General features: G+C 43.3%; 1 protein-coding gene across 3 annotated transcripts; it reads right to left on the reverse strand.

Annotated features, from left to right (window-relative positions):
• Positions 1-1,467: 1,467 nt before the first annotated feature.
• Positions 1,468-39,275, reverse strand: AP1B1 (adaptor related protein complex 1 subunit beta 1). 3 transcript variants are annotated; one of them, XM_073630617.1, is made up of 23 exons: positions 39,083-39,275; positions 28,802-28,863; positions 28,612-28,717; positions 26,155-26,290; positions 21,720-21,965; positions 21,452-21,642; positions 18,131-18,352; positions 17,917-18,037; positions 16,153-16,248; positions 15,924-16,039; positions 15,110-15,275; positions 13,124-13,222; positions 11,484-11,743; positions 11,066-11,270; positions 10,792-10,812; positions 10,504-10,536; positions 8,872-9,006; positions 8,636-8,781; positions 8,414-8,543; positions 6,508-6,592; positions 6,304-6,390; positions 3,319-3,473; positions 1,468-1,921 (listed from the first exon to the last, which is right to left on the reverse strand). In XM_073630617.1, the coding sequence occupies exons 2-23, from the start codon at positions 28,836-28,838 to the stop codon at positions 1,847-1,849; spliced, it is 2,868 nt and encodes a 955-aa protein (XP_073486718.1). In that variant the 5' UTR covers positions 28,839-28,863; positions 39,083-39,275; the 3' UTR covers positions 1,468-1,846. The 3 variants fall into 3 exon arrangements, with proteins under 3 accessions (XP_073486718.1, XP_073486723.1, XP_073486729.1); XM_073630622.1 differs by lacking the exon at positions 39,083-39,275 and adding an exon at positions 38,921-39,011; XM_073630628.1 differs by lacking the exon at positions 10,792-10,812 and having other exon boundaries at positions 39,083-39,262.
• Between the last annotated feature and the right edge of the window lie 32,814 nt (positions 39,276-72,089).

Raw genomic sequence — 72,089 nt, forward strand, 5'->3', positions numbered from 1 at the left:
GTATGCGATACATGCTATATATTATCCACCTTTAAAAAAATAAAATAAAATCTGTGTCTGAGGTTTGCCTCTGGACTGTAAATTATATTATGTGCAAATAAATGTTTACATGTGTACAGAGCAAATGTACTCTGTTGGAGTACAACCCCAATTCCCAAAAAGTTGGGACGCTGTGATGGTGCCTTTCCAGATGTGCAAGCTGTCCATTCCATATGCAACAATACACCCCCATACCATCAGGGATGCAGACATACCATCAACACCTTTTAAACTTAACGCTGATAACAACCCGAAAGGTTCCTCTCCTTTTTAGTCCATGTTTGTCAAAAAAAAAAAAAAAAAAAGGTCATATTTTAAAACGTCTGACCACAGAACAATTTTCCAGTTTGCAACAGACCATTTTAAATGAGCTTGGGCCCAGCGAAGATAGCTGCTTTTCTGGATCATGTTCATTAATCTGTGAATGAGAGAACTACAAATCCTATCCTGGCAGACAGCTTGTAGTTACAGTGATATTAAAGGTTCAGCTTTAAAAAATAAATAAATAACAAACATGTTATACTTACCTGCTCTGTGTAATGGCTTTGCACAGAGAAGCCCCAAACCTCTTCTATGGTCCCCGCCGCTGCTCCTGGCACCACCCCCTTGAGGGCACTGGTGCATGCTCACTCCCAAGCCCTACTCTATGCATCCATAAGACACACAGAGACACGGCTCCCCCCCCCCCACCGCTTTCCCTTCATTGGCTCACTGTCTGTAATTGGCAGACAGTCTTAGTCCCAGCTATCTCAGCCAATAAGGAGAGGGAGTCTCTGGACAGTCAAGGCTGTCATGCACATCGCTGGACTGAGAGGGGGGCCAGGTGAGTATTAGAGGGGGCTGCAGGGGGAGCAGCACACTTCATAGAATGCATGAAGGTTAAAAAAAAACAAAAAAAAAAAAAAAAAACCTCGAGCCTTTACAACCACTTTAATTCAGAAGCCCTAAAACTGACAGATCGTACTGACGTACCGGCTGAAAACTGTAGGGCTTGCCTACAGGAGCCTGATCACAGGTGCAATGCTTTGCAAGTTCCTGTGCAAGTAACTGCCCAATTATTATTTTTTCCTAAAAGGTGAACTTAGCCTTTAAGCCCCTACATAAAAAAAAATGTATAGGTCTTCTTGCTGTTCTGGTGAAGTTACCCCTGGCTCTTTTACCGACAGCAACAGAGATTTGGGAAGTAAAAGGGAGGGGGGGGGGATGTTGGTGTAGGCATTCTTCCAGGACAGAGCAGTGCTCATGTAATGATGTGTGAGGGGGCTGTAAGTTACAGATCAGGCTCACAAGAAATGGGCAGAATGACAGTGCCTTAAATAGGACTGCTGGTGCTGTACTGAACACTATCACAGGGACCTGATAATCAATCAAGTTGTTTTCACCAATAGGCATCAAGTTAAAATAGAAATGAAACGTGTAAAAAAAGGGTCACATGTATGAAAGTTTTTATTATATACATATCAGTCCAAATTCTTAATTTTTTTTTTTTTTTTTTAAGTTAATAGGGTCCAATGGAACCTACCTCTTACAGAGATAATACAGAATCTACCATAAAAAGGGGTGAGAGCCACCAACATACTCATGAGAGTAGGAAACAGTTTAACCCCTCTGCTGTTCATGTGGAAACAAAGGGTTTAAAAAGGAGGCTTGGGAGTAGGAACATAAAATCAATTTTCATCATTTGGTCCATACTTTGCAGATTAGAAAAGGAGCAGAAGCATGCACACACGGCATTCTTATGTCCTGCCTCATCAATGCAGGAAGGATGGTGATCGTCAAAAAGCTGGCATGGAGTGACGCTCAAAGCTTAGTTCTTCAAGATGGCTTCAACAGCTTGGAAGATGAATGAAGATACCTCAGGTGCCCGGCACTTTAGAGACAGCTGTATGCAGAAAATAATAGTAAGATTTTTCTTCCTATAACACCAGAATACTTCTATACTTGAAGAAATAAAGAAGTTTAAGACATAAGCTTCCTTCTCTGCAAATCACAGCCAACATTTGTTTATTTCTAACATTGGCAGTGTTATTTTCAACCCAAATCACATAGTAGGGCACAAAATGAAAATTTTAATTGAAACCCTTGTTTCTAAAATGACAAAAATAGCACATGGGTACATTTCTAAATAAATGGGTGAGGTGAGAGATGACACATTATGAATAAACAAAAAGAGCACAAAGATCACGTTACTTCAAATACCACTGATATTAGGCCAGAGAACATTGAAACAGTTGTGGAGAGGCAGATATCCTCTCATGCTCACCTTCAGGACTTCTCCAGAGCCTCTCCCATCATCTGGAACTCCCTGCCCCGGTATCTCCGATCAGCCCCTAACCTGTCCACCTTTAGGAGATCCCTGAAAACTCACTTATTCAGGGAAGCCTATCCCACACCCACCTAAGAACTGTCCCCGAGCCACCCCCATCAAATCAGTCCCTGCATCTATTACCTTTTGTACCATCACCCCCTCCCTTTAGAATGTAAGCTCTATGAGCAGGGCCCTCCTGTCCCTTCTGTATTGAACTGTACTGTAATTGTGCTGTCCCCATTCTACATTGTAAAGCGCTGCGTAAACTGTTGGCACTATATAAATCATGTATAATAATAATAACAACAACAACAATAATATCCTGAACAGACTAATCTAGTATAGACCTTACCACCTAGCACAGCACACTGAAAACAACTGAGGGGAAATTGGAATTACCAGAACAATTTGCAAAAGAGACATTTAAGTTTTTTTTTTAATTATTATTATTGTCCTGGTTTTCAGGAGGGAGGCCTATATCCCAGTGTTTTGTGTGCTATGATATCCAAAAAAAGACTACAGACCCCAACGGAAATATAAACAGAAGAGGTTTTTTTTCCAGGAATGATGAGTCATACTCAGAGAGCAGTCTCAAAGAATGAAAAAAGCCAGTGCTGGATCTCCTTGTTGGCAAAAATATGATGCCATGTGTCTACAATATGGTCTGTAATAATATGTTAGTTATTAGACCCAATTCTCAGAATGGTTTGACAATCACAGATGTTCTGGACAGATGCATTAACATCAATTGTTTAGCACTGCAGGAAACTCTGATGATGTAACTAAGGTTAAAGAGAAATGATGCGATAAGCTGACTTCATCCATATAGTATGTAAAAACAGACAATTTTGTGTTGGATGAATGTTCACCAAATTTGATATCGTACATTTAACTCATGTACCTTAAAATAGATCTGTCTTACAGTTTTGTTACTCACATACTTCACAGTAAAACTTTGGAGTGATACTTACAGCACTGCTGGGGCTTCCAGGCTGAAGCCTTAGCTCTGCCAGCACCCATATACCATTTGTGAGTTTGATGGACTGGTACAGCATGTCCTGACCTTCCACTGTACGCCTGGCCACTGTGAACACATTGCTGGCCTGCAGTTTATTACTTACAGCATCTGCGAAAACATAGTATAGAAAATAAATATTAAGAGCAAAAATGGATATTACAAGATGTATTTCAAGAAGTGAAGAAATGTAGGGCAAAAACAAGCCAGCTAAGTTAATGAAATGCATCAGATCTGGTTTGGCCATTAGCCGGAGCTAAAATATTTTCAAAACAGAATGTCCAGCAGATAGTGGTGAAAAAAAACAAAACAAGTGAAGTATAAGCTAAAGCCCCATACAAACTATCAGATTTTCTGCTGATTTTTGTCTTCAGATTTACCAAAACCATGTAGTGCAAGGGCCTGTCTGATTGCATACACATTGAAACTCCTAAGGTTTGACCTCATATTATATGGTTTTGGTAAATCTGAAGAAAAAAAATCAGCAGAAAATCTGATAGTGTGTATGGGGGCTTAGAGGAGATTTACATAAAACAGCCTATACCTACTTTGATGCATCATAGAAAAGTGGACGTTGCACCAAAATCTGTTCATTCAATAGCAACCCACTTCCCATGTAACCCCTGCATTCTACCTGGTGAGAAGAAAAGCATGCAAGCCGAAAAAAAAAAAAAGAAACAGCAGGTGGTGATGTCACGATTCTCTAAGATTCTTGGAAGGCTAAATTCCAAATTTTGAGTAAGAGCGCTTCAGCACAGTACAGGAGCAAATTCTTTTTACCTTTGGGATCCTCAGCACTCCCACGATTTTGCTAGAAGGATTGTGTAATCACCCTCATAATATAGGGGCTGAGGGCTTAAAGTGATTGTAAAGTCTGTTTTTTTTTTTTTTTTTTAAATAACAAACATGTTAAACTTACCTCCTCTGTGCAGTTGGTTTTGCACAGGGCAGCCCGGATCCTCCTCTTCTCGGGTCCCTCTTTTCTGTTCCTGGCCCCTCCCTCCTATTGAGTGCCAGCAGCTTGCTATGGGGCACCCTGAGCAGAGTCAGAGCTCCGTGTATCCAGTCAGACACGGAGCCCCGCCCCCTCTCTCCCCTGATTGGCTGACTGAATTTGATTGACAGCCGCAGAAGCCAAGGCCGTCACTGCTGGGTCTCAGCCAATTAGGAGGAGTGTCCCAGACGGCTTAGACATTCCTGGACATCGCTGAAGAGAGAAGGGGCTCAGGTAAGTAATTAAGGGGTGCTGGGGAGGCTGCTCCACACCAAAGGTTTTTTCTTAAATAATGCATTGAATGCATTAAGAAAAAAAAAAAAAAAAAAGACTTCTGCCTTTACAACCCTTTTTTAGGCAAGTATACATTCTTAACTTTCCTACAGACTTTTTATTAATTGGGGTTGGGCCCTACTGAATAAGCAGACCTTGCATTTTAACATTGTACTAGCACAGCACTAAAAGATACATTTGTTTCATTCAAATGTTCTGTATTTTGAACAATTTTGTTGTTACGTGTATGACCAGCATTAGATAGGATGTCTAAACAGACACAGTCATGCTGAACAAACAAACCAGAATATTAACCAAGTCCATACTCGCTTTCAAAATATACTTATATCAGAATGCATAGCAAGACTTAAAATGAGTCACATTCTCTCTCCAACGAAAAAAGGGAAAATTCAGTTTTATCCCCTGAGCACTGTACATGCATATATGTACCCAGTGCTGACAGGACAGCATAGGGCCTGTACCAGAGAATAACATATCTGCAGCAGTCTGTGTGTTAAAGCAGAACTATACTTACCTCCACTACAGCCTTGTGGTGTCCCAAAGCTCCCTCTCCAGCCGGCCTTCTTCCGAGTTATGATCGGCAGCCATTTTGAATGGGCAGGCTGAGACTGTATGCTGAGTTGCACGTGCCATGAATGTAAATGTTTTGGCAAACTGGTACAACGGAACTAAATTAATCTTTATAGCATTTACCCAAAACATTTATGTTCAAGACATGCTGTGATTGACAACCGTCACATTTGCTTGTGCTCTCAATCGAACGGTTAGGCGGGGGTTCACACATATGCGATGCAGGAACCAGCACGATTCCCCACATTGCATCTAACTACGAACTGCTGTGGGTGTCAATAGAAACTTAATGACACCCCCAAATCAGTTTACAGAATGCAGTGCAAACTGTGGAATCTGATCGCATGGGTGTGAACACCTATGCGATCCGATTCCAGTGTGGACCAAAAAAAAGGGTCCTGCACCATTTTGGTGCGAATGCGATGCAATTTCAGCCATACAAATTGTATGGCTGAATTCACATCACATGTGCATAGCAATGCGGTGCGAATCACATGCGATGTCTGGCATCGCATGTGTGTGAACCCAGCCTCAAGACTAAGGATGAGCTCCGGCGTGTTCGCGCACTCCACGTGCAGAGCCCGCCAGGAAGTCGGCACTGCGCTAATCACAGGCAGCGAGACATTTTCCCGATGCGCAGCTGCAGAGATCGGGAAATGTCTCAGTGCTTGTGATTAGCGCAGCGCCGTGCCGACTTCCTGGCGGCTCTGCACGTGGAGTGTGCGAACACGCCAGAGCTCATCCTTACTCAAGGCATCAAATAGCTGGTACCCTAACTGATCAAATGTGCAGCACCATGGCAACTCCAGTTCAAACAGAGACTAAGATGGTAGTTTCTTTAGCTGTATAGGATGGTGGGGTTTAAGTTCACTTTAAAACGAATAGGCTTAGTTCCACCCAACACTGAATTTGGATTAAACTAATTGAGTGCATATGCAGCATGTCAAAAAAATAAAAACAAACAACAAGCAACACCAGATGTAATAAAAGGAAGCCTAACCATTTGCTGCATGTACCTCCAGCCATTTTTAAAACCGTTTAATCTACATTTAATCATCATATTTGTTAGTACCAGATACTCACCAGAATTTGGGGGACAATCTCTAATCTGAAACTGTGCCTCATTCTCATTGGGAATGTCCTTCCATGTGGCCAAAAACATCTGCCTCTCTGAAAGTATGAAACAAACCTTATGGTTAAACTTGTACGTGAACACACGACAAAAGGAAACTTCTTGTTTACAATGTAAATCACAGGGGATGACAGCTGCCAATTCTTAATTCTCACCCATTTTCCCATCTTCCACAAACAGAATGTGCAGAGGATATACTACACTGAAGTAAAACACATCAATGTTGTTCTTTACTGCCACCTATGGAGGAAGAGGATCATATGCATCAAAACACGGTTTGTATATACAACCCCAATACCAAAAAAAGTTGCAACATTGTGTTAAATCTACATAAAAACAGAATGAAAAGATGTGCAAATCTCAAACACATATTTTATTCACAATACAAAATAGAAAATATATCAAATGTTCAAACTAGAAAATGTACCATTTTAAAAGGAAAAAAAAAGGTAATTTTAAATTGATGGTAGCAAAACCGCTTAAAAAATGTGGGAAAGGGCAACAAAAAACTGGCAAAGTGGTACTAACACAGAAGAGCTGGAAGTACATTTTGCAACTAATTAGGTTAATTGGCAACAGGTCAGTAACATAATGGAGTATAAAAAGAGCATCTTAGAGAGTCAGGGTGTCTCAGACGTAAAGATGGGCAGAGGTTCGCCAATCTGTGAAAAGCTGCATCTAAAAATTGTTCAAAAATGTCAGAATTTTTGTTTAACATAAAGTTGCAAACACTTTAACCATTTCCATACCGCGCTAATTCTGACACTTCTCTCCTACATGTAAAAATCATAATTTTTTTGCTAGAAAATTACTCAGAACCCCCAAACATATATATATTTTTAGCAGACACCCTAGGGAATAAAATGGCAGTCATTGCATTTTTTATGTCACACGGTATTTGCACGGTAATTTTTAAACAGCAATTTTTTGGGGAAAAATTAATAAAAAAAGAAACTGTAAAGTAAATGCATTTTGTTTGTATAATGTGACAGATGATGTTACACAGAGTAAATAGATACCTCACATGTCACGCTTTAAAATTGCGCACACTCGTGGCATGGCGCCAAACTTGGGTGCTTAAAAATCTCCATAGGCGACCGTTAAAATTTTTTTTACAGGTTACCTGTTTAGAGTTACACAAAGGAGGTCTAGGGCTAAAATTATTGCTCTCACTCTAACGTTCGTGGCAATACCTCACATGTGTGGTTTGGACTTCGTTTACATATGCAGGCGTGATTTACGTATGCGTTTTCTTCTGCGTGCGAGCTCGCGGGGACGGGGGCACTTTAATTTTTTTTTTTTTTACACTTTCCCTTTAACAGTTTTTTTTATCACTTTTATTCCTATTACAAGGAATGTAAACATCCCTTGTAATAGGAATGGTGCCTGACAGGTCCTCTTTATGGAGAGATGTGGGGTCTACAAGACCCCACATCTCTCCTCCAGGCTGGAAAGACCGAGATCAAAAAAAAAAAATAAAATTGACGATCTGATGGTTTTCTAGCCGAGATATCGGCTTTGTTTACTTGTGCAGCCCGTACGTGACGTGTCATAATGTCGCGCCCGGGCCTACGACGATCATAGAGATTGCCAGGGACCATCTGTGCCTCGGAAATCTCTATGCCTCTCTTCCGGTGCCAGCCGATTAGTTCTCTGGGTCCCCGATCACACGGGAGAGCCCAGAGAAGCTCCAGAAGGCACGATCAAGCAGCTGAACAGTCGATATGATCATTCTTATTGTGCTCAGAATCTCCGTCTCTAAAAAACTATATCTGAATGATGCCAGATTACAGGCATCATTCAGGCACGATTCCGATATCTCCACTCATATGAAGGCCTGCAGTATGGAAGTGGTTAAACAGATCCTCATCTAAAGTACATAATATCAAAAGATTCAGAGAATCTGGAGAAATCTCAGTATGAAATTTACAAATTATTGCATTCTGTATTTATGTATATTTTACACAGCTTCCCAACTTTCTTGGAATTGGGGTTGTAATAATATCCATTTATAAAGAGTATAGTTTGCAATGCTTTAAGAAAATGTATATATGGACTTACCTGCAAGTTATTAAGAGGATCCATTTTCATTACAGATCCAACTGTATTTAATGGTAGGGACACCTCAGTAGACTGATTGGGGGCCAAAGGTGTAAGAATCTGAAGTGGAGCAGCGGGTGCCAGCCCAAAACTGTTAAGAAAAACAAAAGGCTCATCAATTGGTAAAAATGCAATTCCCAAGTAAAACACAGTCTCCATAAATACTGGGAAAACATTCTTTACCTATTACGATTAAATTGTATAGCAAAATCACTCATGACCTGGAGGGCACGATTAGTGAAAATTAGATCCATAAATACAGCACCAGATCTGCGGGCAAAAGTACCACTTATCTCCAGGCCTTTACCTTTCATGGCATGCAGCCATACCTGAGAATAAACATAGGTAAAAAAAATTATTATTTTGCAATCTGTATGCTGCAGCTAAGAGTATGGCAAGAGGTCAAAATTATCACTCACCGATTTTGGAGCCACATAAGCACCTAAAACTGCTCCTGTTCCAGTTCCCAAATCAAATAGGTCGCCAAGTCCTCCAGAAAGGGGTGCACCAAGGGAGCCTGGTGCCACTGGAGGAGCCATGAATCCTGTTGGTAGCTGTTTAACACGGAAAAACAATCAATCATTCAGAAAGCTAATGGGTGAGAATATTAAAAATAAATAACAGAAAAACTAGAAAAGGATTGTATAACAAAGCCGGGAATGACAACTAATGCCACTTTTCAGAGCAATATTTGGTTGTACCACATACATTTATGTACAGACCAACAACTGTAAAAGCCAGGCAAATAATATGTGAAGCATTAAACTTTGTGTTTCAGTGAACTTTAAAATATTTGTTTGTGCAAAAGCTGGTCCAAACTATTTCCTTCACTAACACATGCAGTGGTTGTCAAAATCCTATGCAGTATATTGTAGCCTCAGCTATACACAGTATACAGCGCTGTGTTCTCGGCAGCGGGACAGTGCCCAGGAACAAAATCAAGTCAAGCTGAAGCTACATACAGTTCATACAGCACTGACAGCCGCTGCATGTGCTAGTGAAGAAAGTTCATGGAGTTAGGCTTTAATAATTTAACAAACAATTATTAAATCACAAAGCAGCATGTGATCTACATAGGTCATTATAATCTATGTAAAACTGCTTTAAGGCCTAAAGTGGTGTTCCACCCAAAAAAAAAAAAAATGCATAAATGTGCCTAAAACAAAAGAAAATTTGGAAAATATTTTTTTTTACTCACCTCTAAATGCCTGTTGCTAGGGGGTCCCTCGTAGTCTACCTCCTTCAGTGCCTGGACATCACTTCGGCGCAGGAAAGGCTCAGCTCTGCCCCCTCCCTCTTGTCAATCATATGGGACATGTGACAGGTCCCATATGATTGCGCGGCCAATCACAGCCGAGCACCCACAGTTGCAATGATGGCGCCGCCGAACGGAGGGGGAGACGAGCGGGGCTTCGATCCCCCGCAACGCTGGACCCTGGGACAGGTAAGTGTCCAATTATTAAAAGTCAGCAGCTGCTGGCTTTTAATTTTTTTTTTTTTTTTTTTTTAGTGGGAACTCCTCTTTAATGTATACGGGACGTTTTTACAACCCTCCTGAACGATTTAACTTAGCAGATAAAAACCCACATTTAAAACGTCTGTTTTGTCACGTTTACATGCCACGTTTAGTGGCGTTTTCGTTTTGAAGCGTTTAAAAAAAAAATTTTTTTTTTCAAAATAGCCAAAAATGAAAAACACCTATAAACGGAACGCCGGTACCGCGTTTAGCGTCTGAAACATCGGCATCTGAACTCATTTTTTTTGTCTTCGAAGAAAAGCCTCTAAAGGCAACTGCCTAAAAACCACATTAAGCGAACCTGTGTACATGTACAGATAACATTGGATGAGTTCAGGTGCAGCTGAAAAAAGCAGTCAACTGCCTCTGAACGTCCGTTTACCAGCAGCAGTGTACATTAGGCCTTAAAGGTGCAAGATCAGTGCATTTCTGATCATTCCCCCTAACATAACCAACTATGTATAAAAAGGATAGCACATAAAACCCATTTACATTTACAGCACCAGGAAACTAGAAGTACAGTAAAATGACTTACTGTGAGATTTGGACCTGTATCTCCTCCTCCCAGCTGTAGAGACAAAAAAAAGAGGAGATCACTCAAAGGAAGAAAAGGTGTTGGACTTGTAAAACATCTGAAATGGAGTCAGTAGGAGTGCTCTAATGTCCTTAGAATGTGATGAGGAATATTAGTGTGATTTTCTTTGCTAAATGTCAAAATCTTTGGTGGATGGTGCATTTTATGAAGACCTTGGAAGCTTGTATTTGGGGTTACACAGACCCCACAAACCCATGCAGTGTAGAAGTTAAGGACTCCCTAGCATACCCCTTCTGTGTCTTCCACAATCTTTGGAGTTCAAGCAGATGGGAAGGGAGGCAGAGCACAGGCAACCAGAAAGAGGCAGGGAGACATACACAAAAGCCGCAGAACAGCAGGCAGGAGCAGCATAGGAAAGAACATTGACAGAAAGAGAAAAAAAATAATATAAGGGATCAGCCCAGATACACTATGTAAGACACAAGACAGTACAAAATAGAGCGTGTTATATCACTTGTATAAGTTACAGCATTGCACTGGAAATCATCCACTGTTTACATACCAGGCTGTCCAGACCTCCACCCAGGAGATCCACACCACCCAGAGGCACAGAGCTTGTAGTTAGGGTGGGTCCACTGATAGGAGGGGCTAAATCCAGGTTTAGAAGGTCCCCAAGAAGATCACCTTGGGAAGGAATGACTGCAGGATGTGTATCCACTTGCTGCTGCCCTACAGGTGCCACTTCTGGACTCTCTGCACTCTCACTACTGCAATAAAGAAAACAAAAGAAAAATTGTACTATATGCTCTTTACACATTATAAATAAAATCAGGCAAACATACAGTATTACTTACATCATTAACACAAAACAAATCAAAACTTTATAAAGTAAAAGAATCAGAACACAAATCCATATAGGAATATGACTAAAAATACCTTCTTAATTTCCAATAAATACTTGAGAGCCCAAAAATACTTACGAGCCTGCCCGCGGTGGCAATCTTTTGGGCACAACACCACGACTTCCCTCCACAAAAGCACTCGGAGGCTTGTGGTACACAGAAGCTAGTGTACCAATGTAACAGATAAGTTCCTCCAGTAATGTGGGCTCGATTAGGTCAGTTTCCTCAGAGATCAGAGGCTTTTCTGCCAGGACCACCTCTTTGGCAGCAACTGGGTCAGTTGACAACAATCGCCAGTAGATGTAGCCACGATCTCTTAAGTCAGGGTTATCAGAATCCTGTCATTAAAGAGAGAAATACAGATTCAGTTGAACAGTAGATAATTGACCTTTGTCTTAATTAGACCTAAAGTAGTTTCAAGGTGCCTCATCCTTATATATTCCTATCAAGGTGATAAATTAGCGGCCTGGGATTTTTAATTGGCACCAACAATACAAACAACTGAACTAAACGTCACAATATTTATTAATACAAATGCTTAGAAAATTATTTTAAGAATTTGTACTAATTAATATTGTAAATTTTAATTCAGTTGTTTGTATTCTTGGTGCCAATTAAAAATCCCAGGCTACTAATTTACCTTCTCGATCAGTTGAACAGTAGTTTCCAAATAACCTTGTGCCTCTTTTGCTATGCACAGAAAAAAAAAAAAAAATCATTACACAATATATATAAAAAAAAAAAAGGAGTATAAGAGTATAAAAGAGTATAAAAGAGTATGTTTATTTGTCAGCTTATAGTTAAAATTAGGATTGGGATATTTATAACATTGCACTAAATAAAAGCCTTTATGCCCTTTAAATAAAATAATGGATTTTTTTTTAGATTGCCAAATTATTTATCCAGTTATTGTCAAATTAACGGAAATGGTAAATTCGGTCTGGGCAACAAGGCTTGAGTGAACTCTGAACATGTAGGGGTTTTAACCACTTACTGTATCTGCTTCTTCTAATTATATATTTGATATTATAGTAAATACAACAGGAGATGTTGGAATACACAAAAATGGGCAGAACCTCCCAAAACTCCTAAAAGGACGGAAGTTTGAAATTATGGTAGGGGGAGTTCACTACTGGAACATCCAAGAAATATTAAAGTAGCTGTAAAGACTAAACATTTTTCTTTACCTAAATGCATTTCCTTGATTAAGGTGAAAAACGTCCCAGTGTTTGTATGCCAACCCCCCCCCCCAACGTCGTCCGTAGCAGCTCTCTCCTCTTTCCTACATTCAAAGAACAGAGAGGCATCAGCTTGAATCTTTGGCTGTTGCTATCAGTCAAATTCTGTGAGCAGAGAGCAGGGCTGAACTGTGCTATCTCTGTAGACGCACACTACCCAAGCTTTGGAACGCGTCTGCAAGCCCCCATAGGTGGCAGCTTCCAATGGTGGCGCACAAAAAAGAAGAAAAGCCAAGATCGCCGGCGGGGGACTCCCAGAAGAAAAGGTTCGGTGGTCACTCTGTGAAAAACCATTGCACAGAGCAGGTAAGTACAGCATGTTATTTACGGGAAAAAAAAAAAAAAAATAAAAAAAAAAAAAAAACCTCTTTAAGAGTCAGGGGCTCACTCAGTCCACCAAGCGCTACATACAACTAAAATTTCACTTTTGGATGGACCAACAGTTTAAAATGGCCTGAACATGCTCTTTATTACACTTACCTGTGTAGCTAAACTAAGTACTTGTTGCACCAGCTCCTGCGTTTCTGTTGGTTTCTTTAAAAATAGCTTCACAATGGCAGTTAGAAGTTGTAGCTGGACCTAAGAAAAAAAAATTTCAGTTGCAAATCTGTCAAATGTGATGAAAGATCAGTGTAGAGCAAAAGGAAGCAATGCAGAATTTCTTTTCTCCTTATACTGCTGTTGTGGGTTAAACAGTAGGAAAACTTCAACTATATTTTTTCTCCCCATCCAGGCAGTACAGAAAAAAATAAAATTTGTCTACAGCGCGTTCACCTTACCTTTATAATATGTATTCTTGATGATTTAAAAAGTAAGGCCTCTAGGACATATGATCTCATACTATTTTAACACATTATACATGTATATAAAGGAAAGGACTCTAGGAGTCCATGCCCACTGAGCACACTCCCATGCATGTAACTAAAGGCCTGCTTTCAGGTTGACAGCCATGATCCTAATCTGTGCAATGTAATGGTTGGCTTCTATTGGGAAAGTTACACCTAATGAAAGCTGGAGGAAAATGCAGTTAAATTCCACATAAAGCATATTAAGATTTTAATATACCCATTCAAGAGCCTACTAGTATTAACTATCTTACTATCTAACTATCTTACTAAATGCCCAAAGTGTGATTTTCAATACACCTGATTTCCATCATTAGATTCAGTTAGTATGGCCCAAACGTTGGGCTATCTGACTCAAATAACTACAGTTATGTCCTCTTTTTCCTCCCTTGTTATTACTTCAAAACTAGTTTTTCTGAAGGAAGAATGACCCTTTCTATAAAATAGGTTTGAACACCTTGTCCTGTTAATAATTAAAAAAAAAAAAAAAAAAATCTAAAATTGTATCACTCCAGTCCTTCTGAAGCTTGTAGACCTAACACAAAATTTTTTATACATTTCTGCTTTTTGAGAAAGTGGAAGTTGTTCAATATCAGGCATCCCTTATGAAAAAGTTATTCGATACCTGGATCTTGTACCTGCTCAATACCTCGACATCTACCCAAGAACTTATAAAAATATATAAATCTTTCGAGCTACTCTAGAGAAACCTGAGACTGCAATCAGCGTCGGGAGTCCAACAACCTGGGGCACTCTATTATGCAACCTTGTTTAAAAAGTAGATTCTTGGTGGACGGCCCATCTTTAGCCTAGTTTACGCATGGACACGCAGTATTCTTCGGTTTAGCATTGGCTATTTTTGTTCAATTTCACAGCAGCCTTTTTATAGGATTCCCTTCCCCTTTTTCTTTTCTTCTCATCTTGAAACCATAAATGAATAATAGTCCTGAACTGACGTATGTGCCAGTATCATCATTGCTATGTCTATAGTGAATGGACCACCTCAACCACAGCACTTCGTGCTTTTTTGCATGTCTCCATCTCGCCTTCCGGGTGAAGATGTTCGTGCACAGTCACTATAATATTGGTTAGACACACATATATATATATATATATATATATATATATATATATATATATATATATATATGGGTCAATTTAGATAGGAGCCAATTAACCTACCAGCATGTCTTTGGAGTGTGGAAGAAAACCCACGCAAGCACAGGGAGAACATGAAAACTCTGTGCAGGTAGTGTTGAGATTGGGATTTGAACAGATAACCCTAGTGTTTCCAGGCAGAAGTGCTGACCACATAGCCAACTTTCTAGCTCACCCTCTTATTTTTAAAACAGAGCTCTCAGGACTTCAAGGTTCACAGTGTACTCAAGAAGAGAACTGTGGATAAATACAGGCACTTGCTATGATACCAGAAAAGTGGTTTACTGCAAACTTTCACTACACAATTGCTGTACACAGCTAGAGTACTTAGGGTAAATCAAAGCACTAGAAAGTGTGTTGCACCCAGAAAGGTAGTTGGGTTCCACCTAATGACAAGTTTGCGTTCAGCCTTCTCTTTTAAATAGTTGTTCGTATTACAACAGCATTTGAAGAAATGTCTCACCTGTGTGCTCTCGTCATGGAAACCCTCTAAGAAACTTTCCAGCAGCTCATCAGCATTGTCAATACGCTCGGCATACTCCCCCACAATCCAGATCATGGCTGCTCTTGCCTCTGGCTCATCCAGTGAGTCTAGGTTCTCACACAATGTAGAGATAACACTTTCATATCTATGGAAGGAAAAGGCGTTACAAAAATTATCTACAAATATCATTCAAGTTATGCTTATCTTTCCTATTGATAATGTGGAATCACAAGGTCTGCAATAACTATAATGCCCTGTACACACGGTCGGACATTGATCGGACATTCCGACAACAAAGTCCATGGATTTTTTCCGACGGATGTTGGCTCAAACTTGTCTTGCATACACACGGTCACACAAAGTTGTGGGAAAATCAGATCGTTCTAAACGCTGTGACGTAAAACACGTACGTCGGGACTATAAACGGGGCAGTAGCCAATAGCTTTCGTCTCTTAATTTATTCTGAGCATGCGTGGCACTTTGTGCGTCAGATCTGTGTACACATGATCGGAATTTCCGACAGCGGATTTTGTTGTCGGAAAATTTTATAGCAAGCTCTCAAACTTTGTGTGTTGGAAATTCCGATGGAAAATGTGTGATGGAGCCTACACACGGTCGGAATTTCCGACAAAAAGATCCTATCACACATTTTCCGTCGGAAAATCCGACCGTGTGTACAAGGCATAAGGGTTAAAACCAATGTATTTGGGTGTGCAATAATGACAAAAATACACCTAAAAACAGATGTCCTAAAAAATTAGAAATGGCGGTCTGCTAGCCAAGAGAGACTTACTTATTTGGATACTTCCTGAAGATGTCCTTTATCACTATGATAGCTTCTTGGACCACATAATTCACCTTCGTCTGAATAAGATCCAGTAGTGTACTAACACAGCGTTCTGCAGATTGCTAGAGAGGGACAATGAACAGAATTATTCACTAATAGCTATTTCTTCTTTTTTGCATTTTTTATGAGCACTACAAAAGATACATAGTTGAAAAGGACAATTGAATTGAGTTACCTCAACTTTAATGGCACAACGTCCAATTGCTCTTACAGCTTTCCTTACAAAGTCCACATCCACTTCAGTGGCATATTCCTTCAATTCTGCAAGAACCTAAAAACGGAACAGAACTTAATTTCTTAGCAAATATATACTGGTCAGCCATAACTTTATGACCACACACCTAATATTAAGTAGCTTTCCCATTTATTGCCAAAACAGCCCTGACCTGCTGAGGAATGGAAGCCACTGGACCTTTGAAGGTATGCTGTGGTATCCTTTAATTCCTGTAAGTTGTGAAATGGGGTCTCCAATGATTGGACTTACTTTTTCAGCACATCCCAGAGATGATCAAACTGACTGAGATCTAGAGAAATTGGAGGGCAAGTCAACACCTCAAACTCGTTTTTGTATTCCTGCTGAAAGGAGCCACTGCCATCTGGGAACAGGGGTGGACCTGGTCAGCCAAAATGTTTAGGTAGACGATGCATGTCAAAGGAATATTGCTCATATATATCATGATATGTATGTATGTATGCATGCATGCATGCATGTTTGAAACATATCAGAATATTTTAGACCGGACCACCATCTACCATTGCTTCGTGGTCAAGTTCTGATGCTCACAAGCCCATTGTGGGCTCTTTTGCCTGTGGAAGTGGTTCAGCATGGGCACCCTGACTGGTCTATGGCTATGCAGCCCCAAAACACAAGCTGCAATGCCCATTTTTTCTGCTTTCTTTACAATCAACTTCAGAAACAACATGTTTACTTTCTGCCTAATATATCCTTTCAGATGCCATTGTAATGAAATAAAATTCACTTTACTGGTGAGTGGTCATAAAAAGTTATGGCTGATATTATGGAGGAGATTAGAGTTTATTTTTGGTAAGAATCTAGTTATTTTGTTAGAATATGTACCACTGAATACTTTATATTGCCGCTTAGCAATCCGCTGAGTGCCTGAGCCAGCCCAGTGCACCAGTGAGCATTGGAGGCCCATACTTCTCTTTTAAAGCAGAACTACAGCATTTCCTTAATTTTGCACAATTGTACAGGTTCCTCTCCTGTATTAAAACTGCTTACAGCGTGCATTGGAAGCTGTAGCAAGTGAGATAAAGCCCCCAGCTCATTTACAGACTGAAGGACATCATCCCCAGGCTATCTCTTGCCTGCTTGTTTCATTTAGTGGACTTCGGTTCTTTCAATCATGGTTCAGTATCACGTGTGTAGGTTATCTAGAGCAGGCTGCATGTGCAGTCTGTCTAGGAACACTAATTTCTACAGACTGACATCCACCCATCGAGACATTTTCATATTTGCATAAGAGCTAGCCCAATGTTTCAATCAGGGCCCAGACTCGGAAGAGGATCACTAAGGCAGAGTGTGATGTTTCAACACGCTGCTGGCCCCTCCTATTGGCCATGATCTGCCCACAATGCAGCACATCATTAGCATGTTAATGAGGAATAAAAGGAGGAACCAGGGCAGGTAAAATATAAGATTAAACTTTAGCTTAATAAAATGAATGTAGAGAGTAGCATCATAGCCATATATTGGTTTTAGTATGTTAGACCTCAATGAGATTTGAATTGATGGAAATAAATAGTAAATCAATTATATTTGCACCATTACAAAGCAGGAAGCATAACCTGCACATGTAATGTGCAAATTTGGTTGTTCTGTTGTACATATTCAATTAAAAAGTACGCAAGCTTTTTAAACAAAACTTCCTTTTTCATGCTATTGTCTTGACAGTAAGGCGATAGCGGCTTTACGAACCTGTGCAATATTTGCAGGCGATGCCAGTCTGATCATGATATCAAGCTTTTCCAGTTTAACATAAATCGGGTCATTATATTTAACAAAGAAAACTTTCATCTCATGCTTCAGGATCTCCGGTCTGTGAAAAAAGATAGCACAACAGAATGAGCATGAGCTGTTGGTTTACAGCAAGCACTAATAATGCTGCTCAGCTTAGGAGAACACATCTTACCGTTTCTGCACAATGAGGTTAATGTTACGCAATGCCACATACTGCAATTCGGGCTCAGCAGAAAGCAGTGTGACTAAAGGAGGGGCCAGTTTCTTCAATAACGTCCCATAATAGTCTAAATCTTTGGACAGCATCTCCATCAATTTCATCAGCACCTTCACTGCTGAAAGCACCACAGCTGAATTTGCATGCGAGAGGCGTGGCGTTACTCGTTCACATACACTGTTGGAAATATAAAGTGTAGCTGAATGATTTTACCTCGACCATAGATTAAGTCTCTAAGCATCTTTAATTAAAAATAAATATTTCAAGTTTTTTCTAAAGACAGCAACAACTTATATTATAAAAAAAAACACAGCTGCTAAGCACTGTTTGTAATATCCACCTTACATGCAATATAAAAAAAAATCAATAATAAAACACACACACACTAACCTTTTTGGGTAATTTATCATAAGCTCCAACTGCCATAACTCATAAGGAAAACGGTGGCTACCCCTCAATAGCATATTATAAATGGAGAGGTTTAAGCCAGCAAAAAAAATAAAAGGCACAGTTTCTGTGATACGATACACGTTTAGTGATTTATCTGAAAGCTGTGCTGTCAGCCATCATAATGTATAGCAGGTGGTTGGCAGAGCCACATACAGTGGATATAAAAAGTCTTCATATCCCTGTTAAGATGTCAAGTTGCTGTGATGTAAAAAAATGAGACAAAGATAAATTATTTCAGAACTTTTCCCACCTTTAATGTGACCTGTAAACTGTGCAACTCAATTGAAAAACACACTGAAATCTTTTAGGGGGAGGAGTAAAAATAAAAACCTAAAATAAATGTGGTTGCACAAGTGTGCACACCCTCTTATAACTGGGGATGTAGCTATGTTCAGAATTGAGCAACCACATTCAAACTCATGTTAAATAGAAGTTAGTACATACCTGCCATCATTTAAAGTGCCTCTGATTAACCCCAAATAAAGTTCAGCTATTCTCTAGTAGGTCTTTCCTGACATTTTCTTGGTCGCATCCTACAGCAAAAGCCATGATCCGCAGAGAGCTTCCAAAGCATCAGAGGGATCTCATTGTTAAAAGGTATCAGTCAGGAGAAGGGTACAAAAGAATTTCCAATGCATTAGATATACCATGGAACACAGTGAAGACAGTCGTCAAGTGGGGAAAATATGGCACAAAAGTGACATTACCAAGAACTGGACGTCCCTCCAAAATTGATGAAAAGACGAGAAGAAAACTGGTCAGGTGGGCTGCCAAGAGGCCTACAGCAACATTAAAGGAGCTGAAGGAATATCTAGCAAGTACTGGCTGTGTGGTACACGTGACAACAATCTCCCGTATTCTTCATGTCTGGGCTATGGGGTAGAGTGGCAAGATGGAAGCCTTTTCTTACCAAGAAAAACATCCAAGCACGGCAACATTTTCCAAAAACACACCTGAAGTCTCCCAACAGCATGTAGGAAAATTTAAGGAAATGATGCCGGACGGAGTGCAGCCGTCCAGAATTATTTTTTTATGTTACACAGCATGCAAGCTGGGCTAGCACCTGACTAGTGTCTGTGGGGATTAACCAGAGACTCACTCACCTGGAGCGGCTTTTCTTGTTTCATGTGGGAAAATGTGTTATGGTCTGATGAAACCAAGGTTGAACTTTTTGGCCATAATTCCAATAGATATATTTGGTGCAAAAACAACACTGCACATCACCAAAAGAACACCATACCCACTGTGAGGCATGGTGGTGGCAGCATCAAGCTTTGAGGCTGTTTTTCATCAGCTGGAACATGGGCATTAGTCTAGATAGAGGGAATTATAAACAGTTCCAAATACCAGTCAATATTGGCACAAAACCTTCAGGCTTCTACTAGAAAGCTGAACATGAAGAGGAACTTCATCTTTCAGCGTGACAACAACCCAAAGCATACATCCAAATCAACAAAGGAATGGCTTCACCAGATGAAGATTAATGTTTTGGAATGGCCCAGCCAGAGCCCAGACCTGAATCCAATTGAGAATCTGTGGGGTGATCTGAAGAGGACTGTGCACAGGAGATGCCCTTGCAATCTGACAGATTTGGAGTGTTTTTGCAAAGAAGAGTGGGCAAATATTGCCAAGTCAACATGTGCCATGCTGATAGACTCATACCCAAAAAGACTGAGTGCTGTAATAAAATCAAAAAGTGCTTCAACAAAGTATTAGTTTAAGAGTGTGCACACTTATGCAACCATATTATTTTATTTTTTTATTTTTACTTCCCTCCACCTAAAAGATTTCAGTTTGTTGTTCAACTGAGTTGTACAGTTTATAGGTCACATTAAAGGTGGTAAAAGGTGTGAAATGATTTATCTTTGTCTTTTTTTTTTTTACATCACAGAAACCTGACAATTTAACAGGGGTGTGTAGACTTTTTATATCCACTGTAGGTCTTAAGGGTGTCAAGCTGGTAGTCAAAAATGTTAACTTGCTACATTAAGCTATTTCAGCAGCTTCATGTTTTAAAGCAACAACCTGCGTTTCAATTGAACCATGCTCCTTAAAAGTATACTGTATGTTGGGCACAGTTTTGTATAAAGCAAGGAAGTATTTTTAAATCCTGCTGGGTTTTTACAACTATCTGGGGCTCTGTTAGAAATGAATGCTAACAAGGATTTCATCCATCCAGTAAAAGTTGTCTGCAGTACAGGACATGAGGGTAAGGCCCCTTTCACACAGGCTAAACTCTGCTTAACTCTGGTTTGCTAAACAGGGGATCTGTCCGCTGATTCCTTGCTGAGCAGAGCAGGTGGACGAACGATCCATGTCCGCTCGGTTTATGCAGAGCGTACACAGCCCGCTCTGATCTATGGGCAGTCAGGTGTAAAGGGACTGGCTATTAGTTTACATCCAACTGCCCTCCAATCAGATCCGGCCACATGGAGGGGAACAGATCCCCTTTGTTTTGTTTTTGCCAGATCGGATTGGAGGGAGGCGGGTGTAAACGGGCACAAGTCCACTGCTCCATAGGGGAGAATGGAGGGTCTGATGGGGTTTGCCTGAAAAACATACAGGCAGACCCAATAGGCCCCTTTCACACAAGAAATCCTAAATCTCTCTAATGGAGCCCCGATATAGTAGTAAAAACCTGTTAGGAATTAAAACTCTTCCTACTCTGGAAACAAAAGTTTCAGCTGGACATATGTTTTTTTATAATGCATAACAAAGAAACACAATAAGAAATTGTTGTTTTGGTGTTCATGCATGTGTCTAATTCACTGTTCAACTTGCTAACAGTGTTCCTTGGCATGACATTATGTCATTTTAATTCTTTACCTCTGAGCTTCACGATCATCCTTGGGGATATAGTTTGCCAAACAGTCCAAGATAAAGATCTGACCCCATTCAGTACATTCATTTAGAGCAGTCAGCAGCTTGTTGATTGACTGAGGATTCAGATCCAATAAGTTACTACTTGGGTGAGATTCAGCAATCTCTGAGAGAGCTGCTACTGCATTAGCCACAACCTAGAACAAGATGGAAATACTAAACACTCTGTACTTGCTAATTTTTCGAAACATAGTTACACACAAAAAGTACTTACCATTGGATTGGAATCAGAGATAAGATCTTTCAATGTGTCCAGGAAACCCTGGTCTTCCACTAGCTGAGCATTGATGTCATGCAGTTTGGCTACACACACTGCTGCCGTCTTACGCACATATGGGTCCTCATCTTTCAGGCACTTACGAAGTGGTTCACAAAGATACTCTGTGATTTTGTCCACACGTATACAACCCATAGTGCGTACAGCTAAAGCACGGATTAAAGGGTTGGGGTCTTCACAGTCCTAAGAAAAAATTAAAATTAAATCGGTTAAAGAAACACATCCCCTTACATTTCAGTTGAATTGTACTGGGGAATATGTATGCCATCCCTGCTGGCTTTCCTTCTAAAAATGTTTGTTGCCATCTGGTAATGGAGATCCAACATATTCAATATTCTCAGACTTCAAATGGTGCATGCTTGTTCTGAGCCCACGACTGAAAATATTCAAGCTACATGCAGCCATCATATTTCTCTTAGAACAGGTGTAAAGCCTAGCTTAAAAGTTGAGCATTTTTTTCCCTTTTTCAAAAATCATACTTACCTAGGTGGATGCAGCATCGGTCCCCCAGCCGGCTCCAAGACTGAGAACCAATCACTCAAACACCGCTGATCGCTCGATTCTCAGGGCTTCACGAGAAGAGAGCTGGTGACTGTCAGTCATCGCTCTCTGCTTTGCCCCCCCCCCGCTCACTGGATCGCTGGGCTGTGGAGTGGGCGGGAACGGCTGGCTCAGGCTCTCAGCGGCTTGCTGAGAGGCCAAGCCGGGTGCCGGTACAGGCATGTGGGCAAATAGTCTCACGATCTAGCCCGAGCCTGGCCGGGCTCTGTGACATCAGCCGTCAGCGGGCTTCAGTCCGAGGTCTGCTGAAAACAAGTCACAGGAGTGCAGAACAAATTGCACTTCTATGATCCATAGGAGAAGTACAGCCAAATGAGCTTTGGATGTACTTCTCTAAACTATTTCTAAAGGCTTTTTCCAATAATTTTCACCTAATGATCCTGCTAGCAGTTCAGAGGTGAACTGGGCAGGGCTGATCAACACTGCTTGAGAGAACACTGCAGAGTGCACAGGAACTTACAAGCGCGCTGTTATTGGCAGGATCACACACTGATCATTTCAAGAACACACTTCTTTTCCTAGGGTGACAACACTCACTCACTGCACTATACAGTGGGGCAAAAAAGTATTTAGTCAGCCACCAATTGTGCAAGTTCTCCCACTTAAAAAGATGAGAGAGGCCTGTAATTGTCATCATAGGTATACCTCAACTATGAGAGACAAAATGTGGAAACAAATCCAGACAATCACATTGTCTGATTTTTTAAATAATTTATTTGCAAATCATGGTGGAAAATAAGTATTTGGTCACCTACAAACAAGCAAGATTTCTGCCTCTCACAGACCTGTATCTTCTTCCTTAAGAGGCTCCTCTGTCCTCCACTCATTACCTGTATTAATGGCACCTGTTTGAACTTGTTATCAGTATAAAAGACACCTGTCCACAACCTCAAACAGTCACACTCCAAATTCCACTATGGTGAAGACCAAAGAGCTGTCGAAGGACACCAGAAACAAAATTGTAGACCTGCACCAGGCTGGGAAGACTGAATCTGCAATAGGCAAGCAGCTAGGTGTGAAGAAATCAACTGTGGAAGCAATAATTAGAAAATGGAAGACATACAAGACCACTGATAATCTCCCTCGATCTTGGGCTCCATGCAAGATCTCACACCGTGGGGTCAAAATGATCACAAGAACAGTGAGCAAAAATCCCAGAACCACACGGGGGGACCTAGTGAATGACCTTCAGAGATCTGGGACCAACATAACAAAGGCTACCATCAGTAACACACTACGCCGCCAGGAACTCAGATCCTGCAGTGCCAGACGTGTCCCCCTGCTTAATCCAGTACATGTCCGGGCCCGTCTGAGGTTTGCTAGAGAGCATTTGGATGATGCAGAAGAGGATTGGGAGAATGTCATATAATCAGATGAAACCAAAGTAGAACTGTTTGGTAGAAACACAACTCGTCGTGTTTGGAGGAGAGAGAATGCTGAGTTGCAACCAAAGAACACCATATCTACTGTGAAGCATGGGGGTGGCAACATCATGCTTTGGGGCTGTTTCTCTGCAAAGGGAACAGGACGACCTATCCGTGTACATGAAAGATCGAATGGGGCCATGTATAGTGAGATTTTGAGTGCAAACCTCCTCCCATCAGCAAGGGCATTGAAGATGAAACGTGGCTGGGTCTTTCAGCATGACAATGATCCCAAACACACCGCCCGGGCAACAAAGGAGTGGCTTCATGAGAAGCATTTCAAGGTCCTGGAGTGGCCTAGCCAGTCTCCAGATCTCAACCCCATAGAGAACCTTTGGAGGGAGTTGAAAGTCTGTGTTGCCCAGCGACAGCCCCAAAACATCACTGCTCTAGAGGAGATCTGCATGGAGGAACGGGCCAACATACCAGCAACAGTGTGTGACAACCTTGTGAAGACTTACAGAAAATGTTTGACCTCTGTTACATATCCTTTGTTGGCAATGACAAAGTATTGAGATGAACTTTTGATATTGACCAAATACTTATTTTCCGCCATAATTTGCAAATAAATTCTTTCAAAAAATCAGACAATGTGATTGTCTGGATTTGTTTCCATATTTTGTCTCTCATAGTTGAGGTATACCTATGATGACAATTACAGGCCTCTCTCATCTTTTTAAGTGGGAGAACTTGCACAATTGGTGGCTGACTAAATACTTTTTTGCCCCACTGTATCTATGGAGGAGCAGTGCTGACACACTAATAGGGCGTACACACGGTCGGACTTTGTTCGGACATTCCGACAACAAAATCCTAGGATTTTTTCCGACGGATGTTGGCTCAAACTTGTCTTGCATACACACGGTCACACAAAGTTGTCGGAAAATCCGATCGTTCTGAACGCGGTGACGTAAAACACATACGTCGGGACTATAAACGGGGCAGTGGCCAATAGCTTTCATCTCTTTATTTATTCTGAGCATACGTGGCACTTTGTCCGTCGGATTTGTGTACACACGATCGGAATTTCCGACAACGGATTTTGTTGTCGGAAAATTTTATCTCCTGCTCTCCAACTTTGTGTGTCGGAAAATCCTATGGAAAATGTCCGATGGAGCCCACACACGGTCGGAATTTCCGACAACACGCTCCGATCGGACATTTTCCATCGGAAAATCCGACCGTGTGTACGGGGCATAAGACAAGAAGGGTGCAAGGACCATAGAAGACATCCCCATTTTCTCATCTACATAACACAGGAGGAGGTGTTCTGTAGTTCAGAGGTGAGCTTGGCAGGGCTGAAAGACACTGCTCAGGAACATACAAGCTCAGTGGACATTTGGCAGGTTCAACAGGGTTTTCTTTTCAAACAGATATATAACAGAACGCTTTTTAAATTATAAGTATATTGTTAAAGTATATTTAAAAAATGAAAAGGGAACAAATAAGTTGTTAGTTTGCATATGTTTATGAGCAAATGTCATTACAAAGCCAGATGTTCAGCCTTATTTAGGATACCCTTATATACCATATTTATCGGCGTATAACACGCACTTTTTTCCCCCTTAAAATCAGGGGAAAATCATGGGTGTGTGTTATACGCTGATCCCCACTGTCTGTGGAGCGCCCCCGACATTGACCGAGCCGAGCGTACTGTGTACTCAGCTCCGCTCGCAGTCACGTCCAGTCCCGCCTCCTAGCCTTTACGTCCCACCATTGGACCGGTGTTGTGTTCATCATAGGAGCTGGGCCAAGGGGCGGGACAGGGGCGTTACTGCGAGCGGAGCAGAGTACACTCGGCTTGGTCTATGTCGGCAGTGAGAGGAGCCGAAGATCTCGGCGGCGGGGGCAGAGGCGGCGGCGCTAAATTCAAAACCAAAACATGCTGCAGATGGAGACACTGGGGAAGGCTGCAGGTGGACAGCGTGCAAGGCTGCAGGTGGACAGCGTGCAAGGCTGCAGGTGGACAGCGTGCAAGGCTGCAGGTGGACAGCGTGCAAGGCTGCAGGTGGACAGCGTGCAAGGCTGCAGGTGGACAGCGTGCAAGGCTGCAGGTGGACAGCGTGCAAGGCTGCATTGATGGGCATTTAAAATGTAAGTTTTTTTTCCTTAAACTTCCCTCCTAAAAGTTTTTTTCCTTAAACTTCCCTCCTAAACTTGGGGTGCGTGTTATACGCCGATATATACGGTAGTTAGATGCAGAAATTGAGCAAAATTTAGAAGATAATGTGCAGCTCCAAGAAATTAAAGTTATTGCACATTTCAGTTCTTCCTTATATGCCTAAATATAAATTGGGATTCCACTGGTAAAAAGTTACAGAATAGTACAGGCTAGTTATTTAAGTAAATTACAGAGAGTGCTATACCTTTCCATCTAACAAACTTACCTTTACAAAAGTGTTTACAGCCATGATGGCCATGTCAGGCTGGCTTTTAGCATAGTTCATCAAGTACAAATAAACCAGCTTCTTCAGCTCCAAGTTATCTGTCTGCATGCAGTTCACAACATCAGGGAACAGGGCACTGTCACAAGAGCAAAGATTACATTATACTGTGCATTAAGGAAAAAAAAACAAAAAAACACACCAACAGAATTATTCAGTAAATAGTCACCAGTATTGCATGTGGTCTACCACCTGCAGTTAATCTTGCTAGGCACTAATAGTCAGAGGTAATAGTGTCTTAGATCTTACATTGCAGCTATGAGTCTTGTGGGCACAGAAGTGTTTAGGCACCCTTACATGCTCAGATGCATGCAATACCTTGCCGAAGGAATGCAAGAGAAAAGGTCAAAATTTCAGAGTACTGAACAATTAACATTCCTAAATGGTCCCTATACCTTAGGAAACCTTCACTTTTAAACCACAAACCAAAAATGTAGTATAATGCAGCTCATTACTTATTTTTTCCATTTTTTTCCCCCATCTGATGAGCTGGCCAATAACACACTCTGGATGGAGGCGCAACAGAGACTTGGACAGCTGCATTATCGATCTGGGGAATTTTTTCTTAAATAACAATTATGTTATACTTACCCACTCTATGCAATGGTTTTGCACAGAGCAGCGCTGATCCTCCTCCTCTTGGGTCCTTCACTGGCTCCACCCCCTTCTGAATGCATCCTTAGCAAGCCACTTGCTATGAGAGCACTTGTGAAGGCTCGATCCCGATCTGAGCTGTGTGTCCATTGTCACACACAGCGCAGCTCAAACCTGCCCCCCTCTGTCCTCAATGGCTGTAACTGACAACAGCAGGAGCCAATGGCTCCCACTGCTTCCTCAATCCCCAGCAAGGAGAGAGAGCTGCTGCTCTCAGGCACAGCCCTGGACACACACAGTGCGGCTCTCTCCTCACAGGCTGTAAATGACAGCAGCACAAGGCAATGGCTTAGAGTTGCCACCTCATCCATTTAAACCCGAACACATATTGATTACACAGGTTCTGTGGCAGATTAAGGTGGTAATTAAACTCACTTGGTGCCTTATCTGCACTAAATTAGTCTCAGAACCTGTGTAATTCATATGTGTTCGGGTTTAAAGGGATGAGGTGGCAACCCTACAATGACTCCCGCTGCTGCCTCCACGGCCACCGAGGAGAGAGAGCGGCTGCCCCCAGGTATTTGGGGGGCTGCGGGGGAACTGAACACAGAAGGTTTTTTACTTTAAAGCAGAGAATGCATTAAGGTAAAAAACACTTCAAAACGTGTCGGTTTAGTTTTGCTTTAAAGTTGAACTCTAGCATAATAGTACATTAACAGAGGCAACTTGCATAAAAAAGAAAATAAAAAAACATTTATATTTGCACCATTCACAGAGACAAAGCTGTCACCTCTTGAGTATTCTCTCATTATACCCTGCAAAGATGAACCAAACTAGCCAGCATTGACCCTAGGCAGCCTATCCATGATCAAATCTACCAGTGCAAGCCCCGGAAAAACATCCAACCACGGTGCCCAAAACCTCTCAAAATGTATGTGCATTACCCCTATGTTGGTAGATAAGCTGTTCCATGCATAACAGCTCATCTATATTTTTATCCAATTACCCCACAAGTACGGGGTTTCTCTGACCTCCAATGTACCATGATCAGCTTTCGTGCCTGGAACAAGGCTCTAAGTATAGCCTCTCTGGTGTGCATTTCCCAGTGGTACTCTTCCAATAAACAGGCCTTTGGGTCTAGGGGAAGGGCCACCTAAAAACACTGAGTTTACCCTATTTACCACCCCCCGCCCTGTAGGAATGTATTATCAGGCACTGCCACAAAAGGTGCATTAGGTCACCATGATCCCCCTTACACCTTGTAGATTCTGTTTATAAGCTTGATAAAGTGTAGTCTGTGAGGAGTAATCCCCCCAGAAGGACATACAGTTGAGTTAGCCTTTGCGATATATTTAATGAGCTAACTGCCGCTTTTGCTGGACAGCTTGGTCTGGTAAAGGAAGCTAAACAGTAACAGACAGACAGACAGAAAGAAAGAAGCCATCACATCTAAATAGTTGGTAAGCTGCAATATATTCCTTTTGGGTTAAATGCCACTTTAGGAAAATGTGACATTTGGTGCTGATGTGAGACTGCTGAAGAAGAAAATTTTAAATTAGCAGATCACCATTTTCCGAAGTCCCTGACTTAGCACAGCCAGTCAATCACGTATGCAATGACTGACAACCGGATGTTAGTAAAAGCCAAGTCAACTGTTCAGACTAAGAAACCTCTTCCATTTTCCACTAATCAGCTAGAGTGGAAACTATTCTTCTTTCACTGGATGAAACCAAGCAGAACACAAGACCTCATCAGCCATCTTCAATTACACCAGAGGCACTGTGAAATGGTACACCTCCTACTCACCTGACATCCTTCCCCACAGTCATAGAGGCAATGACTTTCTTTACAGCCTCCTTCTTCTTTTCCTTCTTGTCGCTGTTCAGTTCTGCTTTTAGCTCAAAGATCTCACCTGCAAGTGTGAAATATAAACTTAGCATCTGCAGCGATTTCCAAACAAAGCATTTTTTATTTCAGACCTCCCAAAATCCCTCACCTTTCTTGGTGGTTGTGAAATACTTTGAGTCGGTCATGTTTGCTCTGGGATTTCACACCTAGCTGTAAGGAGAGGCAAAATGTCAGTGAAATGAACAGGCAATCATTATTCCGAGCTGTCAGCTGACTTTACAGGAAGGAGAGAGGCTAAGCTACCCCCATTCAACAGGAAAAAAAACAGAGACAAGGTCAGAAGGGGAGAGACACAGGATTAGATAAAGCTATGGCTACAGCATGCAACATATCCTCCACCCAAACTTATCACTTATTTTTTGCAAAAACGTCAGGCTGGACAGAATGATAGAACTAATCAGAAAGAAAAAGATAGAACCTGAGAACGTGTTCGTTTGTGGACTTGCCCTCTCATTCATTATTGTCAATATGAGGAAGAAACGTTCGGCTTTATTATTTGACTTATTTTATAAGTTTTCCAAATACATAAAAATAAAGTGTCTGTGGTTCTGAATACAGTTTGGAAAGAGAACTTTCATATTAAAATATAAGGCTTTTGCTATTTAATAAGTGCATGTAAGAAGGCACAGTTTTTAATTTATTTTTCCAGGTTTCAAAAAAGAAAGTCTAAATCAAGGGCATCCCACAGCTCTCTTATACATGATATAAGCCCTATATGAGTAAAGCAAGCCATTCATTTTCATATGAAATAGCCAACATTTTGCTAGCTATTTGTATGTAATATGGACAACACAGTATGCTGCCATCATTCCTTCAAAGCCCAACTTCCAGTAAAAGTAAAAACCCTCCCTTGTAGAGGGGCTGCGCCTGTTCTACAACAGTTAGGTGCTTGTTTATGTCTAGGGGATGGGAAAAGCACACTTACATACCCGATCCTCAGCCCCCTCTGCAGACTGAACTCTCCCATGCTCTAGTGGTGGACTGATCCTTGTGGTCTCACATCCAATGCAGGGTTATGGGCCCCACATTGGTCTTGATTACTTCATAGGGAATCTGACCGCCAGAGTGTAGGGGAGAAAAGGCTGCAGATACCAGTTTAACAATGTAGAACAGTCTGTGGGAGCAGAAGATCAGGTAACTCCACTGCAAGGGAGCTTATAGCTTTAAAATGTTGAATATCTGTGCCCTTCTGTATCTTCTAAATTCACATGCATTGAGTATTTCTTTTACTTCAGCAACGATGGTGCCACTATTCATCATTATTGATGGGAAACCAAATTTATATCAATTGCACTCCAGTAAAGTTGCTTTAAACATTCCTATTTCCAATGAGAGGAGGCTACAGCACTGTACAGGTGACTGTCCTCACAAGATTTGGGATTCTCAACTCTTTCAGGATCCCACAAGACGACTTACTAATGCCACCTTGCCCAGGAAAGCCTATTGGAAGCCTGGGAGAAAGGTTAATAAAAGTTTTTTTAATTTTTTTTTTAACTTCTGCTATGCAGTGTTTTGACAGCAGGGGCTGGAGGGCAGCCACACAGGCAGATCTTACATTTTAGTGCAAGGTCCGCTTTAAGTTATTTTAATGCTCTAAAACAGGGGTCTTCAAACTCTTTAAACAAAGGGCCAGTTTACTGCCCTGCAGACTTTAGGGGGAGACAGACTATGCCCAGTGGGAGTAATAAAATTACATAGTGCCTGTGGTCAGGAGGAGGGGGAATTGCACCCCCATCCTTGGTGTCAGTCAGAAGTATAGCGCTCCCATCTTTGGTGTCAGCCAGACATATAGCACCTCCATCATTGGTGTCAGTGAGAGGTATAGCACCCCATTAATGGTGTCAGTGAGAGGTATAGCGCCCCATCATTGTTAGTGAAAGAAATAACATTTCAACATTTGTATCAGTGTGAAGAATAGCACTTTATATCTATGGGAAGAATCCCTGAGGGCTGGCTAAAAGGCAAGAAAAGGGCACATCTGGCCCATGGGCCACAGTTTGGAGACCACTGCTCTAAAAGATCAACTGGCCTAAAACATTTGAATGATTATCCACCTGAGAAATAATATTGTTTAAATACCGTAAACAGCTTTTTAACTACAGAAAGTCACAACAAAATGAATGCTTGGGATATGTCAGTAGTGGCAGAAAATTAATTTGGGTCACGCTACTTAAAGTTCAATATTTTACCTGTAGTTTTGTGACAGTGCTCTGGATATTTCAAGTACAATGCTTGTAAGTGCATCTCCATCATATAATATTTTGTAACTAAAGGCCCTGTCAAACTAATCTTAGGTTCAGTGAACCAATAGGGTGTCTATGGGCTAGTCCAGACCTCAGTGAAGGCCCTGTCAGAATGGTCTCAGGTTCAGTGAGCCAATAGGATGTGTTTGGGCTATTCCAGACCTCAGCGGAGGCCCTGTCAGAATGATCTCAGGTTCAGTGAACCAATAGGATGTGTTTGGGCTAGTCCAGACCTCAGCGGAGGCCCTGTCAGAATGAGCTCAGGTTCAGTGAACCAATAGGATGTGTTTGGGCTAGTCCAGACCTCATTGGAGGTCCTGTCAGAATGATCTCAGGTTCAGTGAGCCAATAGGATGTGTTTGGGCTATTCCAGACCTCAGCGGAGGCCCTGTCAGAATGATCTCAGGTTCAGTGAACCAATAGGATATGTTTGGGCTAGTCCAGACCTCAGCGGAGGCCCGGTCAGAATGATCTCAGGTTCAGTGAACCAATAGGATGTGTTTGGGCTATTCCAGACCTCAGCGGAGGCCCTGTCAGAATGATCTCATGTTCAGTGAACTAATAGGATGTGTTTGGGCTAGTCCAGACCTCAGCGGAGGTCCTGTCAGAATGATCTCAGGTTCAGTGAACCAATAGGATGTGTTTGGGCTAGTCCAGACCTCAGCGGAGGCCCTGTCAGCATGATCTCAGGTTCAGTATGCCAATAGGATGTCTATGGGCTAGTCCAGATCTCAGCAGAGGTCCTGTCAGAATGATCTCAGGTTCAGTGAACCAATAGGATATGTTTGGGCTAGTCCAGACCTCAGCGGAGGCCCTGTCAGAATGATCTCAGGTTCAGTATGCCAATAGGATGTCTATGGGCTAGTCTAGATCTCAGGGGAGGCCCTGTCAAACTGATATCCTTTTCTCTAAAAAAAAAAAAAAAAAAAATTAATCCCACGAAAACCAAAAAGGTGCCTGTTGTGCACGTAGATTTTTATAGTTATAGGATACCATGGCTTAAAAATGTAACTGCTTTTGAAAGGCAGTCTTACCTTTGGACCCAAATCTATTTTTCTACCTTTCAGATCCCATGTATAGATATTACACATATTATTGAACAACCAAAAATACACTAATATTTTTGTTCTGTTGCATTCAATGCTGAGTCCGTCAAAATTGATATGTGGATGGCCCTGTTGGCACCACCCAGCTAGACAAAAGTTGACTGAATGCATAAAGGAGCCAGATGGAAAACAATTCGGCCTCAGGCATTTGAACAGCAGTGGGTGTTGTTCCTGTATGAATACCCTAGCATGCAGTGTAGATCTGTCCACCAATGCTGATGCAAGGGCACATTTTTGTTCAAATAGTCTGATTGATAATATATATCAATTTATTTATTTATTTTTTAATGATATATACACATACACACACACACACACATACACGGTATATTATATTTTCTGGCTGGTTTTAACTAGGGCTCATATTTAGCAGCTCTTGTTGCGATTACCTGACTCCCAGAAGCAGTACTAGAGCAAGAACATCACTGCCTGATATAACAAGGTGGGCTCTATCCTGAAACTAAGAATCTACTGGAACAGAGCTATAGTGAACTTTCCTATTAAAGAATTCCACACTTGCATAATGCCTGTCTGGACAGACTAATATAATTGTTGATCCTCTGGCTGAGACTGTAAGCTGGTTTATATCTGTTGAAGACCAAATATCATACCAGACCCTTAGTTCTGAAAAATACAGTCAGTGTGATAAAAAGGAAACCTGATCTCCAAGAGCTCTATGCTTAACAAGTACATTTGTGTTATTCTATATTCAAACCATAATCAACATAAAGTGCCGGTTCACACTGCTGTGAATTTGTTCCTTTTTTTGTCCTGTGTGAAGTGCGATTTTACAGCGAATTTACCGCGATTTTGACGCGATTTTAACGTGAATTTCAGGAGTTGGACATAGCTGCGATTGATGTTCTAGCCAATGGAATCATAATGTACAAAAAAAAAAAAAAAAAAAGGTATTAACTTCCTGTGTACTTCCTGGTTTTTGTGGAGAGTAGTGTGGTGGAATTCCCACATATCTGAACCAACAATGCGATTCAAGAACAATTTACATTGATGTCTATGGAGACTAAATTCGCAACGCAGCGCTGTAAACTCGCACAAGACCTTTTTTTATCGCATCGCATTCGTGGAGGAATCGCAACGCATGTATGTGAACTACCGTCATTGAAAACAATGGCTTTATGGATGACATGCGAATTTAGAATGTTTTTGACGCATCACATTCGTTATGAGCTCACATCAGTGTGAACCGGCACTTACTACGATTCCTCAGCAGCAATTAAAAAAAAAAAAAAGAAATTTACAGGAACTATTACAGGAAGAACTAGCTCCAGTGATGAATGTCTAATTTATAGGATACCCTCAATACAACAAAACAGTCCAGAAAACTGGGCCTAGCAATGGGGAACTAATGTGTGTACACAGTTACGATTCAGTAAAAGCTGGAAGGACAAGCTCAGCCACTTCCGCATGGAACAGAGACTAGCCCAACCAGGTCTTGGAACTCCCATCTGATATATTATTATCCCCACTAAAGAAGTGACATTGTCCAAAATGAGTGAAACCTCACAGTACAAAAGGGTTAGAAATATCCTATATGCTGCTCGGCCACTACTACTGAAAAGCAGGATAGTGCCACACATTGAAGCCTTTTCCATGGTTTCCAGTACAAGCATTTGTGCATTCCTTGGCTGCTCAAAAGTGCCTGCTGGTTCCTAGATTAGAGTTCTTTTACAAATATCTCCAACTCTGCTGTCCAAGATTTTACACTTGTATACATTGATAATATACACTCAGCGGCCACTTTATTAGGTACACCTGTTCAATTGCTTGGTAATGTAAATTGCTAATCAGCCAATCACATGGCAGCAACTCAATACATTTAGGAATCTAGATGTGGTGAAGACGAGATGCTAAAGTTCAAACAGAACATTAGAATGGGGAGGAAAGGGGATTTAAGTGACTTTGAACATGTCATGGTTGTTGGTGTCAGACGGGCTGGTCTGAGCATTTTAAAAACTGCTGATCTACTGGGAAAAGAGAAAATATCCAGTGAGCGGCAGCTGTGTGGATGAAAATGCCTTGTTGATGTCAGAGGTCAAAGGAGAATGGGGAGACTGGCTTGAGATGATAGAAAGGCAACAGTAGCTCAAACAACCACTCGTAGCAACCAAGGTAGGCAGAATACCACCTCTGAATGCACAGTACATCGAACCTTGAAGCAGATGAGCTACAGCAGCAGCAAACCCCTCAGGTGCCACTCCTGTCAGCTAAGAACAGAAAACTGAGGCTACAATTGGCACAGGCTCACCAAAGTTGGACAATAGAAAGTTGGAAAAACGTTGCCTGGTCTGATGAGTATCGATTTCAGCTGCAACATTCAGATGGTAGGATCAAAATTTAGCTTAAACAACATGAAAGCATGGATCCATCCTGCCTTGTATCAACAGTTCAGGCTGGTGGTGATGTAACGGCCGGTGTGAGGGATATTTTCTTGGCACATTTTGGGCCCCTTAGTACCAATTGAGCATGGTTTAAATGCCACAGCCTACCTGAGTATTGTTGCTGACCATGTCCATCCCTTTATGACTACAGTGTACCCATCTTCTGATGGCAACTTCCAGCAGGATAATGCACCGTGTCACAAAGCTCAAATCATCTCACCATTGGTTCCTTGAACATGACAATGAGATCCCTGTACTCCAATGGCCTCCACAGTCACCAGACCTCAATCCAATAGAGCACCTTTGGGATGTGGTGGAATGAGAGATTTGCAGCGTGGATGTGCAGATGACAAATATGCAGCAACTGAGTGATGCTAGCAATATGGACCAAACTCTCTGAGGAATGTTTCCAACACATTGTTGAATCTATGCCATGAACAATTAAGGCAGTTCTGAAGGCAAAAGGGGGTCCAACCCGGTACTAGTGAGGTGTACCTAATGAAGTGGCCGCTAAGCGTAGATGACCATAACAAACAGGGTGCTGTAGTCACACAGAAGAGCATAACCCCATAATATACTAATCCAGCTATGCATAGATCCATCTCTGAAGTCATTAATGGCAGTCCACGTGTTACATCCAACTTACATACAATGCATACTTAAGAATGGAGGCAGTGTGATGTCACGCTGGTCCCAGAAACCGCCAGGCGGCCAGCTACTGTCCGGCAGACCTGTCAGCAATCCCACATCACTGCATGGGCCATTAACCCTTCCCTGTGCTATACAAAACTAAAAAAATATTTTTGGGGCTGAAGTTACACTTAAAAAACGTACCTGCTCCAACTTACATACAAATTCAACTCAAGAACAAACCTACAGAACCTATCTTGTTCATAACTGGGGGACTGCCTGTACGAACACTCCGTTCACACTACTGCAATGCAATTTTGACACAGTTTGCAGTGTGACTTTGGTTGCGTTTTGCATATTCTATGGGGCTAAATACCACCAAACTAGCACAGGACCCTTTCCCAAATCACATCGTAGCTGCGCTGCATTGATGTGGACGGACACCATTGGAAGCTGTGGAGGATGGTATTCCTATTGTCATGCGATTCAGTATGACCCAAGTTGCATCTGAAGTCACATCAGTGTAAACCAGGCCTAAGAGTGCCATCCAAAGTATATTGTACTTGTTTCTTTACAGACATGTGTCCCCTTTATAAGATGCCTAGTGATGTCAGTCAACCATTCCATCTCCCAACTATGTGTAGCACCATTCAGATATACCACAATAGGTAACAGATCACACTACTGTAGAGTATTCATTCACAAAACATTAAAGCCCAATCTTTCCACATTTACACATTAGTGCACTGCAAGAATGCATTTCAGGAGTACTATTCATCCCGACACAAGTCTGTTTACATCCGACTGTCCACAGAGGAGAATGGGAGGGTCAAATCGGGTCTGGCTGATAAAAACGACAGCCAGACCTGATCGGACCTCTTGTATGAAAGGGGCCTAACTGTTGAAGATGCCACCACTACCGTGGGTGCTGCTGTCTTCCAGATCCAGTGCAGAGCAGCTGCCCTGCTGCATAGTAACCACAAGGGGTCACTCACTCAGTGTGAGTGCCATTTAGAGAACGCCCTGTATATTTCCCAATGAATACAAGGTGTTTGCTGGTTGGACGAGGTGGACATCGTGATGTTGCTGACTCGCCTCCCCACCTCATCTGATCAGAAAACACTTTGCATTAATTGAGAAAAAAAGGTATTCTCTGAATGGTGTCCATGCCCAGTGAGTGACTGTCTGTGGTTATAATGAGCAGGGGCAGACACAGCATTGGTTTGGAGGTTAGCGAGGATCACTGCAGTAGTGGCGACTACTACAGTGATTTCCAGACTCCACAGGGCTTGGCCAGGTATGATACATACATACTTACTTACTTAGGGCCAATCACACCAGGTGTAGTGGGACTGCCTTGCGTGGCTATTCCAGCACAGTGTGGCTGAACTACGTCTGGCCATACTTCTTTTCAGCTCAGCACAAGGCAATCCACTGCCTCACACCTTGCAGCGACCGATAGAAATCAAAGTGGAACTATACTCGCCTTCAATCCAGCAATGTGCCGTCCCGGAACTCCCCGCCAGTTGCTGACATCTTGGGGTGCCAGGCTTCCAGGTCCTGATTGCCGGCTGTTGTCTTTGGGCAGGCGTGGGCGTTACATCAGCTTTGCCTGTGCTGAATTTGTGCAGTGACAGTGCAGGCGTGGACAGGCAGGTAAGTAGCTTTAATGTAGAAGAGACATGTCTCTTCTACATTAACCACTTGCCTACTGGAAACTTTCACCCCCTTCCTGCCCAGGCCATTCTTCAGCTTTCAGTGCTGTCACACTTTGAATGACAGTTGTGCGGTCAAGCTACGTTGTACCCAAACTAAATTTGTAGCATTTTTTTAACCAGATAGAGCTTTTTTGGTTTTTTTTTTTAATCGCCACTGGGTTTTTTTTATTTTTTGCTAAAAAAAAAAAAAAAGTTTTGAAAAGAAAAGGTTCTTCTTAGTTTCTGTTATAAAATGTTGTAAATAAGTAATTTTTCTCTTTCACTGATGAGCACTTTTTCCAGTTTTTTACCTCCGATGAAGCTCTATTTAAGAGTGAAATATGTTAGGTTTGGGTAATTTGATTTTGGGAGCACCTTCTGACTTTATTTTCATTTAGGTTCACATGATTTAATTTTTGTCCTGACACATTATTTCCCCCTCCATTTTTCTTTTTTGTGGGTGAGATGCCCCTTGTGTCAATGTAGCCTTGATTGAGAGAGAAGCTTTTTTTGTGGATATGGTGATCGATGGGGCTCATCCATTAGTGGTTATTTGTGTCCACATGGACGAGTGTACCCGTATCGCATATCTGAGAGATAGACAATTTCATAGGGCAGGAGATAGATAGCCCATATCCTCAGTAAGACAGTGGGGGTTATTTACGAAAGGCAAATGCACTTTGCACTACAAGGTATACCCCCATCTCTTGATACCAAATGGTGTTGGTGAGTAGACCTTTAAATTTACATATCGTCTAATACAGCCTGGAGCCTTTATATTGAATATAGGAGGAAATTATAACCCTCATATTGTCTATACGTATATTATCAAGAGAAGTTTTCACCATTTAAACTTGGTAGATGTTAATATTACCACATAGAGATAGAACTATGATATATATATACACATATATACCTAATATGGTCATTTACATACTTTTCATGATTTACAATAAAGGTTAAGTTTTAGTTAAGTGGCCTTTTGGTGCGTAGGGAAGTGCACTCTCGTCTAGTTCTAGTCTAATTTTGCCACAGTAATGCCGCGTACACACGGTCGGACTTTCTGACATAAAATGTTCGATGGGAGCTTGTTGTCGCAAATTCTGACCGTGTGTAGGCTCCATCGGACAGTTTCCATCGGAATTTCCGTCACAGAAATTTTGAGATCTAGTTCTCAAATTTTCCGACAACAAAATCCGTTCGCGTAAATGCCGATCGTGTGTAGACAATTCCGACACACAAAGTGCCACGCATGCTCAGAATCAAGTAGAAGAGCCGCACTGGCTATTGAACTTCAAATTTCTCAGCTCATCGTATGTGTATGTCACCGTGTTCTTGATGTTCAGAATTTCCGACAAGATTTGTGTGACCGTGTGTATGCAAGACAAGTCTGAGCCAACATCCTTCGGAAATAATCCATGGATTTTATTGTCGGAATGTCCGATCAAGTGTATAGGGCATAAGCGTTATCCTGTGCACTGAATCCTGTCTGTCTGCCATTTTCATTGTCTAGCCTAAAGTACCACTTTAAAGAAAAAGATCAGTAAAAAAAAAAAAGAATTCCCATGCGGTGGTGCTGTGCCGGCACTGCATAGGTACATTTTGCCCAGGGGCACACCAAAAGGCTATACTTCCCCGATCCTTCCATCCTCCGGAAAACAGTGCTCCCCCCATGTCCAGCAGTGGGCTGTTCCTGATGTCTTTACGTCCAGAGCCGGTCTATGGTCCTGATGATGTCAGGAAAAGTCCATACACAAAGCCACTAGCATTTGAAGGGGGGGGGGGGGGGGCTGTCTTGTGCTTGAATTCTTTTTTAAGGAAATGTCACACAACAAAGTTTGTTTAAAAAAAAGTGACCAGTGCGACACACTGTGATGTCACCACAGTTATCCAACCAGATTGCATCGTACATCAGACGCTGCGCTGTAACACAACGGCTGGTGTGAATGGCCCCTAACATCGGTCCAATGTAACTAGACCCCCCAATTCATAGTTGGAATAGAGCTGTAATGTGTACTAGGTGCAGTGCTGTCTTACAGCAGGGAATGAATAGACAGAGCAGGGAAGTGACGGGACAATGTCATTGTATGTTAGTGTCACCCCTACCACAAACCCCCCCCAGTGTCACTCACCTGTCCTCCTCAGATCGGTGACCCCACTACACTGACAAGTCTTCCCTTCCCCTCCCCTCCCCCGTCATCAGCTGGTCGCCCACTTCCGGCTCCGGCCTCCCCCGCCCCGTGGAAGCCCCGATCCCCGGCTAGGAAAATAGCGGCACAGGCTGCCGGGCTGACCTGAGCGGAGGACGCGGTGTCCGGTCCCGGGGCTCGGGCTGCTCGGATGACGAGGATGTTTAGTGTGTAGACCGGACTCCTCCTCCTCCTCCCTGCACTTCACCGCAAAGATGGCGGACACCTGCTGCAGGAAGTGACGCCGACGAGGAGCCGCCGTAATCCACGTCTACGAGGTAGAGTTACCATAGGAACACGGCAAGCTGGACCGGGAGAATGTCCGAGCTGTACTGAGGGAGAGGGCGAGTAGGGTGGGAAGAGGGCGGCTGTGAGGTGGGCGGTGTGCTCCCGGAACAATGGCAGCCATCGCTCCTCAGGGCTCTGTACAGGACATGTGATTGCTAGTGCACGGCTTCCAATTTGTGTAATGTGCTGGTGGGAGAAGTGACACTGGGGATAGAGGGAGGCCTGTGGGATTGTGTATGTTATTTAGGCCTCATTCACTCTGACAGGTAGGCCTCTGTGCCCACACCGGGCTAAACACCGCCTCAGGACACAGAATCGCTCCATGCAGCTAAGGCTGCATTCAGACCGGTAGGTAGGCCTCTGTGCGCACACCGGGCTAAACACCGCCTCAGGACACAGCATCGCTCCATGCAGCTAGGGCCTCATTCACATCGACAGGTAGACCTCTGTGCCCACACCGGGCTAAACACCGCTTAAGGACACAGCATCGCTCCATGCAGCTAGGGCCTCATTCACACTGACAGGTAGACCTCTGTGCCCACACCGGGCTAAACACCGCCTCAGGACACAGCATCGCTTTATGTAGCTAAGGCCTCATTCGTACCGACAGGTAGACCTCTGTGTCCACTCCATGCAGCTAGGGCCTCACTCATACCGGCAGGTAGGCCTCTGCACTCATTCCGGGCTAAACACCGCCTCAGGATGCAGCATCGCTCCATGAGGTAGGGCCTCATTCACACTGGCAGGTAGGCCTCTGTGCACTCTCTAGGCTAAACACCGCTTCAGGACACAGCATCGCTCCATGCAGCTAAGGCATCATTCACACCGGACATGTTAATGTGTGTAGGCCTCATTCGCATTAGTGTAAATATCTGTACACCTGTGCAAAGGGCCATCTTTGTCCACGCAGGTGTTCCATGCATCTGCGTACAGACAGTTCCATTCGTGTCTATTGCACAGCAGTGGCTGGAGACCCGCACAGCTGTAAACTGGGACCAGTGACTGTATCCGTGCAGCCTCTGTAACCCAATAGACATGAATGGAACCTCCTATATGCAGAGGCATGGAACACTTGTGCAGGTGGCCCTATTCATGTCTATTATGACACAGTGGCTGGGGACCTGCACAGCTTTAAACTGGGACCAATGACTGTGTCCATGCAACCTCTGCATCCCAATAGACATGAACGGAACCTCCTGCATGCAGATGCATGGAACACTTGTGCAGACAGCCCCATTCATGTCTACATGTCTATTGTAAAGCAATGGCTGGGGACCTGCATAGCTGTAAATTGGGACCAGTGACTGTCCGTGCAGCCTCTGCATCCCAATAGACATGAATGGGACTGCCTGCGCGCAGATACATGGTACACTTGTGCAGGTGGCCCTATTCATGTCTATTATATAACACAGTGGCTGGGGATCCACATGGCTTTAAACTTGGACCAGTGATTGTGTCCGTGCACCCTCTGCATCCCAATAGACATGAATAGGACTGCCTGCATGCAGATGCATGGAACACTTGTGCAGGTGGCCCTATTCATGTCTATTGTGACACAGTGGCTGGCGACCCGCACAGCAATAAACTGGGACTAGTGACTGTCCGTGCAGCCTCTGCATTCCAATAGACATGAATGAGACTGCCTGCATGCAGCCCTTCATACAGGTATACGGATAGGTACACCCGTGTGGATTATGCCTTCAAGGGCTTGTTTACCCTTGTGTGGAGACCCACTGTTTTTAGCACTAGAAAACAATATTTCCCAGAAAGCAACTGTTTGTACTTGAAGGCAGCCTTAAGCCCACTCACACTGATCTGATGCGCTTCTCCCTCAGCGCAGGTGCAATGCAGTGTACCCATGGTTTTCATGTGGGTAAGCTGCGCTTTGCCATAGACTGTTATTATTGTCCTGTGGTTTTGGTGTGCTTTCTGAAATCACTCAAAACTGGGAGTCATAATAGAAGTCTAAGGCAAAGCGCAAGTAACCCGCATGTACACTTCATTGCACCTGCGCTGTGGGAGAAGCACACCGGATCAGTGTGAGGGGTCCTAAGTGAGCTCCGGGGTGGTGCTGATATGTGCATCCGGTCATAAGCTTGGTGTGTTTTGACTAGGATTTGAATCCCTGTGTATGAGCCTACCAGGAAGCTGTCGCCTGCACAGGCCAAACATCTGCAGCCAGAGCATTACACACCCCACACCCGCTTGCATACATACAGGGCATGGAATGCCCACACCACAGATGTTGGCTTGTACAGATGACAGTTTCCTAGTAGGCTCGCACACAAGAGTTCAGATCCACATGGCCACATAATTTATTCAGAGTTTAGTGAATTAATGAACTACAAGTACCATCAGCCTTTGTGGCTGACAGCTTTTAGTTCTCAGTGAACTACCAGGGTGCTGCTCAGCACTCTTAAGTTGTTTGTTAAGCTTCCTGTTATTCAGTAACTGCCTGCATCGGAGTTAAGGGCAGACAGCTATACAGACAGTCTGCTGGAACCTGACATTGGACCCACGATTTGCTGATCGCAAGTGCAATGCTTTACAGGCTCCTAAAAATAAATAATAATAAATGTACATTTTGATCCACCCAGTAGTAATGGGGTATATGGTGCAATAAGTATTGTGTGTACATAAAGGTCTATGCAGAACAGCAAAAAGTTCATAGAGTCCAATTAGTGTTCAGGATAACTTTTCGCTGATCTCAATGCAGCACCTCTGAAGAGACTGAAGTATCTCTAGGCAAACAGATAAGAATAGAAGTGCGCAATCTGAGTGTAGTATATTAACAGATTTTTAGCGGTGAATAGATAAACGGCAACTCACATTGTGACAGTTAAAATCAGGCTCATCACATAGTAAAGACCCGTACACATGGCAGAATGTTGAGAGACAGCCACTGGTTAAAAAAAAAAATGGCTGACATTCTGTGCCAGTGTGTGTGTCAGTCTGTCTGATGGAAGCCGCCCATTTGGCTGGCTTCTTTCGGACGTGCATGCTGGAAAACCAGCAGCCGACCGACTCAGTCAATGGCAGAGAGTGATGATCAGAGTGTACTGGTGGGAGGCATTCCCCTGTCAGAACACAACAGCTCAGCCAGGGAGATCGCTGTAGTGTGTAACCCAGTTTTAGGGCTTCCAATGTATAGTCTCGCAACAGCAGGGAGACCAAGATGGGAGTACTGGGTGGATACACCTGCAGAACTAAGAGGACACGCTGGGGGGCACAAAACTGGGTGCAGCAATAATAGTATTGTGAAATACTTGTAAATTGGCAACTCACATGGGAAGAAGAAATGGCACTGTTTGTATGTAATCCATGAGTAGTCGGCTCGTGCATCTGGGAAAGAGAGCCTCTTCCTACAACTTGCAGTCTTGAAAGTCCAGACATTAGGCTGGATGACAGCTTAGATGAGGAAGTGCAAACCAACAAGATGGCGGAGAGCTTCTTGTGGGATGAAAAGTAGACCAGAAGTAATGTCATCTGGATGTTGGGGGGAGCAGAGCTATGCATTTCAAGGGCGCCCATGCCTCTTTCTCAAGCTAGAGAGCCTCTTCCTACAACTTTCAGCCTGGAAAATCCAGACATTAGGCTGGATGACAGCTTAGATGTGGGAGTGGAAACCAACAAGATGACAGAGAGCTTCTTGTGGGATGCAGAGTATTCCGAAAGTGATGTCACCTGGAAGTAGAGGGGCAGAGCTATGCATTTCAAGGCCGCCCAGCCACCTGGTAGCTGAGAACTTTAAACCTGGAAGTGCTCAGAGGTGAGCACATCCAGATTCACTGCACAGAGAGGAAGTCTCGGTACAGACATTCTCTGATGGCCATCTTGAAGCAATATTCACTGGTGTCAAACGCCTTTGTGAGGAGGCATTCTTTAGGTTAGAGAAGAACTCCTAGTTTCATGTCACTTTAAATACTTTGTTTGGGCAAACTTGGTTAAAATAAATTCTTGCCATGCCAGAATGGTATGGCTGCTATAATAAACTGTAGCATTTGCTACATACAGTAAGCACTGTTGTTTTCCTGGAGGGTTAAGAGCGACTTTCTGTCTGCTGCCACAAAAAGAGGGTCACTTACAGGGCACCTCAGCAATTCAGGAATAGCTTTGTATGGGTATCAACAAAGATGACCCAAACAAGGTATTTAAAGTGACAGGAAACCTGGAGTTCTTCTTTAGAGTAGTACTAAAGCCTAAATATTTTTACCTTAATGCATTCTCTCTATTAAGGTAAAAACGCCCCACTATATGTCCTTTTTGATGCATTTAGGAAGCAATTTCTCTGAAGCGTTTAAAACACCTTGTAAAACAGGTTTTTCGCCCCTCACCTTCCAGGACAGCTACTTGAGAGATGATTGGCTCCGCCTTCTTTTCAATCTTAGTTTATTTCAATATAAGGGTAGAACAGAAAGATAGAGTACTTTACAGTATAATATTGTATAAATTATCTACAAAACAATAAGGGGACCCTTCACTATGTACGCACATAAATATAAGCTTTAGTATACAGCTTCTAAAGAAATACTATATTATCATATTGTATGTAGAGGATTTTAAGGTAAAAATAGAATAACGTGTGGGTGAACCATCCTAGATCTCCCTTTGTGATTTCGCGTGTTTGTGTTATCTGGAGGTTCCTCCTAATCAGGCTGGGACGCCGTAGAGATCATTCAATCACTTATTATAAATATTCATGTTATTGAGCAATTCTGGGTATATGATCTTTGTTTATATATTTGAGTGACTGGTTCAGTACATAAAGAAAAGGAAACAGAGAGAGAGGGGTAAGAATGATAGCATGTAGATAGATAAGGGGTGACAATAGAAGTGGGGAGCATCCCAGCATGGCTAATCGGTGGGTAGAGATGGGGCATCCCTGACCCATATGGGGAAGTCATCAGAATAACGAAACATCGACCATGAGGTCCAGGTGATGGAGAACTGTTCCTCCCTTCCTGCTTCCTGCGCCAGCAGGCGCTCCAGATCTCTTATCCGATCCACTTCAACAGCCCAATCACCCAAGGAAGGCACATCCATTGTTCTCCAATGTCTGGGGATTACTGTCCTGACTGCGGCCAAGAAGTGGCGCAGTATGTCTTTTTTAATCAGCTTGAGTGGGCCCGGAAGCATAGATAGTAGGGCTATCTCTGGTGTGGGCTTAATTGAGGTCGCCATCAGCCTGCTGTATAGATCAAAGACCTTTTGCCAAAGTTTCCGAATTGGAGGGCATGCCCACCAGATGTGGAGCATTGTCCCACTAGAGGACAGGCATCTCCAGCAAGTACCTGATAGAGAAGGGTTAAACCGTTGAATAGTCACCGGGCATCTGTACCACCTTGTCAATAGCTTAAACTTAATGCGTTAAGATAAAGCTTTTTTGACAATCAGTAGGGGAGATGGAATGCTGTAGGTCTGTTTCCCATTTCTGCGTGTACGTTGGATAGTCAAGGTTAGATACGTTCAATAGAAGGGAATATAACAGTGATACTACATGTGTTGGCGGGTCTGATTGTAAGAGCAGCTCGTCAAAGTCTGTCGGGTCATCCAGGATTTCTGAAATGGGGGAGAAAGTACGTATATATGACATTAATTGACTCCTTTGTAGCCACATGGTTGGGGGCCCCGGACCCGTCGGGGGGGTATGTCTGGTCTCAGAGATGGGTCAGCGCGTAATACCTGTGCTAAACGTCGATGACTATCCCTATTCCAGGGTCCAAATTTCTCCTTATCCTCCGCCGGAGTCCCAAAGAGAGGAGTCATTGGACCTCGAGGTTTAGATAATTTACTCGTTAATAGCAGTCGGTCCCATACCTGAAGAGTCTGACGAGCAAGGGCAGTAGAGAGGGTACTATCCTTCCGCCGAGCCGTAGGTATCCACGGCAGGGCGCAAAGATCATCCCCATTGAGATGCTTCTCCAGTTGAACCCAGAGCTTGGAGGAAGGGTGGTGAAACCAGTCCACAGATACGTGTGAGTACCGCTGCCTTATGGTAGAAAGAGGCATCCGGGACCCCCGCTCCCCCCCGGGCCTTCGGAAGAATCATTGTGTCATACTTTATCCTGGGGCGGTTTCCTTGCCATATGAATTTAGAAAAAATCTGACGAAGCCTTTTGAAAAACGGGGTGGAGATGTGGATAGGAATGGTTTGGAAAAGATAAAGGAATCGAGGGAGGACATCCATCTTTAAAACATTCACCCTTCCCAACCAAGAGAGCTGTTCAGATGCGTATGTGGTCAGATCCGCTTGTGTTCTAAGAAGTAGAGGGGTAAAGTTGCTGGTGAATAGTTGGGAGGCGTCTGTTGGGATATGAATTCCTAAATAACGAATAGATGTGGAGTTTGTCTTAAAAGGGAAGGTAGACGCGAGCTGTTGGAGAGCTGCTTCTGGGAGTGAAATATTGAGTATTTCTGACTTACTATGATTAACTTTAAAGTTACTAACATCTCCATATCTCTGAAACTCCTGCATAATGGAGGGTAAGGAGACTTGCGGTTGGGTCACAAATATGAGCAAGTCATCTGCAAATAAGGCAAGTTTAGTATGTATGGGGCCTATACTAACACCGTGGACAGCCGGGTTGTTTCTAAGGGCGATGGCTAGGTGTTCCATAACAAGAACATAGAGAATGGGAGACAAGGGGCACCCCTGTCGCGTTCCATTGCGAATAGTGAATTTTGGCGCTAGAGATCCGTTTAGTCTAATCCTAGCGGAGGGAGAGGTATAGAGGGACATTATTCTGGAGAGCATGTTTTGGCCTAGACCCAGTTGTTGCAGTGATAGGCGAAGAAATTGCCAGTCGACGCGGTCGAAGGCCTTTTCCGCGTCTACCGTGAGAAGACATAATGGGACATTGTGGGCTCGAGCATAGTCCGCAATAAGAAGAGTTTTCAGGGTGTTATCTCGTGCCTCTCGTCCACTCACAAAGCCCACTTGATCTAAGTGTATTAATCGGGGTTGCAACGGTTGTAGTCTATTTGCTAGCACCTTCGCATACACTTTCAAATCTACCCCTATCAGCGAAATGGGTCGGTAATTAGCACATATAGTCAGGTCTTTGTCGGATTTTGGGATGAGGGTGATATGTGCCTCTAAAGTTTGCGGCGGGAATACTAATCGCTCAGAGATTGAGTTAAACACTTTTGTTAAGAAGGGAGCAAATTGTTTATAAAATTTCGGGGTGAAGCCATCAGGGCCTGGACTTTTGCCAGATGGGGTATTTGCAATGGCACGGGCTACCTCGTCTTCCGATATCGGAGCTTCAAGGTCCTCTAATGTTTCGTCGTCTAGAGTAGGCAATGCATTCTGTGCGATATAGGAGGCTTGTGCGTCTGCTCTAGTGTAGGGGGGCTCAGTGGGGCTTGTAGGTATGTTATAGAGGGATTGATAGAAGTCCCGGAAAACTTGTCCCATTTCAGAAGGTGACGAGACAGTTTTCCCAGAATTGTCCCGTATGTGGGGTATGAATGGGGTATGTGGGGTGTTAGGTTGTTTGGTATGTAGGGTGGGATCTAATGATCTACCACATTTATCCCGGAATTTGTATTGGTGAAAAGCTAGTTTGTTTGCAAAGGTACGGGCGGAAGCCTCATATAATTCCCTAAGCTGGGAGCGAGCGGAATAAACCTCCGCAAGCACCTCCACGGTCGGGGAGCGTTTATGGGTAGTCTCTAGTGTCCTGAGTTTGTGTACCGCCGTGGCTATCGCAGCCGAGCGGTCTTTTTTCATGCGGGCACCCATTTGGATAAAACTACCCCGTAAAACCGCCTTTAATGCCTCCCATTGAATGGGTGGTGAGGTGTCATCAGAGGCGTGGTCTGTAAAAAAGTTTGAAATAGTCTCCGCTATCCGAGTATCGAACCCTGGCTCAGTCAGAAGCGAGTCATTTAACCTCCATGTTCATTCTTTTATTGGGGTAGAGGGGACTGTAAGTGTCAGAAATATAGGGGAGTGGGCAGACCATACCATAGTGTCTATTTCACAATTTGGGGACCAGTCTAAGCAGCCGTGGTCGACTAAGAAATAATCTAAACGACTGATCGGTGAACGTTAGAAAAGTGTGTGTAGTTTCGTGATTCTGGGTACAGTATTCGCCATATGTCTACAAGATGCATATTGTGGCACGTTTTAGGGCCCGTATTCTAGGAAAGGATATGGAGGAACGGGATGTCGATGAATCCAAAAGTGGATCCAGAGGAATATTGAAGTCCCCCCCCCCGAGTATGAGCTTACCCTCTGCAAAACCCGCCAAGATCTTTAAATACTGCAAGGCCGATGGAACCTGGTGTGTGTTCGGTAAGTACAGATTAGCTATTGTAAATTTAGTCCCCCACAGAGAGATTTTCACAAAAACGTATCTGCCCTGTGGGTCTGCCATATGATCGAGCAATTCAATAGGGAGTGTTTTATGAAATGCAATGGATACTCCCTTAGATTTTTGTGCTGGATTGGTACTGTGGATCCATCTATTAAAGTATCTACTGGAGCAGGAAGGGGTGGATTCAGAATGGAAGTGGGTCTCCTGCAACAAAAGCACGTTGACTCGTCTTTTGTGCATCTGATATAGTATTTGCCCACGTTTCGAGGCGATGTTCAGCCCGTTTACATTGTATGAGCAAAGTTTCAGTTGGGGGCATATGGTCACCGTGTGAGCCATGCTGGAGTGCTAGAAATCGTGTAGGAGAGAAGGATATAAAAAAAAAAGTACGTAGAGCAGTTCGGGGTAGGGTGGGGAGAAGGGGTGGAATACGGTATTGGGAGAAAAAGAAGAGAAAAAGAAAAGAAAGGGAAGTGAGGAAAGAGGAGGTTATGAGGATAATGGAAGAAGTAAGGTGTAAATGAAAGGACACCTAAAAAGTGTGTCCAGTTAACTAATGTGTTTGCTAACGCAAAACACTGCGTGAGATATCACGCTTTAGGCACAAACTGTGCCTGTCCTACTGTGGGGGGAAGGTCGAAATGGGTGAACCTGAGCCGTGATCCCGACAGCGGATCAGGCATGTAAATAGTGTATGTGGCACACGAAACATGGAAAACGTATGTGAAGCATAAGGCAGCTTAACGAGAACAGATGAGAACAATCAACTAAATATAAACAGTGGTTATAAGTAGTTAACCTGGGGTTATATAGAAAATAAATTACAATTACATTGGCTCCCACTTGTAGAGAAATCATTTAGTCAAAACTATAGTGTGCGCATAGGGGGAGCAGGAAGAGCGGGGGATCCACCCGAGGAGGCACCCTGCGTGGCACCTTTTAAACTTACATTCTCCTAAGGTGGAGATTGATTAAGACCGGAGGCCGAACCTCCCTCCGGAGTAGCATCCCCCACTCCCGTCACAGACCCCCCCACTGCACCCCACAGAGGAAGGGGGTGAGAGGGAACAATCTGACCCAAAGCAGAACATTTTATAAAAAACCGTTGGTGTATTGTAGCAGTACCTGACACCCTTCATAGTGAGAGGTTCAAGGTGACCATAGGCTATGTTCTCTCCCGAACCCCAGCCATATAATAAATTGGCAAAGAGCAGGAAAAGAGCCAACAGGTCCGACTCCTGTTTTCACTACGTCTTTTACCAAGTTTTCCGGGAGTCTTGGGCTTTAGGGTAGAAAAGTATAGCTCAAAAATAGGGGTAACTTTGCAAAACAACCTCAGCTGTCCGTCTCCTACCAACTTCTGGTTTAATCTTCTGAAGAGGTAGGTCGTCTCATCCCTGGGTCAGAAGAGATTGACCTAGACCTAGGTCGTCTGCGGCGCTGTGGGTGTGGACTAAATCCCAACTGTAGATGGCCCCCATTGACGCCTGTCACAAAGATTGTCACAGAGAGATCATGTTCTATGGTCTCTCCCAAACCCCAACCAAGTAGTAAATCGGCAAAGAGCAGGGAGAGAGCCAGTAGTTCCGAGTCCTGATCTTACATAAACTCTTACCATACCCACCGGAGATCTCGGAATTTAGAGGGGAAAGTCATAGTCAAAATTTCAAAGAACATAGCATGCCGCTCAGAGTGCAGTAAGACTACCGGGATCTCTCGGTTAGGCCAGATGCAAAGTAAGACGGATCAAGACAGCATTTTCCATTGTGTTTCCATTTCAAACTTCTGGAGAGGTAGGTCTTCTTATCTCGGGACCAGAAGAGATTGATCTAGACCTAGGACGTCTACGGCGTTGCGGGAGTGGGCCAAGTCCCATCTGTCGTGATCGATCTTCAGGAGGATCTAACCAATTCAAAATATCTACCTATTCCTGCTCAATAAAGAGGAAAAAGTCAGGTAGTTGATCTGGATCCGAGAGCGTGAACCTGCCGTCTCCTCTGGTCACCTTGATGCTGAAGGGGTGTCCCCATGTGTAGGAAGCCCCGGCTTGTCGTATAAGGTCAAGTAAAGGGCGCACCACTCGTCGCATATACAGCGTATTGCGGGATAAGTCAGGGTACAGGTGAATAGAGGCTCCAAAGAAATCCACAGAACCCATGTTCCATGCCTTTCGCATGATCTCCTCCTTTAAGGTGTAGTAGTGGACCCGACAGAACATCTCGGGGGGCGACCATCTCGTGCCCCCCCCGGCCCTCCCACCCTGTGAACACGGTCCAGTTCAATTGGTGATGCTGCCTCTCTTCCCAACACTTTATTGAGGATGGTTATGACAGTGGGTTTCAGCTCTGTTCCAGATGTCGCCTCAGGTATGCCTTGCAGTCTGATGTTATTTCTGCAACTGCGATTTTCGCAGTCTTCTATGCGGAGTTGCTGCTGGCATAGGCGACGGAGGTGCGTCGCGGATGAGGATTCTAGTGCTGTTATACGTGCTTCATGGTCATCCTGAGCAGTGGTTAAAACTGACACCACTTCCTCATTAGCTGTGACTTTTTGTCGCAGAGCATTTAGCTCCACATGTAAGGAGTCTTCCATTTTGCTAGCCCATGATTCGAAATCCATTCTGAAGGCAGAGAGGAGGGCTGTAGCTTCTGTTCTGGTGGGCTCTCCTTGCAAGGGAAGTGTGCCTGTCTGAGATGCCCCAGTGTGCGTGTCAGGTGTTGTGACTGATCTCACAGAGGAGGCTGACGGCTCACCCCTGTGATCCTGGAATCTCTCATTGTTGTCTTCTAACGTGCAGATTGCTGCAGAAGCGGTAGGGGGAGGCTTGGTCTTCCCCGCAGTACGGCCGGGCGCCATCTTGTCTTTAGTGGTCCGAGGATCAGTCGGCGCCGTTCTAAGCAGATATCTCTGTATGGTGCCTTGTTGCGGGTCAGTGAACTCTGTGGAGTGTGAGCTAGCTGCCGCCATGTGAGTCTCGGGTGTGCTGCGCTACGAAAATAGCCTGTTGCTGTCGGGATGGCACGGGGCTCAGGGATGTGTGTTCTTAGCCATCCATGTTCTGTCACCCTCTATCAGTACCCAGCTTCCATGAGAGTAGTAAGGGGGGGACTGGTGGGGCAAGTCAGGAGCCCAGATGCCCAGATAGTGGTAGAAGGGGGGTAGCAAGAGGACCCAATTATGGCGCTGGGAGAGCGGCGCCGCTACTATAAAATAAAGTACCTGGTCCTGGAGGCTCCGTCTGGATTGGTAGGCCGCAAGATGGCGGCGGCCGCAGGATCGGCCTCTGTGGTGCCTCCCACGTCTGCCCCCTCACTATGCAGCACCCTCCCAGAGATGTCTGGCGTCTTTGTGTGGCGATTCTCTGTCTCTCCGCCCGGGGATCGCGGTACCTGGTCCCGGAGGCTCCGTTAAGACTTGTAGGCCGCAAGATGGCGGCGGCCGCGGGCCTCCCAGAGCGGTCCCCGCGGCTCCTCCGACGTCCGCTCGGGCCCCCTCACACTGCTGCACCCTCCCTGGGATGTCCGGTTACCTGGTATGGCAATTTGCCGCCCCTCCGCCCGGGAATTGCGGTACCGGAGACCGGGGATGTAGGAGGCACAGTAGGCCTCAAGATGGCGACGGGCTCCTGAGCAGTGGTAGGCCCGTTTGCGGGCCTGAAAACCCCAATCGTCCTGCTGCTTTCTGCTCTTCCCGCTGGGAACAATGCCAGTGATGTCTGGGGATGACTAGGGGAAATGTAGAGATTCCCCTGCCGCTGAATTCCACTGGATGGCCGTGGATAGAGTCGGTCTTTGTGGAGCTCCCTTGGAGCACGTCTTTCTCCATCAACAGTCGGCCACGCCCCTGGCTCCGCCTTCTACAGGAAACACAAATCAGATACATTTTAAAAGGCCCCTCCCTTTCCTCTGACCCTCAGTTGTTTAGAAGATCAAGTAAATATCTTTTTCCAGTGGAAGATATTGACGAATTACTAAAATCAATATATACCTCAGAGCAGATTGAGATGCCACAGCAAGCCCAATCTGTACAGGATAAAATGTATAGGGGTCTGCAAGGGCGGAAAGCGAGAGCTTTTCCAGTACACCAGTCTCTTAGGGACATGATTCTTTCTGAGTGGAAAGAATCTGAAAAAAGGTTGTTCCAGTCCAGAGGGCACAAAAGAAGGTATCCCTTTCAGTTTGAGTTCGAGGAGGTCTTCTTTAAAGTGTCCTAGATTAGATGCCCCTATGTCGCAGGTGTCCAAAAAGGTCAGATCTTTCTATTGAACATTCTGGGACCCTTAAGGATCAAATGGATAGAAAGGCCGACTCCTTGCTATGTAAGGCCTGGGATGCTTCAGCCTTCTCTTTAGGTCCGACGGTAGCATCCACCTGTATGGCTAGGAATTTAGACGTATGGGTTCAGCGTCTGGATGAGCTTCTTTCTTCCAACACCCCCAAAGAAGAGATTAAGGAGTCCCTCCCACTCATTGCCAAGTCGGTTGCCTTTTTGGCTGATGCCGCAGCAGATTTCGTAAAATCGGCAGCCAGAGCTTCTGCTCTCATTAATTCAGCTAGGCGAGTTATCTGGCTCAAATCTTGGTAAGGTGATCTTGCCTCCAAGAATATACTCTGTGGCATTCCCTTTGAAGGCAAGCTCTTATTTGGTTTCTCCTTAGTAGAGCTCCTAGCTTGTTCCATGGAGAAGAGTAAGCGTTTCCCTACTTCCCAAAGGAATAAGCCCCAGAATAAGAGGCCTTTTCGTGGCTTCCAAAACAAGGCTAATTTTAAAACCAACAGGCAACAGACAGAAGAAATGGTCTTTTAACAAAGATGAGCAAAAAGCAGGGACTCTCTTTGCTCTTTCAGCAACTTCCAAAAATCCCCAATGACGCCAGAATAGGGGTAGGGGGAAGGTTGTCTCATTTCATCAAGGAACGGGCAGAGATTTCCGACAATTCCTTTATTCTTCAGACATTAGAAAGAGGTTACAGGTTGGAATGCAAAAGTCTCCCCCCCCCCCCCCCCAGAGGTTTTTTCCTTACCCATCTGCCGAGAGACCTAGAGAGACGGCAAGCCATTATAAATCTGATTTCTCTGCGGGAAACAAAGGGAGTTATTTCTCCTGTTCCGGAAAATAAAAATTACTCTCACGTCTTCCTGGTCAAGAAAGCTTCCGGCGGCTTTCGTATGGTCATCAATTTAAGCGTTCTGAACAAATTCATAGTCTACATACGTTTCCGGATTGAGAATATTTATTCTGTAAAGAATCTGTTGTTGCCAGAGGTCTTCATGATTACCCTGGATCTTCAAGACTCTTCATGTACCAATCTGCCAGAGTCACCAAAGGTTCCTCAGGTTTGCGGTTCTCATGGAGAAGTCTCTAGCAGTTCAATGCCCTTCCTTTTTGGTTTCTCGGCAGCTCCCAGGATTTTTACCAAAATCATGGCCGAAGTCATGGCCCTTTTTAGATTACAAAGTGTGTCGATCGTCCCTTATCTAAATTGTTTTTTGATCTTTGCTTGAGACAAGGAGTCCCTGGTTCAGGATCTACAGTTGGTTTTACGTACCTTTCAGAAATTCGGGTGGAAAGTCAACCAGCGAAAGTCTTGTCTGGTGCCCTCCCAGAACATACTTTTCCTTTGTTATCTAATAGACTCTGTTGTCCAAAAGATTTTTCTTCCCGAGAAGATTTTGAAAATTCTTCTCTCTGTGCAGACCTTCAAGTTGCTCCCTCAGACCTCCCTTCGGCAGATAATGCAGTTGCCAGGACTGATGACTGCGGCCATTCCAGGGGTGGCTTCGGCCAAATTACACTCCAGACTCCTTCAGGCGTTTATTTTACTCCATTGGGATCGCTGGAAGAATTCTCTAAATTGGCTGGTGCAGCTGCCAAGAGAGGATTTTCTCGATCTCTCCTGGTGGGAGCAGCAAGAACATCTGCAGGGAGGGAAGGATTGGGCACAGCATTCCCCGATAAAAATTACCATGGATGCCAGTCTGTGGGGCTGGGGTGCTCACTCACAAGACTGGCAGGCCCAGGGAGCTTGGTTGCCAGAGGAGGCAGGCCGCTCCTCAAATTTCAGAGAGCTTCTAGCTGTGGGGATAGCCCTATTCAAGAGACCTATTCATTTTCTCAGACAATGCCACAACTGTGGCGTACCTAAACAAGCAAGGGGGCACTCGTTCAAAGTTGCTTCTAACGTTAGCACAGCAGATTCTGTCCTGGGCGGAGATCAGTCAGGGCAGTCCACATCAGGGGGTCAGAGAATGTGCTGGCAGACTATTTGAGCAGGGTGAGCATCAGTTCCAGCGGTTGGGAACTACATCAAGGCACATTCCGGTAGATTGTGCTAAGATGGGGTCTTCCCACAGTGGATCTTTTTGCCTCCAGTCTCAACAGAAAACTGCTGGCGTTCTTCTCGCTAGAGAGAGAGACGGGGTCCTTGGGAACGGATGCTCTCTCCTACCCGTGGGATTTCCCTCTGGCTTATGCCTTCCCTCCTTTTCCCCTCCTACCTCTAGTAGTTCGGAAAATTATTCAGGACCGGGCAGGAAATGGTTCTGATTGCCCCCTGGTGGCCCAGGAGAAGTTGGTTTTCCTCTCTGCAGGCCCTCTCTGTGGATCCTCCCTGGCCCCTTCCAGTTCGGAAGGATCTGCTCCATCAGGGACCGGTGTTGCATCCAAACCCTCAGATCTTCCATTTGACGGCCTGGAGGCTGAGCGGCGCATCCTTCAGTTGAGGGGGTGTTCAGAGAAGGTCATTCAAACTATCCTGGACAACCGTAAGTTAGTCACGGGAAGAATCTATGGGAAAGTTTGGAAAACTTTTATTTCCTGGCAAAGGAAAACCGGTTTAGATTCTTTTTCCACTCCCTGTTTTAGATTTTTTGCAGAGGGGAGTGGAAAAGGGACTCTCCATCAGCACCCTTAGGGTTCAGATTGCTGCCCTATCTTTGTTTGCAGAGAGAAGGCTAGCGGAGGACCCTTTAATCAGATTTCTTTCAACCAGAACTAGACATGCTCCCAGGGTCATCAAACATATTCCTCCCTGGGATCTGTCGTTAGTGTTAAATGCGCTGACTAGGCATCCTTTTGAGCCTTTGAATGAAGTTTCCCTGAAATGTATTTCTTTGAAGATTTCCTTCCTTTTGGCTATTACATCAGGGAGAAGGATTTCTGATCTAGAGTCTCTTTCCTGTAAAGACCCCTTCCTGAGGATTCTAGAGGACAGGGTAGTGATTAAACCTGATCCTTTCTATTTGCCCAAAGTTTCTTCCAACTTTCATAGGTCCCAGGAGGTAGTCCTACCTAGTTTTTGCACCTCTCCCAAGAATGCGGAAGAGGAAAGGTTTAGTCTTCTGCTTTTATCTAGAAAAGTCCAGTAGTTTTAGGAGTTCCTCCCAACTGTTGGTATTGTTCTGTGGGCCCAAGAAGGGGTCCAAAGCGTCTAAAAGTTCTGTTGCTAGATGGATTAGGGGAGCTATTTGTAAAGCGTACAAAGCGTCAGGTCGCACCCCTTCTTCTAGAATTAAGGCTCATTCAACAAGATCCATGGCCACATCATGGGCTGAAAGAGCGGCCGGCTTCATGGGAAGAAATTTCTAAAGCTGCCGTCTGGTTCTCCTCTCATGCATTTGTCAAACATTATAGAGTACAGATGCTTTCCAGCCAGGACTTCTCCTTTGGTAGGAAAGTGCTTCAGGCTGTCGTCCCTCCCCAAGGTAAAGAATCTTGCTTATCCTCTCAAGTAGCTGTCCTGGAAGGTGAGGGGGGAAAACCCCGTTAGACTTACCGGTAATGGTATTTCCAGCACAGCGTCTATATTCCCACCCTATTCTGTTTTTTTCACTGGTCGACTTTGTTCACCTGGTGGTGGTGTTTTTTTATATGAGTCTCTTTTTTCCTCTGCGGAGTGCACTTTTGGTGGAGGTTTACTTGATCTTCCAAACAACTGAGGGTCAGAGAAAAGGGAGGGGCCTTTTAAATTGTATCTGATTTGTGTTTCCTGTAGAGGGCGGAGCCAATCATCTCGCAAGTAGCTGTTCTGGAAGGTTCCCGGAAATACCGTTACCGGTAAGTCTAACGGGGTTTTTTTTTTTTTCTATTTGGAAAGAAAATCATTTAAAGTGGATGTAAAGGAATGATTCGCTTAGAGGTGTGGTTGTTATGCAGGTTTTGGCTGTTGCATTTTGGCAGTTTTTTTTGTGATTCTTGTTGTGGTTTGTGCTATTTTTGGCGATTTTAAATTTTCTTTTTCTTTTTTAGAACCAACCAGATATGGATTCCTATACAGTCCTCTACCTGATGTTAGGTTTGGTGCAGCTGAAGCTGCTTTTGGAGCAAACAACCCAGAGGAGGAAGAAGAGGCCAAATCGTAGGTACTGGGTGCATCCCACTGTCTCCCGTCGACTTACCAAAGGTCACTTTCATACCCTGTACCATGAGCTACGCAGGTACCCACAGAAGTTCTATGATTATGCTCACATGAGAGTGTCAACTTTTGATGCTTTGCTGGAAATACTGAGACCGCGGTTAATGCGAGCAAGAACCAATATGAGGCTTCCAGTTTCTGCAGAAGAGCGTCTGCTGGTTACACTGCGGTAAGTCAGGTTTTCTCCATGTCCATTTGCTAGATTTCTTTACAATGGAACCAAAGGTAAAAGTACTTACCTTTGTTCCAAAGGTCTGACGCACCTTGTTGGTGCCAGCATGTTCTCCCTGGCTTCTTCAGCTGCCGTGGTTGGCTGACGCGGAATGACGTCACTCCCATGCATGCACTAGAGTTCCATCATCCTGGCATGCAGGCAGAGTGCCAGGATGTAAACTGAGTCCATGTCTTTTTTGCAATAAAGACCCTGCTTGTTCACAATATATTTTTTTTTTTTTTAACTTTAGTTCCACTTTAACCACTTGCCGACTAGCCACCGCCATATATATGTGTGTGTGTGTGTGTATATATATATATGTATATATGTATATATATATATATATATATATATATATATATATATATATATATATATATATATATATATATATATACACACACACACAGCAGTTTGTTTAATAGATATAGCGGATGCGTGCACGGCGCCGATGCGCGTGGCCGACGGCCGCGATGTCCACCAGTCACTCGTGATCATTCCACAGAGAGGCAGAACGGGGATCTGTGAATGTAAACAAACAGATCCTCGTTCCGTCAGGGAAGTAGAGAAAGATTGTCTGTTCCTAGTGATTAGGAACAGCGTTCTCTCTCTACTCCCAGTCAGTACACTCCCCCCACAGTTAGAAACACCTCCCTAGGACACACTTAAACCCTTGATCGCCCCCTAGCGTTAACCCCTTTCCTGCCAGTGTCATTTCTACAGTAATCAGTGCATTTTTATAGCACTGATCGCTGTATAAATGTCACTGGTCCCAAAAAAGTGTCCGATCTGTCCGCCACAATGTCGCAGTCCCGCTAAAAATCGCTGATCACCTCCAATAAAAAAAAAAAAAAATAATAAAAATTCCATAAATCTATCCCCTATTTTGTAGATGCTATAACTTTTGCGAAAACCAATCAATAAATGCTTATTGTGATTTTTTTTTTTTTTTACCAAAATTATGTAGAAGAATACATATTTGCCTAAACTGATGAAGACATTTTTTTAATATATTTTTGGATATTTATTATAGCAAGTAAAAAATATTATTATTTTTTTTTTCAAAATTGTCATTCTTTTTTTGTTTATAGCGCAAAAATAAAAACTGCAGAGGTGTTTAAAAAAAAAAAAAAAAGGACATCAACTTTGTTTGGGTGCAACGTCGCACCACCGCGCAATTGTCAGTTAAAGCGATGCAGTGCCGTATCGCAAAAAATGGCCTGGTCATTAAGGGGGCAAATCTTTTTGGGGCTGAAGTGGTTAAATGACTGTTAGATATTAACCACTTGGCCTCCAAGATGATATACCCCCTTCATGACCAGGCATTTTTTTGCGATATGGCTACTTTAACTGACAATTGCACGGTCATGCAACACTGTACCCAAATAAAATTTGTAATTTTTATTCCCACAAACAATGCTTTCTTTTGGTAGTATTTGATCACCACCATGTTTTTTTGTTTTTTTGTTTTTTTTATGTGTTATAAACCATTAGACCGGTGGTTTAAAAAAAAAAAAAAAAAAAAGCAATATTTTTTTACTTTCTGCTATAAAACATATCCAATAAAAAAAATTGAAAAATTCTAATTTCTTCATAAATTTAGGCCAGTATATTCTGCTACATATTTTTAGTTAAAAAAAAAATCCCAATAAGCGTATATTGATTGTAGACACTATAATGTTTGTGTAAACCAAACTATGGGATATATATTTATGGAATTTTTATTTATATTTGTTTTATACTAGTAATGGCGGCAACCAGCAACTTATAGTGGGACTGTGATATTGTGGCAGACAATCGGACACTAACTGACACTTTAAGGGAACCAGTGACAGTGCTAAAAATATGCACCGTCAATGTACTAATGACACTGGCTGGGAATGGGTTAAACCTCTAGGGTGATCAAAGGGTTAACTGTGTGCCTAGCCAGTGTTTTTGTGTACTGTATGTGCTGCTTTTACTAGGGTAAAATATGGATTTTATTCCTTCCTTTGCAGGGAGACACAATCCATCCCTTACCCCCTGTCAGAACTTGTTTACATAGGCAAATCTGTTTTACACACAATCGGCGGGTACTGGCAGACATCCAGTGCCTGACACCAGTAAATCTGCTATGAGGCGGACTGCAAGTGGTTAAAGCAGAATAAAACCCTAGTATCCTTCTTAGCCTCTGATCTGCAGTTGCCTTGGTGCTACACATGTGATCAATTATCAGACTCCTGACATTTGATGGTTTGACAGTTTGGTTGAGAACACAAGCAAATGTGACAACATAATGTACTGTATTTATTGGCGTATAACACTCACTTTTTCACCATGAAAATTGGGTGCAAATAGCGTGTGCGTGTTATACACCAATACTTCAATTTTAGCTGCCTTGGAGGGGACAGGGAGGGGGGCGGGACGAGCACCCTCAGATTACATACAGTGAGAATCTTCTGTTTACTTGGCAGCCTCTGTAATAGGAAGTCCTGTCTCCTGAGCCGCCATTGAACCATTGTTCTGCCTATCATAGGAGATTCTCACTGTATGTAATCTGTTGGCACTCGTCCCGCCCCCCTCCCCGTCCCCTCTAGGCTGCAGATGGGCATCGTTCAGGCTGCACTGATGGCAATGGTGAGGCTGCTGCATTGATGGCAATGATGAGGCTGCATTGATGGCACTTGTGAGGCTGTAGATGGGCATTGATCAGGCTGCATTGATGGTAATGGTGAGGCTGCAGATGGACACTGACCCTTATTTTGCTTCAAAGTCCCTTATTTAAAATTTAATTTTTTTTCCTGAAACTTCCCTCTTAAAATGAATGTGCGTGTTATACACCTGTGCGTGTTATACGCCGATAAATACGGGTAACTGTTTTTGAACTGTTAATTTGATGGGTTTAGTTCAGCAAGCAGAACTAAACCCACCAATTTAGCTGTTTCCCAAAACAGGCATGCCTCTAGTGATAACTGTCACAGTTGCCATTGAGCTTATGTCAATGCTTCACTGAACCGTCAAACCCTCAAATGGCTATTGCCATAGCTGATCACATGTGCAAGCACCATTGCAACCGTGGATATAAATCAAGGCTAAGATGACATTGCCTTTGGCTGTAAAAGGTAGGTGTGTTTATTTACATTTTAACTGCTTCCTTCCCAGGTAATTTTATATATATAGATATATTCATATCTATATATCTATTCATATCTATATCTATATATATATATATATATATATATATATATATATATATATATATATATATATATATATATATATATATATATATATATATATATATATATATATTCATATCTATATATTTTGCCTTTACAACTCCTTTAAGTCTGATGCAATTGTCGAGTGTGTGAAGTGCTACATTCTATTTTGTATTGTTTTATTTTCTTTGTGTATTTTAGTGTTTGTTATGGAAGAATTCTTACTTCAAATATTCTCATGTTATTGCATAACTGTTTTTGTGTTGACAAAAATGTTTAATAAAATAACCTAAAAAAAAAAAAAAAAAAAGAAAAAGGCTTTTAAAGCATCGTCTATTGTCAATTTTAGGTACCATAGTTTGTCGCTATTTCAGTGACATGCACAATTTTTAATCTTCATGTGTATTTATGTAATGCAACATCATCCTTTTTTTTTTTTCCTTAAATTAAAAAATCTCAGCTTAAAATTTGACTACATTATGGCACTTAACCATTCTATTTAAAATATAAGCAAATATACGGTATACAGTGGGGACGGAAAGTATTCAGACCCCCTTAAATTTTTCAATTTTTTTTATATTGTGAAATATAATGTTACGCCAAGTAAATTGATACCCAACATGTCACGCTTCAAAATTGCGCCCGCTCGTGGAATGGCGTCAAACTTTTACCTTTAAAAATCTCCATAGGCGACGTTTAAAAAATTCTACAGGTTGCATGTTTTGCGCTACAGAGGAGGTCTAGGGCTAGAATTATTGCTTCCGCTCTACCAGTCGCGGCGATACCTCACATGCGTGGTTTGACCACCGTTTTCATATGCGAGCGCTACTCACGTATGTGTTCAATTCTGCACGCGAGCTCGTCAGGACAGGGAGCTTTAAAATTTTTTTTTTTTTTATTTTGTTATTAATTTTACTTTATTATATTTATTTTTGCACTGTTTTAAAAAAAAAAAAAAAATTGGATCACTTTTATTCCTATTACAAGGAATGTAAACATCCCTTGTAATAGAAAAAAGCATGACAGGTCCTCTTAAATATGAGATCTGGGGTCAAAAAGTCCTCAGATCTCATATTTGGACTAAAATGCACAAAAAAAAAAAAAAAAGTCCTTTGAAAAAATGACTAAAAAAAAATATGCCTTTAAGACATATGGGCGGAGCTGACGTCATGACGTCGCTTCCGCCCTCCTATGGTATGGAGACGGTTGGTGGCCTTCTTAGCCTCACTTGTCTCCATACCTAAGCAGTGAGAGGTCCCGATCTCCTCCGCCGCTACCGACAGCTCCGGTATGCGGCGGAGGGCGCCGGAGAGCGGAGGGAGGGGGGGTTGCACCTCTCCCGCCGCCGATAACGGTGATCTCGCGGCGAACCCGCCGCAGAGACCACCATTATCATACACAGAACCGGCTGCTGTAAAGATGGATACCTCGGTTGTGGCAGCAGATACCGAGATATCCATCTTCAAAGTGCCGACGTATATGTACAGGAGCCGGACGGTAAGTGGTTAAGGAGGTCTGAATACTTTCCGTCCCCACTGTATATAGATTAAGCATACACTATGATTATAAATACCAAAATATTGTAATTCCAACAAACTGTACAGCAACAAATAACTAATTGTCCACACCAGACAGCAGCCCTTAATAGACTTATTACATAAATAGATAACCCCCAATATACATTTTTACTATGAATTAAGTTCCAGATTACCCAAACTCTTTGTAGTATCAGCTTTGTTGTACCATTCCGTATATTTAAATGTTGACTTACGTTGTTGCATCTCCTCCAAATCTAGAATATAATGTATGCATTGTTTCCAACTCTTAATACGATTTTTTACTTGAGAATAAGTTGAAATTTATACCAATTTTTTTTAATATACAGCAGTATTTTCATATCTGGTATTACCTCAGCAACCGTACGGGAGGCATCTTTTTATATCTTACCAAAAAGTTAGGTATGATGTGTTTGTGTGCACAAATATTGTGCAACATAAATTGCAACAGCCACTATTTTATTCTCCAGGGTCTCTGATTTCAGAAAATATCCAATGATCAGGGGTTCGAAGTAATTTTCCAGCAACAAAATGCTAGTTTTCTCAAGTCATGTTCCAGGACAGCACCCTGAGAAATGACTGGTCCCACCTGACAGGAAACACAATCAACATAGAGGTTAAAAAGCCCACCCCTTCCTGTGTATCTCGGTTTTTGATTGTGTTTCCCCACAGCGAAACGGTTTGGTTTTTTTCTAAGGCCGAAGGCTGGAGGTCTCCCCCCGGGGGCTGGACCACAGGCTTGGGAAGCCTCTGGGTCTGGTAGGGCTTGCCCTTCCTGGGGGGTCTTCCCTATTTTTCGGGGGGCAGGAGAAAGAACGCCCTGAGAACTGAAGGACCCTGGGCACAGTGGAGGTTCCCAGAACTTCAGGGACCATATCTCCTGCTCCCCTTCCTTCCCTGGCTAGAGTCAGTTTACAGGAGGATGCCAGGCAGAAGATCTCCTAGGACTCCCTCGGTTTATGCCACTCTCTGCTCCCCGAGGGAGCCGGCGTTCGAACGGCGTGTGTGTTGCCGGCACCATTTTGCCGAAGACTTCCTTCTCCTGTATGCGAAAAATTTAACCGGTTCCCGACCGGCGCACACTGATGTACGTCGGCAGAATGGCACGGCTGGGCAAATGGGCGTACCTGTACCTCCATTTGAATTCCCCGCCGTGCCATTGCTTGCGCCGGCCGGGAGCTCCGTGAGTCGGGTTGCGCGAACTCGATCGCCGCGGGGATACCCGCGATCGCCTCACGGAGAGGACGAACTGGGAGATGCTGATGTAAACAGCATCTCCCCGTTCTGCCTAGTGACAAGTGTCATTGATCACAGCTCCCTGTCATCGGGAGCTGTGATCAGAGTAATGACACTGCTAGCCCATCCCCCTACAGTTAGTAATCACTCCCCTAGGACACACTTAACCCCTCCCCGCCCCCTAGTGGTTAACCCCTTCACTGCCAGTGTCATTTACACAGGAATCAGTGCATTTTTAATCGCACTGATCGCTGCATAAATGACAATGGTCCCAAAAATGTGTCAAAAATGTCCGCCATAACGTCGCAGTCACAATAAAAATCGCTGATCGCTGCCATTACTAGTAAAAAAAAAAATTATTAATAAAAATGCCATAAAACTATCCCCTATTTAGTAAACGCTATAACTTTTGCTCAAACCAATCAATAAACGCTTATTGCGATTTTTTTTTTTTTTTTTTTTACCAAAAATATGTAGAAGAATACGATCGGCCTAAACTGAGGAAAAAAAATGTTTTTTTATATATTTTTGGGGGATATTTATTATAGCAAAATGTAAAAAACAATGCGTTTTTTTCAAAATTGTTGCTCTTATTTTGTTTATAGCGCAAAAAATAAAAATCACAGAGGCGATCAAATACCACCAAAAGAAAGCTCTATTTGTGGGAAAAAAAGGACATCAATTTTGTTTGGGAGCCACGTCGCACGACCGCGCAATTGTCGGTTAAAGCGACGCAGTGCCGAATCGCAAAAAACGCTCTGGTCAGGAAGGGGGTAAAATCTTCCTGGGCTGAAGCGGTTAAAAATTCGCACAGTAAGTGGTTAAAGTGTAAGTTCTAAAATTTGAATAGAGTGATGAGAGATTACAACACGGTGACTTTTTATTGCTGTCTGCTCCTGTTAGGGAGATTCACCCTCTCTATTTGTCCTGTCTACTGTTATCATCAAAAGTAAAAGTGTAAAAAGAAAAAAAACACATTTCGGGTTGACGTCAGAACAGGAGTAGAGGGTAAATCTTCCAATGGGGACACTAGTTCTTGTGACCCAGGTGACACCCCAGGATTTCCTCAATTTGGAGGGATTTCCTCTCATTTCCTGTTTTTAGCTATGGGACAGGAAGTAAAGGGAAATCTCTGCTATGAGACACAAATGGCAAAGAAACCGAGGTTATAACCCTCCTTTACTGGATCCAAAATAGAAAAAAAAAAGTTTTGTCTTTAGTGACACTTTAAGTAATATAAAATTAATTTATGTTGGTTACATTCCTTTTACAGGTTTTTGGCAACAGGGGAATCCTTCTCTGCCTTGCATTTCCAGTTCCTGTTAGGCAAAGTCACAATACATACTATCGTGCATGATACATGTGATGCTATTTGGATTCTTCTGAAGGATCTTGTAATGCCAGAGCCCACTGAGGAAAGATGGATAGAAATCGGCAAGGATTTTGAAAAGAACAGTAACTTTCCACACTGTATTGGAGCATTGGACAGCAAGCTTATTCGGATTCAAATGCCACCAAATAGTAGCTCTAAATTCTGCAATTATAAAAAATATTTTTCTGTTTTGCTGATGGCTATTGCTGATAGCAATTACAATTTTGTTGCCATTGATGTTGGGACGTATGGAAGCTCTACTGACTCCCAGGTTTTCCGAAACTCTGCTATGGGAAAAAGGATTATGGATGGAAGATTTCATATTCCCAGTCCCAGGCCTTTGGAGGAAAATGGAGATGTCTTTCCTTATGTAATAGTGGCAGATGATGCATTTTCACTATCTACCTCCATCATGAAGCCTTATCCCAAGCGGGGTCTGGATGTTAAAAGAAAAGTTTTTAATTACAGGCTAACTCGAGCTCGACGTTTTGTGGAGTGTACCTTTGGTATACTAACCAATAAATGGAGGGTGTTTAGAGGTGCAATTCAAATGAACCCCAACAATATTGATACAATTGTCAAAAGTGCATGTGCTCTCCATAATTTTGTGTGTCAAAAGGAGGGGGGATATAATTTTGACGATTCCCTTACCCATGATTTAGAGGATGTTTCCTGGCCCTCTGTTCGAAGTACCAATGAAGCATGCAATGTTCGGGAGAAATTTGCCAATTACTTTATGTCACCTGCTGGAGAGCTTCCGTCGCAGTATTCCAAAATTTAAACTCCCTTTTCATTTTATTTTTAATTTTGCTAATCTCTTATAAACCTTATCCTCTACTGTTGTGAAATTGAAATGTATGATATTTGTTTGACTAGCTAAAGTATCTTTTGGAATGTTTCTTCTGAGTGTCAGTCTAGTATTGGGTAAAGTAGGGATTGGTTAGAAACTTTATCAGTTTACTTTTTATGCCTGTGTCCTTAGTGGAGAGATTTGTGTTCTCTTTTGGCCAGGTGACAATTTGTATATATTGTAAGTTGTGGGCACATACAGGAATCAAAATCTAACTGAGGGCATCACCATTTTTTCAGCATTAACACCTTGGCGCCGGCTGTATGCAAATATGCGGCCTCTCGGCGCCTGGTCCTTAGTGCACAGGGGGCCGCATATTTGCATTAATTGCCCCCAATACACCTGTGCTGAGAGCGTGTGCGCTGCGTGCTCTGGGCACAGTTACCTTCACTTTCCCAAAGTTTGCGGACCACGTGACCGCCAATCACGACCGCCACATGATCTTAAACTGCGCCCCGCCTCGCGGCATCATAAACCTCTAAAAGGGCCAGGAGGCGCCAAGAGGTTAAAAGAAAAAAGTTGTCTATAGGTAAACCGTAATAAGACTGGAAAATGCTAGTTGTCTGGCTGTTTGACTGCAACTTTTTACGCTAGCAATAACTAGCAGCTTAAATCATTCAGACAACTAACATTAAAAGGGATGTCTTAACAGTTGACAAAACTTCAGAAATTGACAAGATAACGACATATACCAAAACATCTAATGTTGCTCCTTTTGTCTACATCTGGTGTAGTAATATTTAACACCCAACACCACATTTATTTGGTTACATTGTGTTCACAGTCAATAGTATTGTATTTTATAGTTACATGCGTTTTGTATCCTTTATTGTGCCCCTTGGAGATCTTGTAAACCCTTGAAGGGAGAGGGATGCTACTTTAAAAAAAACTTTAACGTTAATCTTTAAATAAAATGTGTATTTGCTAATGGAATAAAGACTGTGTTCCCTTTGCTAAGTGTATTTTCACATTGCAAATTGAATATTTATTTAGCTTAGTAAATAACATAAGGCAGTGATGACTTCAGTCATGTAATCATGTCTAAGTAAAAATATAGAACAACCTCTTCCAAGTTGTTGGAGTACTCAACATGTTGTAATATCCGCCCAGTTGACATATTTGTATAAGTGCTTAATATGGGAATAAATGATTCTGTTTGTACATTAACATAGAGATAAGAGGTGCCTGCACGGTCCCCTGCCTACCACTAGAGATGGATGGAAGACAGCCCTCCGCTCCTACTTTTCCTCCCTTCTTCCCCTCTCCTCCTTTTTGTTTGCCCTCCCCTTTTTTTTTTTTTTAACTTCCCACTTACTTTTTTTCCCTAACCCATGCGCCCTGAGGATGTCAGTTGCAGACACATGGCTTTTTATTTACAGGTGCAAACCCAAAAAGTTAATTTATTTCATTAATTCAATTCAAAAAGTGAAACTCATATATTTTATATCAGGGATCTCAAACTGGCGGCCCTCCAGCTGTTGCAGAACTACAATTCCCATGAGGCATTGCAAGGCTGACAGTTACAAGCATGACTCCCATAGGCAGAGGCATGATGGGACTTGTAGTTCTGCAACAGCTGGAGGGCCGCCAGTTTGAGACCCCTGTTTTATATAGAAGCATTACACACAGAGTGATATATTTCGATCATTTCTTTTAACCCCTTTGTGCCTGCGCTATAGCCGAAAGACGGATACAGTGCGGGCTTTAATTCCCGGTAGGGCGTCCATGTACATCCTCCTGTGCATGAGCTGCCTGGGCGCCTGGCGAGCTGTCTGATCAGTGAGTCAGTGAGACTCGGCTGATCATAGATCAGAGTAAGGGGCTGATCCCGAACCCCTTACCAAATGATCATATGACAGCTGATCACATGATGTAAACAAAGCTGGTAATCGGCTATTTTTTCCTCATGCTCACAACATGAGAAGAAGAAAAAAAACCTGATCACCGGCTTCTGTCAGAGGGACATTGGTCCCAAACATGGAAAGCCGCTGCCTCATCTGTGCCCACCAGTGCCACCTACCAGTGCAAATCAGTGATGCCCATCAGTGCTGCCTATCCGTGTCACCTACCAGTGCTGCCTTATCAGTGCGGCTTCATCAGTGACGGAGGAAAATATGAAAACAGTTTTTTTTTGTTTTTTTTCAAAATTTTTGGTCTTTTTTTTTAACAAAAAAATAAAAATCACAGTAGTCATTAACCCCTTCCTGACCAGCCGCCACAGTTGTACTGCGGCAGGTTGGCTCCCCTGGGTGAACCGACGTAACTCTACATCAGTTCACCTTTTGACCACTAGGGGGCGCGGAGCCGATGCGTATGCCTGGCAGTTGCAATGATTGGGGATATTTCTTATAGCAAGAAGTACAAAATATTGTGAAAAACCGCAGGGATGATCAAATACCACCAAAAGAAAGCTCTATTTGTAGGAAAAAAAGGACGTCAATTTTGTTTGGGAACAACGTCGCACGACCGCGCAATTGTCAGGCTTGGTCATTGAGCAGACAAATCTTCCGGGGCTGAAGTGTTTAAATACCGCCAAAAATAATCTCTATTTGTGTTAAAAAAATGATAAAAGCTTCAATTGGGTACAGTGTTGCAGGACCACGCAATTGTCATTCAAAGTGCAACAGCGCTGAAAGCTGAAAATTGGCCTGGGCAGGAAGGGGGTTTAAGTGCCCAGTAGGCAAGTGGTTAATTTTGATGATTATGGCTTACAGTTGGTGAAAACCCAAAATTCAGTATCTCAGAAAATGTGTATATTACGTAAGACCAATAAAAACATTTTTTTATTTTTAATACAGAAATGTTGGCTTACTGAAAAGTATGTCCATGTACAGTATGGTATGCACTCAATACTTGGTCGGGGCTCCTTTTTGCACGAATTACTGCATCAATGCGGCGTTGCATGGAGGTGATCAGCCTGAGATCCTGCTCAGGTGTTATGGAAGCCCAGGTTGCTTTGATAGTGGTCTTGAGCTAGTCTGCATTGTTGGGTCTGGTGTCTCTCATCTTCCGCTTGACAATTTCCCACAGATTCTCTACGGGGTTTAGGTCAGGTGAGTTTGCTGGCCAATCAAGCACAGTGATACCATGAACACTAAACCAGGTATTAGTACTTTTGGCAGTGTGGGCAGGTGCCAAGTCCTGCTGGAAAATAAAATCAGCATCTTCATAAAGCTGGTCAGCAGAGGGAAGCATGAAGTGCTCTAGAATTTCCTGGTAGAGGTCTGCGCTGATTTTGGACTTGATAAAACACAGTGGACCAACACCAGCAAATGACATGGCTCAAATTATCTCTGACTGTGGAACATTTTGCATTTCATTTGGAAATCAAGGTCCCAGAGTCTGGAGGAAGAGTGGAGAGGCACAGAATCCAAGTTGCATGAGGGTCAGTGTGAAGTTTCCACAGTTAGTAATGATTTGGGGAGCCATGTCATCTGCTGGTGTTGGTCTACTGTGTTTCATCAAGGTCAAAGCCAGAGTAGCCCTCTACCGGGAAATTCTAGAGCACTTCATGCTTCCCTCTGCTGACCAGCTTTTTTACAGCAGGACTTGGCACCTGCCCACACTGTCAAAAGTACCAATACCTGGTTTAATAATCATGGTATCACTATGCTTGATTGGCCAGCAAACTTGCCTGTCTAAAACCCCATAGAGAATCTGTGTGGTATTGTGTGTAAATGTCATACGATAGGTAGTAGCATTGATAACCAAAGATCAGCATAAGGATCATTAGCATTGTCACAAAAGGTATAGTAGGTAAGATAAATAATAACATAGGTATGAACAACATTACTAAGTAAAAACAAAGGACCACCAAGTGTCAGAATGGATAAATGATTATTACAGGGTAATGCCTGCCTGATTTCTGGCCTAAAAATGGCATGTGTAACATGGGATGGATGAGTAGAAAGAGACTGGTAGCTTGACATGTTTCGTGGTTTACGACCACTCATCAGGAGCAGACACGTCATGTTTCTGAAATTTAGGATATTGAAATGGGTCAAAAAAGTTGAAGTGGGTACAGGAGGGCAGGTTATCCCCCCCCCCCCCCCCCCCCCCAACAAAATAAAAAAAATACTCACAAAAAGCATAGGTTGATGGTGAATGGCCAGATGCGGCAGGCCGTCCGGAAATACTGCAATCAGGAGCTGACATTTTACCAAGTGTTAATCTTGACATTGCTTGATACCATTGTTTGTATTACCCTTTAATAAAGCTTATTGACCCACCGTTCATGTGTCGGCTTGCAAACCATTGGCTTCATTTAAAGTCCCAACCCCTTTTCCTTTTACTCGCTCGCTATTGCTTGTGGGTTTCTCAAATTATAGTCATAGGGATGGAAATGTGTGACCTTACCTGGCGCAATTTCATTTAAAGTCCCATTTTCCCCTCCCCTTTGTCTGTTCATATTAATAGGGATGGAAGCCCATGGTTTGCTCTATCGATTAACCTTGATATTATCAACAATTTGTTATTATTCTGCCCCCATTGATTTCTTGGTAGCCTCCCCTGTTTTTACCATTTTTAATTTTATATTGGTTCCATCATGACCCCTCATGTTTCCGACCTTAGTGGTCCATGTTTTATTTTTGTTAACCTCCTCCCGAGATATATAGCCAATGCTTTACCCTTGGTTGTTTGGCCTTGGCTCACCGGTGGGGCCGTCTGGCCTCTGCCTTGTCCGGGAGCTGCGATGCGCACTGTCGGCCCTGTTCGACCCCCCACGCTCGCCTGACGTGGTGGGGGTGGGGCTTGCCGCCATTGAGCATTGCCGTCACGCCACCCGCGGCGGACGTGCGGCGCCGTGACCGCTGCGTTGCTGTGTCCATGCTCGCGGGCTATAGTGGGACCTCCCAGGCTGCTGCCGATCATTGGCATCCCGCTGGGGCTCCTCCCTCTTATTGCCCAGCATGCGTGACGTTGGCGAGCTTCCTCGTGGTGGCGCCTATGTATGGGTGCCCCTGTTTGCCTGGTGCGGTGCGGTACATGAGGCACACTATTGTGTGGTCGGTGTTCCCCTCTCTACACCACACAACCTCACATCACACAGGTAATACCTTCCTCACCTTACTTTACCACCCCACTTCCCCCCTTTGCTGGTTCCTCACTTGCTGGCCTTCCCCTCAATCCCCACTCACCCCCTTTCCTTCATCACTTACCTACTCCTGTTCACCTCCCCATTCACGGCCACCACTCCCCTCTCTCCCCACTCCCACTTCCCTCACTCCTTTTCATTGCACCCTTATTTTCCCTTTTTTCACCATGGTCCATCTTCCACCTTTTATCTCTAGGGTGCCTTGTGGTTCTGTGCCTCCTCGGGGGATGCCTGTGTTTGTCGCCGTGGCGGGGTGCCCGCCTCAGCTCCCTGTTGCAGTATTTCTGGACGGCCTGCCGCATTTGGCCATTCACCATCAACCTATGCTTTTTGTGAGTACTTTTTTTGGGGGGGGGGATAACCTGCCCTCCTGTACCCACTTCAACCTTTTTGACCCATTTCAATATCCTAAATTTCAGAAACATGACGTGTCTGCTCCTGATGAGTGGTCGTGAACCACGAAACGCGTCGAGCTACCAGTCTCTTTCTGCTCATCCAACCCATGTTACACATGCCATTGCTTCTTTTAACAGGATTTTGAGGCCAGAAATCAGGCAGGCATTACCCTGTAATAATCATTTATCCATTCTGACACTTGGTGGTCCCTTGTTTTTACTTAGTAATGTTGTCCATACCTATGTTATTATTTATCTTACCTACTATACCTTTTGTGACAATGCTAATGATCCTTATGCTGATCTTTGGTTATCAATGCTACTACCTATCGTATGACATTTTACCAAGTGTTAATCTTGACATTGCTTGATACCATTGTTTGTATTAACCTTTAATAAGGCTTATTGACCCACCGTTCATGTGTCGGCTTGCAAACCATTGGCTTCATTTAAAGTCCCAACCCCTTTTCCTTTTACTCGCTCGCTATTGCTTGTGGGTTTCTCAAATTATACATGGCAAATGAGGTTTAATGTTGAAAAAGGTAAAGTAATGCATTTGAGTGCCAAAAATACAAGCCCAAGTTATTTGCTAGGGGGAGAACCTCTGGGGGAGTCTAGGATGGAAACAGTCCTGGGGGTCCTAGTAGATGACAGGCTCAGCAATGGCATGCAACGCCAGGCTGCTGCAAGCAAAGCCAACAGAATATTGCCATGCATTAAAAAGGGGATTCACTCCAGAGATAAAAACGATAATTATCCCACTCTACAAGACTCTGGTCCCTTCGCATCTTGAGTATGCCATCCAGTTCTGGGCACCAGTCCTCGGAAGGATGTGCTGGAACTGGAGAGAGTCTAGAAAAGAACAACAAAACTAATAAAGGGACTGGAGGGCCTCAGCTATGGGGAAAGACTACAAGCATTGAACTTATTCTCTCTGGAAAGGAGATGCTTGACAGGGGATATAATATCAATGTACAAATAACATACTGGCGACCCTAGCATAGGGAAAAAACTTCAGTGAAAGGGAATTTAAAAAGACACATGACCATTCATTAAAATTGGAAGAGAAGCAGTTTAACCTTAAACTGCGTAGAGGGTTCTTTACTGTCAGAACGGTAGAGATGTGGATGTCTCTTCCACAAGCAGTGGTATCAGCAGGGAGAATAAATAGTTTCAAAAAAAGATGAGCACCTAATGACCACAACATACAGGGGTAAACAATGTACTATTGGCACTAATCTTCTGGTCGATGTATTGGCACTTGATATACTATACCTCAAACTCACTGAGACTTTGTTACTTCATGTATGCTGACTTGCTCTATGAATGTGGTTTATAATGATGTTTTCTCTTAATAAATATTATATAAAAAAATGGGGATAACAGGATGGAGTCATAATTTAAAGGTCCTTTTATCTCTAAGAACAATGTTGGAGAAATAACCAGTGGTGATTAGAAAGAAATCTATGACAAGAGCCCATATGATTTATTGTGCCCCTTGATTTATTGTGATAACATTCCCTGGAGAAGACCTTCTAACCTGTATAGTAACCTGGTATGTTTATGAGAACATTTGCAGTGTCTCTGCCAAAGAATGAACATCCATGGTAAAGACTCTGGAGTGCTCATGGAAGTCATGTCTCTTTGCTACCTAACTCTGAAGGTACCAAAAAGCTTAATTGTGACCTAATTAATGATGACTCAAGTCAATAAACTTGCCCAGTGTATGAGCATGCCATCTGTATGAGAAATTCAGCAAATGCCAAAGGATTGTTGTAAATATGAACCGGACAAAGTGCTCTTAGGGGGGTGTGATGACACCAGAATAAGTGGTAGAGATGTAAGTGTAATTTAATTGACTGTGGTCTTTTTTTATTTTTAAAAAATTGGGGCTAGTAGGGGCGTGACCGGATGTGAGCCGCAGTGGACGTGCTAGAGGAGAGCTCTGGAGCATCCAAACTTTCATCCTGCATTATCCGACTGCCTACAAGCCTGGTGACCTCGCCACACATCTCACCTTCTCTGGCTCCATTTATGGCATCCATCCCAGGGAATATTTCCTGGCTGGCTGGTCCTCTGGCGTGCACTGCCGCCTGCGTCCTAGTCCGCAGCTCACCTCCTCCGGACGGCAACTGCCACATCCATGGCCACAGCAAACCCCCTGCATCTCTC

The sequence above is a fragment of the Aquarana catesbeiana genome, linkage group LG01 (assembly GCF_042186555.1).
Source record: "Aquarana catesbeiana isolate 2022-GZ linkage group LG01, ASM4218655v1, whole genome shotgun sequence".
Classification (NCBI taxonomy): Eukaryota; Metazoa; Chordata; class Amphibia; order Anura; family Ranidae; genus Aquarana; species Aquarana catesbeiana.

Bases quoted from the DNA above. Each gene is read 5' to 3' on its own strand.
- AP1B1 (XM_073630617.1), bottom strand. From the start codon at position 28,838: ATGACCGACTCAAAGTATTTCACAACCACCAAGAAAG. The intron at 21,643-21,719 runs GTAAGTACTTTT...ATCTTGTTCTAG, and splicing joins TCTCTGATTCCAATCCAATG to GTTGTGGCTAATGCAGTAGC. The intron at 8,544-8,635 runs GTAAAGAATGTT...TTTTCTTAACAG, and splicing joins ATACAATTTAATCGTAATAG to TTTTGGGCTGGCACCCGCTG.